The sequence below is a fragment of the Carassius auratus genome, chromosome 22, assembly GCF_003368295.1.
Source record: "Carassius auratus strain Wakin chromosome 22, ASM336829v1, whole genome shotgun sequence".
Taxonomy (NCBI): domain Eukaryota; kingdom Metazoa; phylum Chordata; class Actinopteri; order Cypriniformes; family Cyprinidae; genus Carassius; species Carassius auratus.
This window is the reverse complement of record NC_039264.1, coordinates 16,444,046-16,516,134: the sequence shown is the minus strand read 5'-3', so window position 1 is coordinate 16,516,134 and position 72,089 is coordinate 16,444,046. Positions and strand designations below refer to the sequence as shown.

Below are 72,089 nucleotides of genomic sequence, written 5' to 3'. Positions count from 1 at the left end.
AGCCTTGTCCCTTTATCACAGTAATTGCACTCCTGTTAATTGCACTCAGGTGTCTTCACTTGATAGTCATTACCCTGCCTATATTTACCGGTCTTTTTCTGTTTGTCTTTATGGAGTCCTTTCTTTCCGTCACCCAGTTTCCTTGTCTTCCGAGTTTCCTCGTCTTCCGAGTTTCATGTTCCAGTTCCTATTCCTGTTGTTTGTTTGGATTGATTTCTTTGGATTACCCTTTAAATAAACCACACTGCGTTTGGATCTCTCGTCTCCTGTGTTTCCCTGGGTTCCGATCGTAACAACAATCACTCATACAGGGGAAAAGGCAAATAAGATTTGATGGATGCTACCATCAGGAAAACCAGAGAATGAAGGTTCTTAGAACACTAATATATTGCATTTATATAAACATATTATATACACTATCGTTAAGATCATCGGAAGATGAATTCATAGATACTAAACATGGTAAGATTACGTATAGGTAAGATTACAAAATCGAGTGGTTCGGTCCCACTTTATATTAGGTGGCCTTAACTATTATGTACTTACATAAAAAAATAAGTACAATGTACTTATCGTGTTCATATTGTATTGTAAAACACTTTTGCTGCTATTGAGGTGGGATGGGGTAAGGTTAGGGAGAGGGTTGGAGGTATGGGTAAGTTTAAGGGGGGGTTAAGGTGTAAAGTATGGGTCAACAGTGTAATTATAAATGTAATTACAGAAATTAAATACAGATGTAATTACATGTTTTTTTTAAATATAAGTACAATGTAAAAACATGTATGTACACAATAAGTACATTGTACTAAATTATTAATTAAAATGTAAGTACAAAGTAGTTAAGGCCACTTAATATAAAGTGGGTCCAGTGGTTCTATCATAAGCATACATAAAACAGTCAAATTCAATAGACAATGTACAAGAACAGCAGTAATATACACAATGACCTGAAGAATATGTGTGTTCATTCAAAGAGATGTTTTCTTATGAACTTATTCGAGAAGAGTCCCTTTTTATGGGCATTATGTGTCTGTTTTTGAGAAACGTGATTAAAGAATTGCTTTGCCATAAACCATTGTTATTAGATTTTGGGGGAAGGGTCCATAGACCCTTTGGTTAGATGAGGGAGCATGAGATATTATTTGTTAATTACAACGAATAGTTGTGTGTCTGATTGGTCCAAATGCTACTACCATATTGCAACCATATTTCAACAGTGGAGCTCGGTCATGTGCCGGCTGGGATGCTATTTATGTATTGGTAAGAGATTTTTTTTTTTTTGCAATGTCATACCATAGGACACATTTATGATACAGTTCAGTAAAACAAACAAACAAACAAAAAAAAACAGTGAAATAATTGACCCATATTTTCTGAAATATCAGACTTCACACTACATATATGCATTTCTTTAGAAAAAGAAAAGAAAATAATAATAATAATAACAATAATCATTTTTGGGTGAACTACCCCTTTAACAGGTGTACGTAATAAAGTGGCCGGTGAGGGTAGTAAGTATATTTGTACCATCAGTAATTTATCAGTCAATACTTTTAGTATATTTAAGAAGTGAATTCACATTTACAAATACAATTAAATAAATATTGGGATTATAGTTAAACTGTGTATACAAATAGTTATCACAAAACAGCCGATACACAAAACACTTTTTGTATTTTATTATGTACGAGACGTTATACACGGTTATATGTGATATTGTAAAAAAATCCAGATTTCATCAATGAAAATGAAAGGTTACATTTAAAAGTTAAGTCTTATTGGCATTTACCACAGAAAATCCAATTGAAAGTATTTTTAATAATGTATGAAAGACATGATTGTAAATGAGATTGAAAGAATCAATAAAACCAATAGGAAAATATAGCAATGGATAACATTTAAAAAGCGCAGTTACAAATTAAAAGTGATCATATATTCCAGTAAATAGTTTGCTTGGACATAAGCATAGATTATTTTAATATTATGAAGACAGTTTTATTTTTTGCTGAACTCAGTATCAGCACATTATCTTAATATACATCATCTCATTTACTCAGAGGCAGAAAAAGCTTACATGCTCTACTGGACAGATCAATGAACAAAAGCAATCCCAGCTTCTTTTCTGATTACTCGAGCCGTATTTGCCAGATCATTTACTCCTTCTCTCAAGAGGTACTGAGTGGTAGCGAAGGATATTCCTGCAGCAGCAACACTGCCTACAACTGGAAGAAGACTCAACAAATATTCAACAGTAGAAATGGTAGCGAGCGCAGCAGACGCTTGCAATCTGATCAGTGCTTTTTCTCGGATTGCAGTAACCAATTTAGATTTGGCCAGATCTTTCAGGTGAGGCTTGTTAACTTTTTCGGAAAGCCATGTCAGTGATCTATCATCCAAACCAAATGCATAGTAGCACCTTGTGATGAAAAGCACGACCATGCCTGTATCACATGCTGCTGATAGGCCAGGCAGAGGGACGACTGCTACAGCAGCAGAGGCAAAAGATGCAGCCCAGATCATCCCTTTAAACATATTGATCTTTTTCTCAAGAGATGCAGCAGAACACACTGGCCAGGTTTGTAGAAGAGCATACTTCTTGTATCCTGGAAGCTCATCTTCGAGAGTGTTTTGAAGTGATTCAAAATCATATTTCTCCAAATCACAAGACGATATCAAGAAAACTTTGGGGTCTCCCAGTTCTTTCAGGTTTTTCTGACAATCCTCTCTTATTATGGAAAGAACCTTCTGCTCATCAAATCCTTTTTTCTTTTTCTCTGAAAACATGTCATTGTCAATCTTGGAACGAACAAAGTAAAAGCTTTTCTTCCGTTTTCTTATTTCTTTAGCCAGCATGATGTCATTCTCCATGAACCTCTCTGAGTTAAGGACAATGAAGAAATCATAGGTGTTAAAATTGACGTCTTTAAGGTATTTTTTTACTTTGAAGTTTTGGCTTCCTATTCCAGGCAGGTCCCAGATCTTCACATTTGGCATTCCAGGATGTTCATACATGGTGGGCACCATTGTAGTTTCTGTGGGTCCAGTAGGTGCTTCTCCATCATCGTCATCCTGTAGACCTTTAAGTGCATTTACAAAGGAGGATTTTCCTGATCCTGCCTTTCCAGTCACAGCGATATTAAGCGAGACGTTCATAAACTGGTCAAATTTTATTTTAGCTTTTGCTGTAGCCTTTTCCGGAGTGGACTCGCCCGATTCCTTTATTGCATTAACAACAGCAGGGTCTTGATTTTCCATGTTCTGAATGACAAATTAAATATTAATGAACACTCAGAATTAAGAGACATAATACTTATATTAATAATGTAATTTAATAATGTAACTGCCAACATATGATTCTAATTACCTGAATTTCTTGGTCCCAGGAGGAGTAATGGAAGACCTGTTTTGAACAAAAAAGTTGAATATTAAACCAATGTGAAATAGTTGTTCTGTCGACACTGAGCAACAATCATAAACACAAAGTCAACAGAATCACAGAGATCAAAAGTAGATTGATTTTCATTTATTGTAAAATAAATATATTTATTTAATTATTAAATTAAAATGAGATGTAAATGTATTTAAATATAAATAGCAATGGGTAAAAGTTTTTCCCAATATTAATATTCAATCTTCCTTAAACTATTTTGAAACTTGCAGTGAATTTCTGTAAACTATGTGCTGTAAATTTCCAAATGTTGCTAGAAGAAGAAGAAAAAAAAGTTTGTCAGAACAAACTTTGATGTTGGATGTAGAAACCAGAGAGTAGCCAGAAAGTTGGAAGCAGTTTGAAGATTTTATTAGAGTAATGCTGCCTTCACATCCTATCGGAAATATAGTAAATACAAGTTTATGGTTCTTCACGGTACTTTCTGGCTTAAGATAAGCCATATCAGTAATTTCCAGTTAACTGGAACGCCCTTTGCTTGGTTAATCTACATAATTCATTCACAATTTTAATTTTTCATCCAAGAGGACCAAACGTACATGTACACAGTTTCAGAAATGACAAACATGAGTATAAAAAATGACACGAGTGAATCTGTTAAATGGTTCCATGTGTCATCCCTCACAAAAATTAACCATGGTTTCATTGTAGTAAAAGTGTAGTAACCATGGATTTTGGCATACTGATTATGTAGAAGATTTTCAGAAATCTTAATTCAATATAATACACCTAATTATGCCTATAGATGAGAAGACATTATTCTACTGTTATTCTTCAAAGACTGTGTGTGTTAAATGTAGCAGTGAGAGAAGAGTGAACTATTTGAAGACCCTGCATAAGGGGATAGAATCTGTTCAAGACCCAGAAATACATAGTACTATTGATTCTAATCTAACGGTGCTAATATTGCAATCAGACTGGATTTTTTTTACTAACAGTATATACCAGGCATAAAGTACCATAACTAATTAATTTCAAATACTGAAATGCCTTAAAACAATTATTTAAGCTCTTCAAGTTCATTCCTGTTCTTCCATATGCGCATCTGATAGTTTGCTTAAAAATTCAAAACCAGAACAAATTTTGTCGCAATAATAGTTTTCCCTTAAAACTAATAATAGTTAGAGTAGTTAATCTCAAAATTAACAATAATTTATTCTTAAAACAAATCACAGAAACAAAAAGCTATTTAATGTTACAGAGAGATGGAAGTAAAGTTCTTACCTGTAAAAATATACTTTCAGTATTTTAGGGTGTGCAGTTTGAAAAGCTTGAAGATTTTATTAGAGTAATGCTGCCTTCACATCCTATCGGAAATATAGTAAATACAAGTTTCTGGTTCTGCACGGTACTTTCTGGTTTTAGATAAGCCATATCAGTAGTTTCCAGTTAACTGTCAAAATCAGCTGCAATGTTTGCTCAGTTTCTCTACATCAGGTTTTCACAAAGTGGGGTTCACGAACCCCTGGTGGTTCATGAGAGAATTGCAGGGCGTTTGTGAGTTTGGTACACAGTATATGTTGTGTATACCATACCATGGAAAAAAGTTGTACATTGTAAATTACATTTATATTAATTGTTTTTGTAATAATAATAATAGCTATATAAACTGGAACTTTAAAATGTGCAATTAAATTATTGAAAAATTTACTTAAAATTCTACTGAGATGTAGGAAAATAGCAAGGAGAAAACTGCTTTCATCAATACCAAAGGGCTTATCCAATTCCGATCTATGCCATATGGGAATGCCACTGCTACACTCCAGAGGCTGTTGGAGAGGGTCCTGGCAGGATTGAAGGGAGAAATCTCTTTTGTATACATAAATAACATCATCATCTACTCAAAAACATTATACAAACATTTAACATCTACATATCATACTACAGAGACTCACCCAGGCAAATCTTACAATAAATGTCACTACTTCAAACAACAGTTGACATTCATTGGACAAATCATCTCAGCAAAAGGAGTTGAGGTCGATCCAGCAAAGACTGACACATAAAATACTTGAGTGTTAAAAGGCCATTGCATATGCTTCTAGAAAACTATGAGGGGCCAAGGTAAACTAGTCAACCTATGAAAAAGAGTGTCTGGCAGTGGTAGAAAAATGGAAACATTATCTGGAGGGAAGTACATGTAACATCTACACTGACCATGCTGCTCTTGTTTTGGCTTTCAATAGCCCTAAAACCTCATCTCGCTTTACCCTCTGGACTCCAAGGCTACAACAATCCCACTTCCAAGTCCATCATAGGAAGTTTTACCTAACAGACGCCTTGTCCCGGACCTCTGACTCTGTAAAGGCAGAACAGGCCTACTGCTTGGTGATAAAGTCAAAGAGTTCATCTGACATCCCAAACACATTAGAAGAAATATCTCAATCCAAAATAATGACACATCCATCTCAAACCTACAGGCAGAGAAGAGAATTAGGAAGGGACAAAACGAACAAATAACCTTCGAGGATCATGAGGCAGTGTTATACCGCCGAGTACTTGTGAGGAATAGTGGTGACAAGTTTCAACTGGTCCTGCCCCAAGCATTAATACCTGGGTTTCTTCAATACTTTCACTATAATCTCCTGGGAGGTAATCTAAGACAGTTAAAGACCCTGTAAAGGATTTTAGAGGTGGCTTAGTGGCCGACGGTTCCCCTCACAATGGCTCAGAGCGTGATTCTATTCGGATTTGTCAGCTGGTCTGCTGCAGAAACGCCACGAGTTCGCAACCATGGGTAAAGCTCTGGTCTGTATCAGGGATTTTCTATCACTACTGGCGCGACTATAAACAGGCTCCGGGAGAACACGTCATTCACTTCTTCGTCTTCACTGACTGTTCTGTTTGAAGCATGCATCTTAAAGAACTGGTAAGAGCGATCTTTCTCTGTCTATCATGGCGACTACTAGCAAGCGTTTAGACAATGTGTTCATCCGTGTCGGCATTATTTGACACCTGATGACACACACTATCTTTGCCTCATTTGTTTGGATGAAGAACACGCACGCAATGTCTTTGAGGAGGCAATCTGCGTGCATTGTGAGCGTTTTTCCAAAGAAAAAGCTCCACTCTCGTTCATCTCTCTTTCCGGGAAAAAAAAGGAAAAAAGGCTGCCATCTGCTTCCCACGGTTCAGGAACTGCCGCTGCTGAGGCACGGAGGAGAATGAGCTCATGGGAATTACAGGTGGATCTTTCTCAGTGGTTTAGAGAGGGACTTTCCCTTTTGCGCTTGTCGGCGGCAGACGAGAGAGAGCCTCGGGAGGATGATGTTATATCTTTAACACTTTCTGATACAGAGGTTAGTGCTCTGCTGGGTTTTACCGAGGAAAAGCAGGAGATATTTGAGGATGGTGAAGAAGCTGAGGCTGAGCTTTCGCAATCCTCTAAAGCTGTTGGAGGTTATGTATCGTGCCACAGCAAAGTTGGACTCGCCATGAAAGTGCGCTAACAAGGTGATGCCGTGAGGCCGCCTCAATGAGCATTATCTTTCTGAACATAGCCCTCCAGCTCAGGTGAGCCTTACATTTCTGCCTGATCTCCATACAGAGATCAAAAAGAAATGAAAGAGGCAGTTTTCTTCTTGCATCCATCTTCTTGCAAGGTTTCTCCTTCTGAACTTTTCTGTATTTCCGTTAAGATGGTGATCGAGAAGTTCAGGGAGACGAATGCACGCTCTGCTGCTTTCAGATCCTTCATTCCACGAATGTCCAGGTCTGAGCCCGAACAACATAGGGGTCCTGGCCAGTCTTGATCTGTGGATCAAAGATGGGCACAGAAGGCTAGTGTCGCAACTCGCGCTCCTCCCCCACCTGCGGGCAGGGGAAAGAGGAATCGTGGGTCACAAGGAGGTAAGCAGAACCTAAGGGGTGTGATCCAGACGAGGCAGCGTTCTTGTCTGAATCAGAGTGATACCTAGGTATCTACTCATTCCCTTTGGGGATTTATAACTTCTGCTTTTATCCTCCTCTTCCTAATTCCCTTGTAACTACCAGTTCTCCACCTGATCGAGGTTAGGTGGCAAACCTCTCACATAACAGTCTCCTATACTGGAACTATAATGTTTTTGGCCTGTTCTATGTTCATATCAACCCCCTTACTGATGATCCAGACTAAAAGGAGGTGCCCCTTGAGCGGGGCTCCAGCGCAGGAGGGTGGGTGAGTATGTAACCCTTTCTGTATATACTTATGTGTATTAAATTGCTGGTGAGTTTCCTTTGCAGTGCTCAGTTACAGTATTTACTAAACACTCCTTAGCACCAGCCATCCAGCTTCATGTTCTGGTATTAGGCGGCTGAGATAAAAGGTTTCTGCCGGAGCATCCTTGATCATCAGGCCTGGCACAGCACTGCAGGGAATTCCATGGATTCCAGTGTGCACGTGAACATTTTGCGCACTTTCTAAAATGTAAGTGTGCACGCAAGACTTTCTGAAATCCTGTATGGTAAGGGTTACGTGCTCTACTTCATTCCCTTTCTTGAGGTGATTAGATCTTGGTTCCTTGGGCTCCATTCAGCCAGTGTGTTTTTGTTTATACACTTCAAGCATCGCTTCCCTCAACATGAGGGGCTATTTGGGCAGTTCTCGTGGTAGTTAAGCAGCACTCCCCTTTTCCAAGAAGGGTTGCCTATGAGTGCACGCGTGAAATACAAAGCCTATTTTACCTCACGAATAATAGTTAAGCTTCAAATGGGCAACATCGCGAATATGGAAACGGATTTCTCCCGAGTGAGAGAGCCCAACCTTACCTTATGCTTAGCTTTAAATTATTATTATTTTCGTTTGTTTATAGTTAAGCCTATAGGCTATTATTATATACTGCAATTATATTTATCCATCAGAATTATATATTTTTAATTCTTGTTTTGTACTGATATATTTGTTAAATTTAAAGGATTTGTTGTAAAGTGAAGGGAATTAAATATATCCTGTTGGTACATTATAACATTATTAAGCCAGCCGTTATTCTTTCAAAATGTAATAAAATGCAACTTATACATGAATTATATAATATCAAAAATAAAAAAAACATGATGTGCTTATTGCTTATAAATATTAAATTACCCAAAGAGGGAATATTTAATCATTTAAAGGTAATCTTTACTAAAATTAATTTAAGTTATCTAGACAATCTGTTCGTCCCGCGAACTGGATGCTAAACTTTCTAATCAAAAATCTATAAAAATACCCTTCTTACAAACTACAAGAAATATTAATCTTCTGATCAGGAAAAAAACTATATTTTCTGTGTCTGTACTATTTAGATTACTGAAATTAATTCCTAGAAAACAAAGCTTGTAGCTTAGATCACACAATTCAGGGACTTCGATCTCAATGAGCAATAAAACAGTTCAATTCAAGCAAATTATTGTTTTTAATAAAAGCAGACTAAAGAGTACATAACTAATTCACACAGAGTAAATATGAATATATAGCAAAACAAACAGTACAATTTAAACAAGATAATCGAAAGAGAATAGTAATGAGATAGAGGAGGGAGAGAAACGAGAGAGAGAAAGAGTGAAGGCAGATCTCAGAGTGACAATTTTCAAACAGTTAACTTTGCAAGAGACCCCAATAATAATTGGATAATTTCACAAAAATGGAATAGCCTAGACAACCTTAAACAGCAATTTTAAGTTGCGATATAAGAAAGTACTTGTTTTGATCTGGCTCTTGTGTGTAGCTGAGTTCAAATTGTCCGTTGGTGCAGCTTCTGCGTTGTTCTTTCAGGAGCAGATGATGACATGCTCGATAGTTAACGCGAATGTAAACTTTGCCAAAAGATGATTAGACTTAAGTTTGTTTGGCTCATGAAGACAATTGAACAAAGTCAAATATCAGATGACAATAAAGAAATACTAAGATGAAACGAAAAGTAAAGAAGAATAAACGGAGAGACTTCTTGAGAAGTCTGAACGTGAAAATGAGAACCCCCTCTTTCTCTGGCAGAATGCCAAGAACAAGGGTTTTCCTTTGTTTTTATGGAAAGGTAGGTTTACACCTATCTTTCCATATGAACCAATGAATTGTGAAAAACACTTTTTCCTCAGAAAGATTGTACTTCTGAAACAATGCATCTTTTTGTAATTTGCCGTCGAGATTCGTAACAGTCGGGTTTTTACAATTATACAGACAGTCAGGGATAACACAGTAAACATTATATCTATTCCACTATGCCACATGAAGACATCCAAGCACATAAAGAGATACATTTAATACATTTGGAGGTAGTTTTATCAAAAATGTTCATGTGCGGGCAAGAAATGCCCGTGTGTGTGTGTCTGTGTTGTGGAATGTGTCGTCGTGCCGTGAGTGAAAAAGGCGGGTGTTTGCCTTTCCTTTGAGGCTCAAGCGAGTATCTCTGGACTGTCTCGAAGGTGTACTAACTGTCACCCCGCCAGAGGATGTTGCCGACATTGTGGCGCCCAAGTGGTGCGTTATGTTGGAAAACAAAAGTCCTTGTTTTTTTTACTCAAGTTCTGGTCTTTGAGTGCAGAATGTGTTAGAGAGTCAGGATTCATTAATAGGGAATAGATGGTTGAATACCATCCGCTCATTAGTGTTACAATTTTTATAAAGCTAGCTACCCGCAGTTAATTACGAAAATTAATCAGAACTTCCAAATTCTTTTTTTGGCAGGAGTAATGTCAAAGAGAATGAATATTCTTCCGAGATTTAACTTTTTGTTTCATAATTTGCCATGTCACTTAAGTACAGATTTTAAAAAAAGGATTAATTCTTAAATTTCAAAGTTCATTTGAAATCATAAAAAACCTAGACTCAAACTTTCTGTTTTAATAAAACCAAGTGAACTGGGTGGGGCTTCACTCCCTAATTTTTTGTTATATTTTTGGTCTGCACAAATTAAACACGTTAAGTTGGTTTCATAACAGATCCGATTCACGCTGGACTGGGATTGAATATTTTAGATGCTTTCTTAGACTGTTATGCTCACTGCCATTTGTTCATAATATACAAAAATAATATTTGAATAATTATTTTCACTGTGTCAAATACTCTTTTGGTGTGGAAGGATGTCAAGAAATATTTAGCTATTCCAAATAAGTTATCTTTTAAGACTCCTATCGCAGTCAATCCTGATCTTTCCCCAAGCGTACAGAATATTGGTCTTCTGACCTGGAGGCTGAGAGGACTGTCTGAGTTTGGTCATCTATTTGATAATGGTCAAATGAGGTCATTCCAGTCATTAAAGCAGGAATTGAACCTGCCCTATAAAGATTTCTATAAATGTATTCAATTACGTCACTTTTTGGAGTCACACTCAAAAGAAGGTAATCTACTATTTGATCTTAATGAAGTGGAAAAACAGCTTCACTCTTCAGTTACTCTTAAGATCATCTCTGAGTTATATTCTTTGCTGTCTAATGTTTGTCCTTAATTTTTTTATTCTTTGAGAATGATATGGGAAAAGGACTTAGGATAAAATTTTTGTGATGAGGAGTGGTTATCTGTTCGTGCATGTGTTTTCCCCAAAGGTATCTCAATTTCAGCCCAGGAACAAAATTATAAATTAATTCACAGGACGTAACTCTAACTCCAGTTTGTCTTTATAAAATATTACCCAATTCTTCTCAATTATGTTTCAAATGTAGGTTGGATATTGGCACAGTGATTCATGTGTTTTGGGATTATGATAAAATCAAAGGTTACTGGAATGAGATCCACATAATCATTTAAAAGATTATTGGAAGGACTTTTGCATCGTCTCCAAATGTTTACCTTCTGAACTGTAAAGATGGTATGTGCCTTGAATCTGACAAAGACAGTGTGTTGAACTTCTGTATATATTTAGCAAAAAAATGTATATTATTACTATGGTCAACTCCTCAGTTAATATGTGGATAAGTCAGGTCGCTACTTTTTTACCTCTGAAAAACTAACTTACAAACTGCATCAAAGATATCGAGCATCGGGTTAGTTCAGTCAGGCCACGTTAGTCACACTTGCATCAGCCGACAGTCAGCTGTTCCTGACGTCTACCAATCCAGTCTGACACCACCTGCAGTCTATTTAAATTCCCATTCTTCAGTGTCTCTTCCATTGCATCGTTGCTTGCAATTAACTCCCTCCTCCAACCCCACCTCCACCAACTGAACCTGTAATCCGATCTAACTTTGTTCTTTCTTTACAGTGTCTTCATTGGAAGCAGTCTCTGTCACATTTCGTTTACAACTCATGTAATTGTGAATTGTAATTATGTATGCTTGTGTATATATATATATATATATATATATATATATATATATATATATATATAAAATAAAAAAGCTTTATTTAAACAAAAAAATAAATCTAAAATGTGAATTGCTTATTGTAAATGTTTCAGTGTCTGTTTTTAATCTATAAATAAAATTGAAGTCTGTTTACATTTACTTAGTTTTATTATTAACTTATTAATTCATACAGCATCTAATCTGGAAATGTATAATAAGGTTTATTGTAGAACATATTCAGCACACTTTAGGAAAAAAAGTTTCATAAATGTTGCAGTGAGACGAAGTGAGATTGACTGACGGTCAAACCTATATTCCCTCAATTACTGCACATTATTCGCAGTCTCCAATGGATTGTTGTGATCAATACAAATGCACCTAGGTACTCGCTCCTCATCAATGACCATGACCATTTCGAACTAAACAAAGGGCAACAATGTGAGTGTGCACACCAGCGTGCAAAACACCATGTGTAAATTTGTAAATAATGCGTGGAGAAAATTATTTTGTTTGTTTGACACAAGCACAAAACGGTCTTGTCGAGCACACATTGATACCCAATGATGAAGAGGTAGTAAGTAGACCAGGTCTATTCAATATAGGGCCAGATTATCGAAGTGAAAAATTGAAGGATCCGGGTAGGGGCGGTCATCCCTATGTCTTTTTGGAGGTGGGGGGCTATAAAATAAGACATTAAATTGAAAGGCATATTCTTAGAAAGGTTAACATTAGTGCTATCAATCGATTAAAAGATAACTAATCAATCATACATTTTTATGTAATTAATTGTGATAAATTGCATATTAATATATTTATGTTATCACAATTTCACATTAAACCTGCAAATTAATAAGCAAATAACAAAGATCGCTCTTCAGGAGTCTACGGGTGATGTCACAGACACTACGCCCATGTTTTTATACGGTCTATGTTTTTTACACAAAATAGGTTCTGAAAAATGACAAATTTAAGTGAACTAAAAACAGTTTTTACATAAACTTAATTGTAAATATATAAACGATAAAATGAATAAATAAATTAATCTTTATTCAAACCACAAAAGTTAATCAGCGACTAGAAACAGTGGAGGGATTTCTCCTTTATCTTTAGTTCTTTGATTTACACTTAATCAGATTTCACTTTAAAAGCATCACCATCTCTTTAAATTCTGATGCTCATGCGGCGGATCTGACACAAGCATTCGCTTTTCTCCCAACATGTTACAGTCATTTAGGACTCATTTAAGACGAGGTGTTTACGAGGTAACTCGCCATAACTGCACATTTGAACATAATTGTGTGCGTTTTTATCTGGAAAGTCGAATGCACAGCCTTTCAAACTCCATTTGGCAATCAACTGTGTCCCGTCTCTGTGCTATTTCTCGCTAGAAGATATGAACCATACCACTGTCATTATACTAGTTTAAATTTGCGGATTTCTCATAATCCCGTCACATGAGCACTTGTCGGTGACTGCCTTCCTTTTCTTTTTCAGCTTTGAAACAACAGTCCGGGCCAGTGTCGCCACCATGTGGACAAACTAATTAGAGCAAAGACAATTTGAGGCGTGTGTGTGATTCTTCTCCCGGGCCGGATGAAGATGATTGGCGGGCCAGAGTAGGCCAGCGGACCCCCAATTGAATAGCCCTGAAGTAGATGAAGAAGAAGCATCAAGGCAAGATGAATGCAGAGCTGCTGGTCTCATTGGTGTCTGAACACAAAAAGCTTCATGACTGACGTGAACAGCAAATACAAAAATCTTGATTAGATGGAGTTGTTATGGAGAGGAATTGCATATCAAATAGGATTTGATATGTACCGGGGTATTTTTCACTAAGCGCCATTTAATGATGCTTCAACAGATATTTCAATCGAGTGGGTAGTGAAATAGGCTAACCCTCCACCATATAAATATAAGAAGGCTTTGAGAAAAAGTGAGTTTTTCTAGTGAGTTTATCATAAGCCATAAGTGTATTCATAGTTCAACTTGTTTTACAAGCCTTGTATGGCTACATTCTACTTCTGTTGTATATTTGGTAGTTACAGCTTTCCTATTTAGGCTTTTCTGAAGTGGAGATAAGCCAGTATGGGTGGATTTGGTGGTGTTAAATGGGATGGCTATGGTGGGTCTGGAGTTCGAGTGAACGGGGATGGATGGCGTTAAAGGGGTCAGCTGATGAGGGTTCGGTGAGCTTCTTTGATATGGAAGCAGTCCGACCAAATGTACTTCTTGAAGGCCTTTTTTTAAATTAATGAATTAGAGGTGGTGAGCGAGAGGAGCAGGGTTTGCGGTTGTCAGTGGAGGCAGCCTCAGACAAATTGCAGTTTAAAATATCAAGGTGAGAAAATGTGGAGACGACATCTGCACACTAAATGAAGTGGACATCACTAATGCAGAAGAACTGGCACTCAAGCCAATTAAAGAGGAAACTAACATTAAAGCCGGTCATACACTGTGCAATTTCTGTGCGATTTCAGCAAGGTACCAACTCACACTGTACTGTAAACCCAAAGCTCACAATTTTTGTGTGTTCACTATACAGTCCGATCGTCGTGCTGCGATTTGACTGCTCACACTATACATGGGGAATCAACACGTAGGATCCCTCAGAACCCGGATGTTTCAGAATAAACATGCTTTCCCGGGATAAACCATAGAGGGATAAACCACTGCTTTGGTGATTTGCGCAATTCTGTGTGCTGAAACGTCCAAAAAAAAAAAAAAAAAAAAGGCCATCGGCGTATCTAGACTCGCAGGTGGCTTGGAAGACGTGGCCAGTATGGTTTATCCATTTTGCTACGCGAACTGGAGGTAAGCAGGCATTTCCTTCCCTCTTTTATTTTTAGTTTTCCCTCCATCACTTCAGTCCACGCTACACGCCCTGTCACCATGGTTTTGTTTATGGTTTCGCGCATGCGCAGTGAGGGAAACACGGAAAATCGGTTCGTAGCCCTGCTTCAATACTGCGATACCTCACGAGAGGCGACCAAAATTTCTGACATGTCAGAAGTCCATCCGACCAACCGATTGCCAGTCGGGAGAGGTTAATCGCCTCTTGTTTCCCCTCATACACTGCATGAACAATGCACGACAAACGACGCACGAAAATGCTGAAAATCGGCCCGACCCGAAAAAGAGTCGCACGAGTCAAAATTCGGCTCAAAATCGGATGAAAATCATACAGTGTATGCCCGTAAGTCAGACACCAACATTGTTCGTAATAGCTCCACTGCACACACGGCTACTCCATGACAAAGAAGCAAGTTTTTTTGTTAATGAGGCAGCTAATTTGATTTTGTTTATTAATTTGAATTTGAAGAAAACATATGTAAAAAGCATATAATGAAGTATTATCCTTTATTCTAGTATGAATTTTTTTTTTTTTTTTGCACAAACTGATTTTTTTCTATTTGACTCAAGGCTGCCTTGACAATAATACAAATGTGTTAAAAATGTTTGCAATAATGGCTACACAAAGGAGATGTTAAGCAGCTAATATATATTAGTAAAATAAGCTTAATGCAACTTGATTGTATTATTATATGACATAGCTATGCATGAATACTAGACAAACGCAGCATTTCATTTCAAATATTTACAATTACATGCTATTTTGTGATGTAGCTTTGAAGTTCGATCCCTGTTTTTTGTTGTTGTTCTTCTGGTGTCAGTTCACCCAACATCAGACTTTTCTGAAATTCCATTGACTGAAATTGTATTAACAAACCATCAGAACCTAAACAAGGTGTTCAGGAAAACACACACAGGGATGGAGCACCTAATTGCAATGTCCGATTTATGTGAACTGCAAAATATTTTCTTTGTCCCTCAATGCAATTCTGCAGTGAAGAACACGAGAGTATGCATGCACATGATTTAATAAATACATATTTGCTCATAGATGGGCTACCCAAATGTAATCTACCTATATCTGTCATGAGTCCTGTGTTCCTCCCTCTCACCACCAGAGGTCGCCATTTCCCATCCTCTCAGACTCAAACTCCATACACCTCTCACTTACTACACCCTCAGCTGTTCCTGATTTAACTTTTTATACATTACACTCCCACCACTCTGACTGACTGAATTGTAATATTGTATAGTTGAATGTTGGTTGATGCAAGCATGTTTGTTCCCTTATTGAATCCCATTCCTGGGTCCATTCATTGTACATCACTTATTACATCCGAGATTAAATGTCACATACAAGATGATATCATCATGCTAATCAGGATCTGGCTAATTTGGTTCTTCAAACACACCTGTTATTTATGATTAGTCTGGCTGGATTGAGTTATCTGAGATAATTGCGCGTTTGTGGTTCGGTTTAAATAGGACCATGATCAGCAGAGCAGCGTTTGGCTGGCGGCAAGACAGCAACATAATGACATCATATATAATTAAAAAAATACAAACAACTAAAAAAAGCTTGACAAATTTATGGACTTTTATAAAGAAACAGTCGAGGACAAAATTACATGTTATAAGAGATAAATGAAAATGTTTTTATTTCATTTTAGCTTTTTTACATGATTCCCAGTTATGTTCTAATTAACTTCTAATATTTCTACAGGCTTGTAGTAATGTAGTAATTAGCAATTCATATTTCAAATGTAACTTAATATTTGAACAGATTTGTTACGTGACTGCATTAATAGAAGTTTCTTAAGGGGTCAAAATCATGTTATCTGCATCTCCTGCTCTCCATCAAGCCACTCCCATAATATCTGTCTTCACTCAAATGAATACATGACTTTATTATCTGTGTAAAACTAATACAATTATGAAGTAATTATTTTATGATGAATAAATCATTCAGTGAGTAAAACTGGCTTTGTCTGAAAGACTACACAACATTACAATATTATCTTTTAAATTAATTTTTAAATGATTATTTTAAAGTGTTGCTGTGTCATTAAGATATACTACTAAAGTAGCGGAGGTACCAGACCGATTTTAAGTATCAATTCTGCTTAAAAAGATCCTGTTTACGGACCTGTTGCAATGACAGCAACTCCAGGATGAGCTTCAAAGATACAAACTATCCAAGATCATGCCAAATCATCAACAATAAAATCCAGCTCACAGAGTTTTGAAGAAGAGTTAGCGACGTACAATGAATGGGACCCTGTTTTTGTTTTGTCTGTCTTTCTGTTTATTTAATTAATATAAGGTTTCACCTGCATTTGGACCCAGATCCTGTTTTTCCATGTTGCTCCCTTAAACTTATATTAAAGCCTTATTTCCACTTTAACACAACTTCTGTGACAGGAGAGAAACCTCAATGTGCAACATGTAGGATTAAGGTCAATGCAACTGTGTGCATTGAGCTTTAATTTTGGATTATGTTAGAGCAGTTTTGGGGGTATGAGGCTGAAACCTTTAAGAACTCATAGAAGAAACATGCAATAGTTTCTAGTGTCCATGCTGAAGTCTGTGCATTTTTATTTTTGCAAATGTCCCTTTACTATGTCTAATTAATGGAAAACATAAGGTAAATTGTGCAAACAGTTCAACTTAGATCAAGGAGGGCCATCGTCCTGCAGAGTTTACCTTCCTTAATTACACACCTGAACAATCTAATCAAACCAATTAATAACAGACTACTTGAAAATTACAGACCGGTGTGTTGTGACTAAACCCTGCAGAGCATCCATTATATCCCTGAAAGTGCTCCGTATGCATTTAGAAGTCAGATACACAATAAAAAAAAACTTATTATTATTTATTTTTGCATTACACCACACATATTCACAAAATGTTCATTACTTTATATTTAAATGTATGAGTTTATTACTTAATGGATCACCATCTTAAAGTACTACAGAACCCAATGTCTATAAGTATATATGTATATATAACATACTGTGGAAATGTAGATATTGTTTTACATACTCAAGTCTTATGAAAAAGTCTTAATTTGAAGTTGTTTTAATAATGCTATAATGTCCATATCTAATTATTTCCCAGCCTCTTTAATACATTACAACCAGAAAAAGCATGAATTTGTATACCATATTATAAATCGGGCAAGTGGACATCCACCATCGTCTGTGGATATTTTAGATCCTATAAAACGGCACAATCATAATAAAAAAGCATTGATTTTAGTAGCACAATGTCAATTTGATTTCTGTATTAAAAGTGAAAAAAATTATCTTAATTTTTTGTTTCAGGTTTTCCATTGTTTCCCCAAATGCCGCTGTCACTTAAAAAAAAAAAATCCTGCTCCACTACAGAATCTCTGCAGTAAATGCACAGAAATCAAGATTTAGAAAAGTGCTGTAATAACTCTGTTTGAAATTACAATAATTATAATAAACTTTAAGATTTCCATATATATTTTTGTCACTCAAAGACTTTGATGGCAGCATTCCACTTTCCATAGGGCTTCATTGGCCACTCTCCATCGTATTAGCACATGTGTGTGCACATCTGTTCCTGCAACCAGGGCCCATAGCTAAAGCATTCGAAATTATATAAACGATTATTAAATGTATATCAATTGAATTTATCTTTAACCCTACATGACCTTTCGCATCACTTCACCTAGGATAAACCAAGATCCCATCGTCAGACCTTTTTGTTGACAAAGTCACTGAAGATGTCTTTGAAGTCCAGCTGCATCTCATCGATTGAATTCTGCAGATTGAGAGGAGACTGACAGTCTTACAACAAGGCATTATACACAGATTTAAGATGTTTCAAAGCTTGCTTTAAGAACCTGTGTAGTTTTGCTTACTAATGAGTGGCAACCTGGATGAATCTGATGTTCTTCGAAGTCATTTCTTTTAAGAATCATAAAAACTCTTGATATATCTTTGCAGTGGTGTGATTGGTGTGGCCTCATTTATGAAATGGACGTTTGACAGAAAATTAGGTGTACGGTCATATCCACGCAAAATTTGGAATTTATCAATATAGACGTGAGTGGTTGTTACAATCAGATCTCATGTCTGGTCTCAGCTCGCATACGCAAGTTTTTGAGTCAGCCTGAACATGCATGCAGCATAATAAAAATAGTAAAAAAGTAAATACAGTCATGTGAAAAAGTTAGAACACACTATTGAATCACATGAAATATCAGGATAAGGTCTGGACTTTGACTGGGCCATTGTAACCCCTTGATTCTTTTCTTTTCAGCCATTCTGTGCTAGATTTGCTGGTGTGCATGGGATCATCCAGCCATCATGTCTGCATTCGCAGATTGACGATGAGCGAGACCCCGCCCCTTCTCTCCTGAACTGAAATGCATATTTTCATTTGTATTTTAACTTGTGAACATGGTTTTCAAAAGAAATCCATCACTCATGACTTTGACTTTTGGCCATTCTCTGCAGACTAGTGGTGGGTCTCTCGTGAATGATTAATTAATTTTGAAACAATCTTTAACGTGACTCGGAACGAACGAGTCATCTCGGGGAGTGATTCGTTCAGTCATGCAAGCGTTCTGTACTGAAATTTACCTGTTTCGAGTCTTTGGTTTTTCGAGTCATTCATTCATCACGTGACAGCCCCATAGCTTAAAGGGGGGGTGAAATGCTATTTCATGCATACTGAGTTTTTCAAACTGTTAAAGAGTTGGATTCCCATGCTAAACATGGACAAAGTTTCAAAAATTAAGTTGTACGTTTGAAGGAGTATTTCTGTTCCAAAAATACTCCTTCTGGTTTGTCACAAGTTTCGGAAAGTTTTTCTCGAGTATGGCTCTGTGTGACGTTAGATGGAGCGGAATTTCCTTATATGGGTGCTAAGGGCCCGTCTGCCGGAAGAGCGCGCGTCCCGTATAGCAGAGCACTGAGAGCAGAGGCATTGAGTGATCAGAGCGAGAGCATCGCGAAATGTCACAAAAGAAGTGTTTTTGGTTGCCAGGGCAAGACAACCCTGCACAGATTACCAAAGAAAAAACAGCATTAAGGGACCAGTGGATGGAGTTTATTTTTACAGAGCATCAACGGAGTTGTGTAATTGTTTGTTCCCTGCATTTCTAAAATGCTTGTTTTACAAACAAAGCCCAGTTTGACGACGGATTTGCACATCGTTTATTTCTTAAGGATAATGCAGTCCCAACGAAAAAGGGTCACGATCGTGTGTTGGAACCGCAGGCGGTGAGTAAAACTGCTTCAAATATCTCTGCCTCCTTGTTAGTGCGTCCGCCTCCCATCAGAGACCCGGGTTCGAGCCCCGCTCGGAGCGAGTCGTTGCTGCTGCTGCTTTCGTTCAGTTTCAGCCTTCGCAGCTGTCACAGCTTCCACATGCTCTCAACGCAAAAGCCTACTGTCGCTCGTGATTCTTTAGCTCCACCCACACGTCACGCCTCCCACGGCTCGTGTTTTTCCGGGAAAAATCGGTTAAGACTATCTTTCTCTTATGAATATAATAAAACTAAAGACTTTTTGGAGTTATGAAGGATGCAGTACTACTCTGTAGGTACTCAAGATTAACAGGATATTGAGTGAAAACGAGCATTTCACCCCCCCTTTAAACAATGCATTCTGAGCTGGATTAGTTCCTCTCTGGAGTCTTCAGGTTTTTCCGGTCATTCATTCATCACGTGACAGCCTCATAAGTCTTGAGCCGGTGTTACGGTTTAACTGGTTACTGTGTTATCTGGTGACCAACTTCCTGGTTCAGGTGTCCGCTCCAGATGTGTTGGAACAACCGCAGCAGATCCGCCGATTCTGAAAGCACAAACTGATGTGATATTAAGCTGACTGATAAACACAGACTTGCTCATTGCATGATTTTGATATTCTTGTAAAGATTACAAGTTATTTGTATGATCGCCCGTAGCAACTGAAGTAGGATAAACAAATAAATAAATAAAGTCTGTGTTGACATAGAATGTTCTCCACAAGCCCTACAGAGCTGTGACAGGTCATCTGTGTAATAATGTAATTGCTGAATTAATGTACAAAATAGCTGTGCACTCAACGGGCAAAAGAAACAAACAAACAAAAAACCTTACCAGTCTCAGTGATAGATGTTAGGAGAAAAGTTTTATTCACAATAAAAGGATATAGCTCAGAAAAAGTACATGTGCAGTTAAACTTGCGTTGCACACCAAAGCCCCACAAGATGTACCATCCATCTGAAGTGGCAAATGTCCACCGTGAAGCATTGATGCCCCTCTGTCTCATGAAGGCTTTTAATTAGATGCAAATCATTAATTTACATGAATTGTCTTATCAAATATCACAAAACTTGGCTTATCTGCACTCACCTAGGTTCATCACTGCATTTTCCTATATCCACTGAGTTTGCCCCAAATGTGTCTATGCAAAGGGATAACTTTTCCTTTGGATAAACAGCCTTGACAATGCAATACCACATTATATATATATATATATATATATATTAGGGGTGTAACGATACGCGTATTCGTATTGAACCGTTCGGTACGACGCTTTCGGTTCGGTACGCGGTACGCATTATGTATACCGAACGGTTCGTTGGAGTAATTAATTATATTTGAAAAAAAAAAAAAAGAGAGAGAGAGAGAGAAATATAATGATATGCGTTCAACAAGGTAGCCCAATAACCCAAACAACGTAACAGGCAACGCCCCTGACACTCCCGAAGAAGAAAAAAACACCATCTTATATGTTTATGTTAGGCTACTCAGCAGGCGCTCGCTCACTCAGTACACGCTGAAGGCTCGTTGCAAAATAGCCAATGCGTTTAACAGACTAGAAATGAGAAGATCCTCCAGTAACCAACAGGTCTGGTGTTTGGGTGCACTTTGGATTCCCTTTAAGCTATAATGGTGATGGCAAGAGAGTGGTGGATAAAAAAACAACGGTATGTCGCATCTGCAGCGGGAATAAAAAAAAAAAAAAAAAACACCAGCGGGGATATATGCGTCAGTACTATCTGGGAAAAGACGAAAAAAAGGAGAAACATGCACGCAGCAAACTATCCCTGCAGCATTTAGACACTATAGCTTACAGGGAATCCAACCCAAACACCAGACCTGTTGGTTATTTTAGGATCTTATATTTCTGGTCTGTTAAATGCATTAGACATTTTGCAACGAGCCTTCAGCGCGTGCTGAGTGAGCGAGCGCCTTAGGGGCCGTTCACATATCGTGCCTAAAAACGCATGGAAAACGCTAAGCACGTCTTTCTCCTCCTTTCCAAAGCGCTCGGGCAGAAGCGCTCATGAGGCGTCTGTCTTTGCTAAGCAACAATGACGTGCTCTCTCCATGAGACGCGGAAATTTCAGCGAAGGATAAATGGATTTGCAGCTCTAAAAATCGCTTGCAGTAGCTCTGCTACTAAATTTATTTCAAAATTGCAATCCATATACAACTATGATCAGCTGATCCTTCATCTTGGCTGAGCTCTCAACGTTGTTACGGGAAAGGATGAAGCTGATTGGTTGGTTCTTGTCACATGACCCGCGGTGCGCTTGCGGCATTCTGAAAAGTTGAGATGTTTTTACATTTTGCTGTATCTAAAACGTATCGAACCGAACCGAACCGAACCGTGACATCAGTGTATCGTATCGAACCGAACCGTGAATTTTGTGAACCGTTACACCCCTAATATATATATATATATATATGTAAGGATTGATCTTAATTAGGAATAGTTGATCTTAGGATGCTCTGAGGAACTTATAATGAGGGTCCAGTGGTGGTTTACACACAAGGCTTCAACTATCACATTATATTCCAGTGGATCCAGCTACAAAAAAGCAGGTGGCTGTCAAGATATAGACCTTTCCACATGGTCAATAAAGCAGGATAGGGTGCTTAGGGTGCTTACCTTCCTTTCTTACTTTCTTGCCACATGGAGGACATTTGATATGAGTCTATTACAAAGCCTCTTTTGGACTCTGTGGTGTGCTCTTTCACCAAACTGTTGAGGTAAGCATTTATTATCTAAAAACAATAGCACATCAGTTGTCATTTTATGAATACTTCTAGAAATACAACCCCATTTGCTAATAAGAAAACACAATAACCTACCTCAGCATCTAGCTCTTTCCCCAGTGCAAGATGATCCCTCAATTTTTTTTTTTTCATAGGGACCCATCTTACTCCACAAAACCCCGTTTTTTTTCCCAGCAAAGATAGCCTCTACCACTACAAAAAAATAACAATACATTTTTTATTTATGTATAAAAATATATATACACACACACGCACACACACACACACACACACACACACACACACACACACACACATATATATATATATACACACACACAGTTCAATTTATTTATTCAATTTATCAACTTTCAAAAATTCTGAGACATCAGTTGGAGACTGTGGAACAAGAAGAAAAATGTAATGTTATTTATTGCAGAATTTCAGGGAAACATTTAACATAGCATATATATAGGACTTACATAAGAGTGCTGTAGAAAAGTGTCTGTTGGGGTCTCTTCAGGCTCATGGCATGTAGGTGGGTAATGGAGAGGAATGACAATGGTAGCGCCAGTTTTAGGCCATTTGTGCAGCAACCTTGGTTCTGGCTCAATGTAGCGGGTAAGGTGGTCTACATTTACCTTCAGTGTGGCCTTTACTTTTTCAGAAACTAGGTCCACACTTTTACCTTCATTGTTAATTACTGTAAAAGGGCCAAACATAGCACTTCCAATTTTTCCTCCCTTTCGCTGTTCTTCACAAACATTTTTCCGTAAAACTTTGTCTCCAACATTAAATCTGTTCTCCTGGCCCTGCAGAGCCTTCCTCTTCCTCACCTTTTCTACATGCTCCACAACAAATTTGTGCACCTTTGGCAGGTCTTGAAGGCTAGTAGTCAAGGCTTCCGAAGCCACAGTTCTCTCCACCATTTCATAATTTACCTGAAACATACAAAACACAGACATTCCTAATTTTAGTTTAATCCGCAGTTAAAGATTCAGTAGATGTATCTGATATTTAAGAACCCACCTCATAGTCATCAGGAACTTCTGAAGCATATCTTGCCCCCCGACCAAACATGAGATAGTAAGAAGAGAAATGCATTGTGAGCTGCTTTTTGGACCTAAGTGCAAATGTCGCATTCAAGGTGTGTGTCCCACTTCTCAGCATTTGAATCCACCAACTTTGTTAGAACTCTGAAAGATAAATATTTTTATCCTTGTTATACAGTATCAGTTAAGGTTATGCAGCTATAAACAATCCAGGTCAACATCATACCTTTCAATGGTTCCATTAATTTTCTCCACAATACCATTATTTTGTGGGTGGTATGGAGAGCACAAGCTCCTTTTAATACCCAACCTCTGACAAATGTCAAAATTATTCTGTGAAAATAAGTGTAAAGTATACTGAAAAATGACTTTTTTTTAGGTGACAAAGATGTTACCTTATTGTCAAACTCTTTGCCTTGATCTGTCAAAATTATTTTTGGAGCTCCAAATTTATAGAAAAAAAAATAAAATGCAGTCATATACTTCACTTTTTGATTTTATTGGGTAGGCCTCTGTCCACTTAGTAAAATAATCAATCATGACATAAATATATTGATTCCCCTGCTTGGTTGGAGTCAATTTCCCAACTAAATCCATTCCCACCAGTTCCAGAGGCTCTGTGATCTGGGGAAAAATATGATGTATAGAAGGACAATATGCATTATATCAATATTCATTCTAGTGATTTGGTGATTTTAATTTAAAATAACGAGCCACAAATAAGGAGGCAAGAATAAAACTTTTTTGCGTATGTCCTCTTTCATGTTAGGCCAGTAGAATCTAGAACTGATGCCATCTCAAGGCTTTTCCATGCCACAATGAACCCCTGATCACTGGCATGGAGGCTAACAAAAACATAATTTTCCTACTGTGGTGAGGTGACCATTTTGGCCAAATGTTCACCTCGCCTACGCCTCTGACATATATATTGAAGCAGTCCATCTGATATGGAATTAGACAAAGGCTAAGGTAATTAGCAGCATCACTGCAGTGTTGTGAATGCACTCCCAACAGACACGAAAAGAAGACAATGCTGAATAAAATCGTAATTTTTGTTATTTTTGGACCAAAATTTATTTTCGATGCTTCAAAAAAATCTATCTGACCCTCTGATGTCACATGGACTACTTTGAAGATTTTTTTATTCCCTTTCTGGAAATGGACAGTATCTTAACATGAACAGATATCTTAAACTGTGTTCAGAAGATAAATGGAGGTCTTACAGGTTTGGAATGACATGAGGGTGAATCATTAATGACATCATTTTCATTTTTGGGTGAACTAACCCTTTAATAGTAAATCCCCTTTGTTTGCCAAAAACTAAAGTTTGCTTAATTTTCAATAAATAAAAGTTAAATGAAATTAACGTTTCATGCCTTCATTTGAAAACCAGAATAATGGAAACACACAACACAGAATTTTTTTAAATAAAAATTAAGTTGTTTTATGGATTATAATAATTAAATGCCAAAACACTAATTTTGGCAACAATAAAAAAATATGGTGAGAAAAAATAAAACATTTCATAGGGCCCTAAACATGTTTTTTTTTTTTTTTTTATTCAACTTTTATAAAATTGATGAAAATGTATACGTTTCACTATTTTAATTAATTAGACATGCTTTAATTCATAAAATTCAAATGGAACTATTAAAAAATTAAAACGGAGAAAAACTTAAGCCTAGTAATGCTATGGCCTTTGTGTATATACTCAACTCAACTTTTATTTATAAAGCATTTTCAAAACCATTAGAATGCACCAAAGTGCTGTCCATAAGTAGGCTGATCACTAGCTCTAAAATTCATACCAACATTAAGTTACATTAAAAACAAGACACAAGAAAATCAAACAACAAATCACTCACAGTTCTCAGACCTAATCAAAGCCAAAGGCTTGATTAAATAAATAAGTCTTCAATTCCTTTTTAAAAATATCCATGCCTGAAGAGATTTTTAGGGATAGTGGCAACACATTCCAATGTGTTGGAATGTGTATTTGGAATGTATATTGGAATGTATATTTAGTAAAATATGTATTTAAAGATATGCATCTTTAAGCATGACTTCAAATAAATGGTCACACTTTCAAATAAGAGTCCATTTTGTAACATTCGTTATTTGTAAAATCCACTTTTGGTTGACCTCTTGAACTTATCCTGTTTGGAACATCCAGAAAGATATGTTCCATGGAGAAGAAAATTCTCCAACTCTTTGACTTTTACAGGATCCATTTACTCACAATTACCTCTTGTCACTCTATTCACCATTATACACATTCTCTTACTAAACCACCACAACTCGTTACACAAAGTTGGGTGAAAAAGTGAAATATATATGCTTGTCAATTGACTAATTTTTTGATAACATGGAGTCGTCATGTGGACAGAATGGAACTACCGTATTTTCTGGACTATAAGTTGCACTTTTTTTCATAGTTTGGCTGGTCCTGCGACTTATAGTCAGATGCGACTTATTTATCAAAATTAATTTGACATGAACCAAGAGATATGAACCAATAGAAAATATTACCGTCTCCATCCGCGAGAGGGCGCTCTATGCTGCTCAATGCTCCTGTAGTCTACACTGAAGATATAGAGTGCCCTCTTGCACCTGTATATGGTAATGTTTTCTTTTGGTTCTTTGTTCTAAATAAATGTGACTTCTAGTCCAGTGCGACTTATATATGTTTTTTTTTCCTCATCATGACGTATTTTTGGACTGATGTGACTTATACTCAGGTGCGACTTATAGTCTGAAAAATATGGTAGCTTAACTGCTTTAATGAGGACACATTTCCTTAATGATTACTACTTACTCTGATTACAGAGAGCTGATTTGAACACCTTCAACTTTTCAAGGTTTGCTAGGCCTTTTTGAGTAAACGGCATTGTTTGTCATTTGTCGTATCAAGACAGAGGATTTCAAAAAAATTTGAAACACAGAGATGTGTTTGGCCTTTTTAGTTTGTAATGTAGACATCATAACATGAACTATGAACTGCAAAACTAGATGTATGCATCATTTTACTTTTGAGTTACAACTATGTTTAATAATAATAGGTTGCACTACTTTGCTGTAAAGTATAATTTACTTTGTTTAAATAACTTTGCAATATATTTTTCTGCTTGTATGGTTGTGATTTTATGCATCTTAATTGGAATCCACTATACACAAAGCACAATTAGCTGTACACAATTGGCTGTGTCATTACAGACCCACATGCAAAGACCATAAAAGTTTTGATTAAAACAAGAACCCAGATGGCCATTCCTATTACAACCATTAAAGCTCATGAAAATGTTCTTTGTTGGGTTTTTTTTTTCAGGTTTTTCAGCAGCATTTTGAAATTGTCATATTTCACATATTCTTTATTAAACAAATTAGATGATATTTCAAGTTAACACAGGCACATTGTCTTTAAAGTGCAACATGCATTATTACCAGATTTATAGCACATGTGACCTATGGTTTCACTGGAACTGTGTTGGTCAGCCTCCCATTGAGGAAGACTTCTTTTGTTCTGCTTGTGTTTAGTCGTGTGTGGTAAAGCTGTGAAAAATGCTATAGAAGTGTTATATGAATTTTTTTTTTTTTTACCTTTGTTTATATATGTCACATCCACACAAGGAGAGGAGAAGACGGGTAAGTATTTTCGTGAAGCTTTATTAACATAGGACTTCAACAGAGCTGGTAAGTGTGGTCACAGACGGTGAATCTTCAAGCACTGATCAATAGGTGAGTTCAAGCACAAAGCTAGGCCGGACAACAAAGAGTCACTTCCCTTAATCGCTGTGTCTGAATCTCCACAGAGTCACAATACGGTCCACAAGGAGCAGGCAGAAGATCCACAAAGAGTGTCCATGTAATCTTGATTCCAGCCGGTGAGTGAATGAGTGAGGTGAGTATTTAAAGGTGTGGTAATTGCTGGTGCAGGTGCAGGTAATCAGTATTCAGGTGACGGTTCACGTGAGCGGTGCATGGGAGATTGAGTGGATGGTGACTGGCAATGGTGACTGGGGCTGAGGGAACGAGCTGAGGGTGTGACACTACCCCCCCCCACCCCCCCCCCCCCCCACGGGTGACTCCAGGCATCCTAGAGCGGCGATGGGGACGACCACGACCTCTGGGAGCCGGGCGGTCTGGGTGTTGTCGGTGGAAATCTTCGAGGAGAGCCGGATCCAGGATGTCATTGCGTGGTACCAACGACCTCTCTTCGGGACCGAACCCCTCCCAATCTATGAGGCATTCCAGGTGGCCGTCCCGCCGCCGGGAGTCGAGGATCTCTTGGACCTGGTAGATGTTGTCTCTGAGGATCTCGGGTTGGTCTGGAGGGGGAGGCGGTTCTGGTTCTGTGGAGGAAGGAGAAACTGGATCAGTGTGACGTTTTAGCAGTGAGACGTGAAACGTGGGTGAGATCCGGTAGCGTGGTGGTAGGTCCAGGCGGTAGGTGACGGGATTTATCTGAGAATGGATGGTGAACGGCCCTATGTAGCGGGGACTCAGCTTTTTGCAGGGCAGTCGGAGGCGGATATCCCGAGTGGAGAGCCAAACCTTGTCTCCAGGTAGATAGACGGGATTAGGCGATCTGCGTCGGTTAGCGGTCTCTGTATGCCTCCGAACTGCCCGTTGGAGATGGATGTGAGCTGAGTCCCACACCCTCTCGCTCTCCTGGAACCAGTGATCTACCGCGGGCACTTCAGAGACTTCTCCTGACCAGGGAAACAGCGGTGGTTGATAGCCTAAAACACATTGAAAAGGGGTTAAGCCTGTAGTGGTTTGGCGAAGGGAGTTTTGGGCATACTCAGCCCACGGCAGATACTGGCTCCAGGTATCCTGGTGTTGGGAGCAGTAAGTACGGAGGTACCGTGAGATCTCTTGAATCTTCCGCTCGGTCTGGCCGTTGGTCTGAGGATGATATCCAGAAGATAAACTGACGGATGTTCCGAGGAGTTGGAAGAACGCTCGCCAGACCCTGGAGATAAACTGAGGTCCTCTGTCCGAGACAATGTCCTCTGGAGTGCCATAATTCCGGAACACGTTGGTGAAGAGGGCTTCGGCGGTCTCGAACGCTGTGGGAAGACCCTTTAATGGGATTAGTTTGCAGAATTTAGAAAAACGATCAACAACAACTAGAATGGTAGTGTACCCCCTTGAGGGGGGAAGGTCAGTGGCGAAATCCACCCCTAGATGGGTCCAGGGTCGGCGAGGAATGGGCAGTGGTTGTAATTTACCCACGGGAAGTTGACGAGGTGTGGTGGTAACGGCGCAGACCGAGCATCCGAGGATGTACCGGGTAACGTCACGAGCCATGTTAGGCCACCAGTACTTCTGCTGGATGAGCGAGAGGGTTCGCCTGCTGCCAGGGTGTCCTGAGCCAGGTGACGTGTGCGTACTTTCCAGTAGGGGGAGTCGCTGGTTGGTGGGCACGTACATTAGACCCGTGGGTACCTCCGGAGGTGCAGGCTCCTCGAGGGTGGCGGCTCGAATTTCCTCGTCGATCTGCCAGAGGATAGGCGCGAGGAAAACGGAGGGTGGTAGAATTGAATCAGGCTTGTTGGTGTCTGGATCTGGTGAGTACATACGGGACAGGGCATCTGCTTTAGTGTTCTTGTGACCGGGCTGATACGTGATCTGGAAATTAAAGCGAGCAAAGAAGAGTGACCACCGAGCCTGACGAGCATTGAGCCTTTTGGCATTCTGCAGATATTGGAGATTTTTGTGGTCGGTGACAACAGTGAATGGGAACTGAGCTCCCTCTAGCCAGTGCCGCCACTCCTCAAGGGCGAGTTTAATGGCCAACAACTCACGGTCTCCGATTCCATAATTGCATTCGGCAGGAGAGAGTTTCTTAGAGAAGTACGCACACGGATGGAGTGAGCAAGGTTCACCAGACCTTTGGGATAGCACGGCTCCAATGCCGTGATTGGCCGCATCCACCTCTACGACGAAAGGCTTGGACGGGTCAGGATGTCGAAGAATGGGCGCTGAGGTGAAGAGGTGTTTAAGATGGCTGAAGGCTTCTCGAGCTTGGGGTGTCCAGCGCAGCCGGCGCTGACCTCCTTTTAGGAGGGATGTTAGAGGAGCAGAGTGCAGGCTGTAGTTCTTGATAAAGCGCCGATAGAAATTGGCAAAGCCAAGGAAACGCTGGAGTTCTTTCACCGTTGTGGGCTCCGCCCAGTTGGTCACAGCATCTACTTTGGCTGACTCCATCTGAACTCCCTCCGCAGAGATCACGTATCCGAGGAAGGAGACGGTAGTGCAGTGAAATTCACACTTCTCAGCTTTTAGGTAGAGGTGGTGGTCTCGGAGTCGTTGTAAGACGTGGCGGACATGGGTTTGGTGTTCTTCTATGTTCCGGGAGTAGATCAGGATATCGTCTATGTAGACAATGACGAATTGGTGGAGATAATCACGGAATATTTCGTTCATGAAACTCTGGAAGATGGATGGACTGTTAGCAAGCCCATAGGGCATAACCTGATATTCGTAGTGCCCGGCAGGGGTGATGAAAGCAGTCTTCCACTCGTCTCCCTCTCGGATACGGATCAGATTGTAGGCACTGCGGAGGTCGAGTTTGGTGAACACCTTGGCTTCACGCAGTTCCTCCAGAGCCGCCGGAACGAGTGGTAATGGGTAGGCGAACTTGACGGTGGCGTCATTTAGCACTCGATAGTCGATGCATGGTCGAAGTCCGCCATCCTTTTTGGGGACGAAGAAGAAACTGGATGCAGCTGGAGATGTGGATGGTCTGATGAACCCCTGATCGAGAGCCTCCTGGATGTATTCCTCCATCGCCACCTGCTCAGGACGGGAGAGTGGATATATTTTCCCATGTGGTAGCTTGGCACCTGGCAGCAGGTCGATACAACAGTCCCAGGGCCGATGTGGTGGTAATCGGGTGGCTTGTTCCTTGCTGAACACATCGGAGTAGGAGGAGTAAAGGGCAGGTCTTCCTATGGAGGTGGAGTGCAATTGAAGGTGCGGTGGCTCGGACTGTGAACTCTGGACTGGTGAACGGTGAATGTGACTCTGGCATCCCGGATCCCATGCCTGGATCTCCCCTGTGCTCCAGTTGATTTGTGGGTTATGTTGGGCCAGCCACGGCCTACCCAGGACGACGTCAACGGTAGCGCGAGGAAGTACGAGGAGGGCCAGTTGTTCCCGGTGTCCGTGGGGCAGAACGAGTTCCAGCTCGTGTGTCCTTCTAGTTATTTTGCCTCCCCCTAACGGTGATCCTTGGATGGTAGTGATACGGTAGGTGGTCTCATTCTGGGTGATGGGTATACGGTGCTTGGTTACGAAGTGAGATGAGATGAAGTTGCTTGCGGCTCCGGAATCCACCAGGACATGGATGGGAAGATTACGTGAGTTAATTGTTATCTGGGCTTTGATATGAGGTATGTGAGATACAGATGGGGTAATGGAAACTGTACTCACCATTGGGCGAGGCGGACGGACCGGGCAGGCGTGGATCAGGTGAGTGGCCTCGCCACAGTATAAACACAGCCGCTGCTGGATGCGGCGTCTCCGTTCAGAGGCATCTAGGCGGTAGGAGTCGGTGATCATGGGTTCCTCCTGGTTTCGTTGAGGCGAGGGCGTTCTGGCTGATGGAGAGATGGTATATGAAGCCGGGGAGGCACAAGCCGAGAGGTGCTGAGCAACATTTATAGTTTTTCTGATGAATGTCTCGAGATTGACATTATCGTCGTAAATGACCATTTGCTTTCTGATCTGGGGCTTTAAACCTTTACGGTATGCAGCTAGCGTCCGGAAACGGAGAGTGTAGTCGTGAATTTCCGTGGCTCCCTGGCGGAGATTTAAGAGTTCATCATGGGTTGAAAGAGGAGTTAGAGCCACCCCGAACACTTCCTGGAGGTGGGTGGCGAAGGCATCGAATGAGGATAGAACCGGACTCTGGGAGTTCCAAAGAGCCTCCGCCCATTGTAGCGCTCGTCCGGTGAGGAGAGAGATCACAAAGGCGACTTTGGTGGCCTCATTGGGGAATTTACTGGTATTCGCGTTGACGAACAGTGAGCACTGCAGAATAAACCCACTGCAGCCACTCGGTTCACCCGCATAGCACGCGGGACGTGCAAGGGGCGTGCTGTTGGTGGTGGAAGCACTAGTTTCGGTGGGTGGTGAAACTGACTGTAATACTTGGCGGAGGGCAGTCACCATTTCGGTGAACGGGTCCGAAGCCGCTCCCTGAGCAGCAGCGTTAACATCCATGGGAGATATGAAGTTCTGTTTTGGGGCTGGAATCCTGTCACATCCACACAAGGAGAGGAGAAGACGGGTAAGTATTTTCGTGAAGCTTTATTAACATAGGACTTCAACAGAGCTGGTAAGTGTGGTCACAGACGGTGAATCTTCAAGCACTGATCAATAGGTGAGTTCAAGCACAAAGCTAGGCTGGACAACAAAGAGTCACTTCCCTTAATCGCTGTGTCTGAATCTCCACAGAGTCACAATACGGTCCACAAGGAGCAGGCAGAAGATCCACAAAGAGTGTCCATGTAATCTTGATTCCAGCCGGTGAGTGAATGAGTGAGGTGAGTATTTAAAGGTGTGGTAATTGCTGGTGCAGGTGCAGGTAATCAGTATTCAGGTGACGGTTCACGTGAGCGGTGCATGGGAGATTGAGTGGATGGTGACTGGCAATGGTGACTGGGGCTGAGGGAACGAGCTGAGGGTGTGACAATATAGCACTTTAATGCAATACTGATTGTGTCAAAGCAGCTTTACAGTGTAAACAGGAAAACAGAGAACAGTCATTTTCCAGCTAAAGTCAGTTCATTGATTTAGTGACGGCATTAGTAGTGAGCTTAGTGATTGTAAACCAGTGAATTGAGCCACTTCTGTGTAAACTGTATTTTGTAGCAGGATTAATATGAGCATGAACATTTATTTCATTCATTTTTTTTTTTCTTTGAATTTTTTACAAATGTCTAGTACACCTAGACAAATTCCTTGTACATGTAAACCCATTGTATCTTACAATAAAAGGGATTGTGATTGGGAAAAAGAACGTGTGTAGAATTGATAAAGAAAAATGCCCCATCAGATATTTGTCCATTTAGAAATCCTGATTTTTACTAGAAGTGTTTTTGACGTGCTTTAAAAGTTGTTGTCATTTAGTTACACTTTAAATATCGTCTCAGATAGATGACAGGTGATATAATTGTTTTTTTGTTGAAAATTGTAAAACGAAGTGTATGTCGGCAAGAATGTGATTTGCCAATGAACCACATGGAACTAACCTACTTAAACTCTGGGCTGTTGTTATGCAATAACAGTGTTTACATTAATGGGATTCGTTATTTGTGACAATGACTAATTTTTTCAGATTGTATCAAAAATGTATCATTCAGCAGCATTAGAAACGCTTTTGCTGGTGAATTATGTTAACTCATTTCAACAGTAAAATTGGATTTTGGCTAGCAAACAGAGGTCACTTTTTTACTTATTTTATTTTTATATAATAAAACCTTGTGATCAGTTAGCGTTCATATGGACTGCTTGCGAATATATTCACAATCAGAAAATAACGTTTATATTTCATAATTTAAGTAATTGGCTAGTGAACGCAAGTCTCACGGTATTGCATTTCAATACAGATTTTTTATTACAGAATAAAGTTAATATTTCAGATACTTGTATAATCAAATAAAATACCATCTAGTGAACGCAGATAATAAGTTAACACGTTTATAAAGTAATGTTTATACACAGCATTTCAGCTATCATAATCTTATACGTTTACACTACATTCAAATCAAGTCACGTTTCCGAAGTAATTCTACGAGAAAATACGAGCGACAAGGAAACAACGTTAAGTTACATTCATGTAATGAGACATCAGCAGTCTCTAAAGAAAATGTACCATGTTTTTACTATGGTAGATATAAGTTAACGATAGTGTTTATAATTAAACCACAGTAGCCACAAATTTACATCATGCAATATTCCTTAACATCATAGATCATTAAATGTAGTCCGCGTTCAACTGTGGTTTATTTTCATAATAGGTAAACACAGGTCACAAGTTAACACGGTCACATTTCCTTGATTCAGCCAGCGGCACAATGTGACACCGAAAGTCCTGTCTTCAATCCAGACACCTGTAGCTAAACCAGTGTATATTGGTAGTCGTTTCGCGGCGCGCCGACTTTTTCCATGTGTTCGGAACCTGTTGTAAAACAGACTTTATTTTAATTTTTTTATCCTACTTCCGCCGCTACCGGCAATCATACAAATAATCTTCAAGAATATCAAAATCATGCAATGAGCAAGTCTGCGTTTATTGGACACTTAATATCATGTCAGTTTGTGCTTTCAGAATCAGCAAATCTGCTGCGGTCGTTCCAACAAATCTGAAGCGGACACCTGAACCAGGAAGTTGGTCACCAGATAACACGGTAACCAGTTAAACCGTAACACTGGAAAGATAATTGATTAATCTATTGGGACTTCGGGTTTTTCCAGTCGTTTGTTCATCACGTGACAGAGTCATAGGCCTTACCAATGCAGTCTTAGCCGGAAAGAGACTTAATTATATTAACCAACTCTATTACCTCTATAACAACATTCAGTGTATGGAAAATAACCATCATGACAGAAATTCACACATTTATATAGCGTAAGAAGTAAAAAGCTACAATTTGAGACCAGAAATGCATCAGGGAACTGTAAGTGTAATTAATAATGATACCTAAGCACCTGTTTGTGCGGAAATAATTTTTTCTATCCAACACTGAGCACAGAGAAATGTGCTCAGTTTTCCAGATGGAAGTCAGTTGATGTTCCAGTCTCATCCAAAATTAATGCGGACGTTCAACAGGAGGTCTATCCACAGTATTAACATTGACTAACCTACTGTTTCTAATGGTCAAAGACTACATCACAATACTGTAACTCATGTGTCTCATTCTGTGTCTCATTCTTTGCACTGTCAAGATCATATGTGATATGTGATGCACATATAATCACACTTACAGGGGCACCTCTGCAGCACTAAAGCAACACTGTTAAAGGGTTAGTTCAAGTCATTTGTGGATTAATGCGTATTAGAGATGCGAACCGTTTAAAACGATTCAGTTTGATTTGGTGAACTGAATGATTCGTTCGCGAACCGGATATCCAGACTGCTTTGATTTGAACTCTCTCTCACACAGACACGGAAGAGAAGACAATGCTGAATAAAGTCATCATTTTTGCTATTTTTGGACCAAAATGTATTTTCGATGCTTCAAAATATTCGAACGGACCCTCTGATGTCACATGGACTACTTTGATGATGTTTTTCTTACCTTTCTGGACATGGACCATATACCTTACACACAGCTTCAATGGAGGGACTGAGAGCTCTCAGACTAAATCTAAAATATCTCAAACTGTGTTCCGAAGATAAAAGGAGGTCATACATGTTTGGAACAGCATAAGGGTGAGTTATTAATGACATAATTTTCATTTTTGGGCGAACTAACCCTTTACCCTGAACCAGGTCCTCAGCAGAATTTCAATGTGGCACACAGAGGAGAGATAATAATATTAGTTTATACTTAAAAAAATAGAATATATAGGCAGACCTCTTATATTTTATGAAGACACTTGTATCCTGTGGAGGATAAAATGTAAAAAATGCTGCTGCACTGCAAGACACTGAATGATATTCAGTTATTTAATGTTTGTAAAGTCAGCTAGCCTACACCAATGATATGCTCAAGCCTTACCTGATTTAATTATGTTTTGATATTTCATTTTTTTTCTTTTTATGCCTGCAGGATTGCACGTACTTGTTAAAGAATCTACTGCTCTTCTAGTTTCACTTCTGATATTTTAACAGCAGTGTTGGGTAAATTACTCTAAAAAAGTTTTAATTATTATTAATTAATTTATGAAAACCCATATCAACCTCAAACACAATTAATTAAATTACAGAAAAATTAAAAGTAAGCCTTTACTTTTTCAAGTGAAAATTAAATCACAGTAATTACATTACTTAAATTTGCACATTGACTCAAGCAGCTATTTTCTTCCAAGCTAACTCTCTCTCTCTTTCATCACTGTAGCTGTGTTGCATTCATTTCTAAATATGTGCCCCTACTTGCCATACGCTTGCAGAAGCACATCCAGTTCGGCTCGGGAGAAATATGCGGACCTCTTTTTTTTTCTGGGTACTGTTGCCATGACGAATCATAATATATGCACGCTTTTGATTGAAGTAACTAATTTCAGCTATTCTGTAACCTAAAACTCAGTTCAGCTTTTAACTCCGAGTTGGTTGAATCTCCCTAATGAAACAAGCCCCTGGCTGGCAATGACTAGATATGGAAAACCATAGAATTCAATACAGTGTCCTTACTTTTTCACATGATTGTATTCAATTATTTAATTTTTTATAAATCAGGATGTACAACAGACCATGAGGATTCACATGCACTGCTTCTGTGAATGGAAATACAAAAACAAAAATCAATTTTTTAAATAAATAAATGGTAATACACAAAATATATTTTAAATAATTAATACATTTTTAAAAGAGAAACTGCAACAAGTACAGTAAAGGCTTGTTTACTTAATATCTTTATTATAGTAGCTACATCAAACTGATCATGCGCCTCATGCACAAACACAACATATCAGTTCAAGAATTGCTAACTTGACATTTCAGCCATTCATCATCAAACTAAAAGACCACAGCAGACTCTAACAGAAACCGAGAACACAAGGTGTTTTTATAGACAGATTGTTTGAATATATGTATCTGTACAGTTCTTTGTCATAAATACAGTTTACAAAAGTTACAAAGGAGCAATTGGTTTCTTATGTACTGTAAAGTTTTGACAGACTTTATTTTAACTAAATATCAGAGTGATTGACAGAAATACAGTAGAAATATTATGAGTGGGTTTGTCTTAAATAATAACCCAGATCGTGAAATACTTTTTTTTTTATTTTAGATTAAGGGACGTACAACTCTGGAAATCCGAGGAGCATGGGAATGCTATGTATATTTATTTTTAATATTTTAAATTTAACTGTTTTCCATTTAACTGTTTGTAGCTCTTTTTTAGAAAAGTATTGGTTCAGGCACCAGTACCATTTTAAAAGTATCGGTTTGGCACCGATATCCCCCCCCCAAAAAACAATCAATGCCCAACCCTTCTCACACTACATGCGTAAGATTGCCTATTATGATACACTCTTATTCTCCCGCATCCTACACACACGAGTCTCTACCCACCCGCACCGCACTGTTATGCTGGGTGAATGTTATGATCAAGGATTCGAGGCTCTGGACTCTGAGCATAACTTGTTTTTCTATAATAAAGTATGAAATATTTACTATAAACCCCTTAATGCCCTGGTAGTGACAAATAGCTTTGGTTTTATATTTAATTTGATTACATTAATGTTATAAGTTGACATTTTCAACATATATTTTAACTGCTACATTGTAAAAGGAATACTTCTGTAAAAAAGCACCTTATTTGTTTGAAGAGTTTGCAAACGATATGTTGTTGCACTTTTGTGCATAGAAGAGTGATTAACTTTTTAAGTGCCAGTTTTTTTGGAAAAAAGCAGGATTTTAATATCAAGATTTCTAAAGCTTAAATTTCAAAAGAGTGTGCGCAATCAGCAACAGCTCTCTTATGAATACTACAACCTTGTGTCACCCATGCCACCCCATCCCCATTGGGCAAAGTGTTGAAATGATTACTTTTTTGTGCTTTGTGAACACTCTCGCCTTGCATGGCGAATAACATTTGCAACACATCTATTACTAATATCACATATAATTTAGGATGGATAGTATGTACGTTGGGATGCAAGACTACTTTCCTGTGTGTTCCTTGTTTTACAAGTTTTGCCTTGCCTTGGTGTTTTTGATTGTGGACTGTTTCCTTGATTCTGATTGTTTGCAGCCTTCCCTTACCATTGCCTGTTATCTGAATTACTCTTTTGCCTCTGCCTTGGATATAAAGTGCCCTCCATTAGTATTGGAACAATAAAGACAAAATTGCTTTGCTGTGGAGTCAAGACATCTGCAAATATGATCAAAGATGAATATGAGACAAAACGTCTCAGGTTACGAATGTAACCATGGTTCCCTGAGTAGGGAACGAGACACTGCGTCCTCTAGGGGGCACTATGGGGGACACCTCATTGTGACCCGTGTCTGAAGCATACTTCTAAAAAATACAACAACAAGTTGGCCGGCGACAGCTTCTGATGTCACAACCGGCACTACTATAAATCAGCGCAAGGAGAGCACATCATCCACTTCTTCGTCTGAAGCTTGCATCCAAAGCATTGCAGGGAGCTAGAGGATGCAGTCTCATTCTCTACTTGGGGAACCATGGTTACATTCATAACCTGAGACGTTCCCTTTCAAGTGCAGGCCAGAATCATGGCAAACACTAAGTACCAACTCTACCATTTCCATGGAAGTTGCCCCTGGGATGTTTAGATGGCTGTCCATGACACTTACGGCCAAAAGCCTAAGCTATAAACCCAGTTTTTATTTGTTAGGGCTTCAGCCCGGGGTAGAGCTAAAGGCCTGGAACCAGGAAGGATTCCTTTAAAGGGATATGGCTGAGAACCCAGTATTTATACAAGGTCTTGCCTGTCACACAGCGGCTACCGCTTGCTCTCACATAAGGTTGCTGAAGGAGCTGTCTCAATAGATCCCTAGTAGCAACACCCTGTTTAGATAGATAGGTAACCAATGATACATAAATGTAATGGTGCCCAAGATTAATGGGGCTTTTACCAACTCAAGAAAGGGTGACCCTTCCTGGAAAATGGGAGCACTGCTAAACTACCACCAGCGTCGCCCAGATAGCCCCTCACATTGAGGGAAGCGATGCTTGAAGTGTATAAACCGGGGGGTGAAACTCAATTCCTGTAGGGCCGAAGCCCTGCAGAGTTCAGATTCAACCTTAATTAAACACACCTGATCTAACTAATCAAGTCCTTCAGGCTTATTTGAAAACTACATGGTATGCGTGTTGTAGCAGGGTTTGAACAAAACTCTGCAGGGCTCTGGCCCTCCCGGAATTGAGTTTGAAACCTCTGGTTTAAACAAATACACTCTGGCTGAATGGAGCACAAGGAACCAAGGTCTAACCATCTCGAAAAGGAACAAAGCTGAGCACATAACACTTACCGTACAGGATTGCTGAAAAGTGCGTAGAGTCTTGTGTGCACACTTACCACTTATGTGGATTTTAGAAAGTACACAGAGCTTAGTGTGTGTGCTTAAAGGTTCCTGACCATTGCAGAGGAGCTGAACTGCACAGGAGCGGCAAGCTCCACTTAAGCAAACCTCTGGCAAGGGGAGGATCACCTGAGGCTGTATACACAGGAAGACTTCCATAACAACCATCTACACTAACCGTTAGATTTGACAGCACAACTAAGCAGCCAGGAGGTCCCTCAGGGTGACCTGGCCAGACATCCAAGAGATTCCCTGCAGTGCTGTGTCAGTTCTGATGATCACTGAGGATCCCGCAGAAGCCTGTGATCTCGGCTGCCTAATACCAGAGCATGAGTCCAGACGGCCGGTGCTGACGAGTGTTTAGTAAACACCGAAACTGAGCACTATAAAGGAAACTCACAGAGTTTGTTAGTAGACACAGAACCACCAGCAATTTAATACACATAAGTATATACAGAAAGGGTTACATACTCACCCACCTTTCTGCACTGGAGCCCTGCTCAAGGGGTGCCTCCTTTTAGTCCGGACCATCAGTAAGGTGATTGCGATGAACATAGAACCAGTCAAAAACATCATAGGTCCAGCATGCTGCCTGGTCTGAATCACATCCCTCAGGTCCTGCTTATTTCCTCATGACCCACGATTCCTCTTACCCCTGCCCGTAGGCGGGGAAGGAGCGCGAGCCACGACACTAGCCTTCTGCACCCGTATTTGATCCTCAGATCCAGATGGGCCAGGACCCCTATGTTGTTCGGGATCAGAACTGGACCTTCGTGGAATGAAGGATTTAAAGGCAGCTGAGAGCCCTTACCTCCCTGAACTTCTCGACCACCTTCTCGACGAAGGTACTGAAAAGTTCAAAAGGCCAGACCGAAGCATCGAGAAGAAAGCCCCTTTCTTTCCTCCCGATGTCTGCCAGGTTCACCCACAGATGTCTCTCCGTTACCACCATGGCCGCCATAGACCTGCCAATGGCGGAGGCGGCCAGCTTGGTAAGATATAGAAAGAGGTCCTCGTCTTTATCCAGGTCCTTCAGCAGATGAGCCTGAAGCACTACCATTGTGTTCAACGAAGCCACAGCCTGACCTGCTGCTGCATATCCTTTGCTATAGAGCTTGGCAACCGACGTCACTGCGCAGTGCATTCTGGGATGTAAACAATAGGGCGCCGCCATACTGTGAGGCCACCACACAAGCCGGTAACCAAAGAAACCATACACAATAGCGCAGTACATATATATATACAATGTAAGTATATATAAGAATGCTTAAAACTAGTTTAAAACAAGGTGGATTGTACAGAGACAAACTCCTACCGGACGCCAAGAAGCGCTATATTGAAAAAATCAACTTTATTGGAAATGTCGATCCTTATGAAGTCCCAACAGACCAGTGGATCCGCGACCCTGACGCCTTACCTCCCATCACGTTTCCTGATATTTTTACGTATTTTGTTTGTGGTGTCAGTGCTTATACTGCTGAGCAATTTCGTAACTATAAGTCTCTGGAAGCCCACGTTCAGTTTACTAATGGTTGGGTACATGACCTGGAGAGTTTTAAGCCTGTCAGCGGTGAAAACACTGTCGTCCGAACGAAGGTAAGTTACCAGCTTTCTTTGAGCATTTTTCTATTACAGTGTTTTTGTTTTTTTTTGCGTACAATGTAGTTTATGTGTCATTTGTACAGCGCAAACTTGTATAACGATAAAAATTAATAAATATAGCCTTAAACAACAGACAAAGTGTAACGTTAGCGAAGTTTGAAGGAGCTAGCGGCTGCTGCTTGTACATGCGCATACACACAAACACAGGGTTCAGTCAGTCTCTCTCTCTCTCTCTCTCTCTCTCTCTCTCTCAAATAGCTTTATTGACATGGCGAAATAAATATTTACATTGCCAAAGCATTAATAACCCTATACAATATATACAATAAAAAAAAATATATATAACTGAAGACATACATGAAAATAAACAGCAATAAAATCCTCTATTCTTTCTATCTCACACACACACAGTTGCAAAAGCAAACATAGAAGGTTTACGTAGAAAATACATAGACATTACAATATTCATTACAGTATTAACTTTTTTTGTCTCTGTTAAGGTCATGCACTCTCAGCGACTGAATGAACCACCTTTAAAGCCATGGGTGATCATCAGCAACAGTGGGAAGGTGGAGTGTGCACACTGCACGTGTATGGCAGGAGTAGCGGAGACATGTAACCATGTAGGGGCTCTGTTATTTAAAGTTGAGGCTACTTTTCGGATTCGTGGGAAAAAAACTGTCACAGATGTACCGGCATACTGGGTTTTGCCCAGCAATTTGAGCAAGATTACAGCTGAAGTGGGATACAAAATTGACTACACCTCATCTGCTAGGCAAAAAAAAATGCTTGACCAGCGCATAACTGCACCCTGCACTGCGCCAGGCATAAGGAGGCGTGCCAAAAAAAGAAAAATTCCCCAAGCTAAACTTGATGAATTGTCACCCCTGCTTGACACACTGCTGCAGCATAGCAAGGCTGTTGGTTTGTCAGGGATGAATAAGTATTACACAATGTACACAGACACCGTACAGCCCTCTGCAGTGCCCGAATGCCTTGCCACATCTCTGTGTGATAAAATAATAGATTCAAATTCCCTTTCAGCTCTTCATCTAAATTGTGAGAAATACAGAGATGCTGCAAATGTGACTGATGAGCAGGCATCATCTATTGAGATGTGCACAAGACAACAGCATCAATCTTCTGCTTGGTATGCAAGTCGGACTGGAAGAATTACTGCCTCAAACATGCATGCAGTCTTTGCCACCAGTATAGAAAAGCCAGCCCTGACTGTTATTAAAAAGGTGTGCAACCCACAACACACAGTGTCAACTGTACAAACCAGATGGGGTATAGAGCATGAGATGGATGCTCAAAAGACCTACCTTCACACCAGAGCCCCACATCACACTAACCAACAAGTCGAAAAGTGTGGTTTTATAATTAACCCCAGGTTTCCTGAAGTTGGAGCCTCTCCTGATGGACTTACAATGTGCGATTGCTGTGGGAAAGGCTGCCTTGAAGTTAAGTGTCCCTTCAAATATAGATCAAGCACCATCCAACAGGCCTTAGAAACAAAGGACAAAAACTTCTGTCTTGAGTTGTCCTATGAAAAGCTTCAGCTTAAGAAAACACACAGTTATTACACACAGATGCAGACGCAAATCTTTGTCACTGGATCCAACCACTGTGACCTTGCTGTTTGGACTCTGAAGGACTTTGTAGTCGTACGGGTCTTTCCGGACCAGGAATTCTGGGATCTACATCTACAGAAAGCACAAAAATTCTTTGAGAAAGTTTGCCTTCCAGAGCTTATAGCAAAATATTACTCAAAGAATACACCAAAGGTACTATAAGCTCACTTGCACAGCCAATGTAGTCTGGGTTTTACACTATATATATTTATATATGAAATTTGTTCTCAACATGATTGCACTATATAATATATATATATATTTGCCGTTTCTGAAGATGTTTACAGAGACATGTTTACATTTATCGCTGGAAAAATTAATCAGTTTGTTCTCAACATGATTGCACTGTATACGAGATATGTGTTAAGTTTGTTCTCAACATGATTGCACTGTATACGAGATATGTGTTAAGTTTGTTCTCAACATGATTGCACTATATAATAGATATATATATATATTTGCCAATTCTGAAGATGTTTACAGACATGTTTACATTTATCGCTGGAAAAATTAATCAGTTTGATCTCAACATGATTGCACTGTATATGATATAAGTTTGATCTCAACATGATTGCACTTTATATAATAGATATATATTTGCAGTTTCTGAAGATGTTTACATTTATTGCTGAAAAAATTCAAGTTGTTTTTGTACTTGCAAATTTAATTTTTATTAAACCAGTTTATTTCTAAAATTCATATTGCGTCATCTGTTTTTAATAGTAGAATTTAAGTATACACATGTCATCAAAACTAATATATGTCTACAACAGTAATATACATATTTACAACATTAGAATTAAACACTTTTAACATGCAAATTTTTCTAGAAATTCTTATTGTGTCATCTGTTTTCAATAGAACTATTTAAGTATACAAACATGTCATCAAAATGAATATATGTCTACAACAGTAATATACATATTTACAACATTACAATGAAACCGTTTTAACATGCACATCTTTCATTTTCATCTGGTTTCGCAACCACACTGGGACACATGTTAAGAAGTATACAGCAAACATTCACTATCTTGTCAAGAAGTGTCATCTCCTCCCCCTCACATGGCAGTAACAAACTAATTGGTATTCTCTTATGTAACATTGTGTACTTGTTGCGCAAACTGCCAATCACCCTTTCAACGTGAATCCTCAGGTGTGCTATTGCACGTGTATTTTCCACATCCTTAGCGTCAAGTTGACATCTTCCTTTAGTGAACGCAGGAACTTTGACCTCTGCACACATCATCCCCACACTATCCTTGATATCAAAGCCCCGATCAGCTAGCACTAAGTCACCAGGTAACAGTTTGTTGAGAAGGCCACAGTTCTCAGTTATGTGCTTGTCAGAGGCACGCCCACCCCATCCCTTGGAAATAAATGATATGGCACCTTGTGGTGTAATACCAATGAGGTATTTCATGGTGTGTGTACCTTTGTAATGAGAAAAGGCCTGTGCCCGTGCCTTTAGATTTGATGGCCTTTCTGTGCGTATTTCAAAGCAGTCGACTATAATAGCAACACGTTTCCCAAAAGCTTCCAAAAATTGATGCGGCATTGTAGCTTGTAAGCAATGCCTCTCTGGCCAGCACACCAATGGATTAAGCCGTGCATTTAAAACATCTATGGTGTCAGTAAAGGCAGTAGAAAGAGTATTACGTGACACATGGAAGAGATGGGCAAGGTGCTGTACAGGAAGATCAAGCCTCAGACGTATGAGTGTCAACAAAAGCATTTGAAAGGATGACAACTTTTTGGTAACTGGCAGGAAAGCCTTAACAGTGGTGAACAAAGACAATAAAATTGCAAAGCATGGAATTCCTGTGTAGTACCTGACCTTATTTGTGTCACCCTTTAAGAAGTCCTCATCCATCTTTCTCTTGTTCAGCTCACACCTAAGCTCCCTGTTCTCCTGCAACAGACGGTTAACTTCTGCACTGTTGCGCTCACAGAACTGACATTCTCTTCTTTGTCTCTTAACTGGCATGTCAACTTCTGCCTGGTTTCCACCTTCCTCATCCTCATCCTCTGCGGCTTCCACATCTGCCCATTCTCCACACTCATCTTCTACAGCTCCCACCTCTGCCTGGTCACCACCTGCAGCATCTGCTGCCACTTCTGCCTCTGCCTGGTCACCACCTTCCTTTTCATGTGCTGATCCCACCGGTTCTGCAGTGGTTTCTCTCTGCATTTGGGATTCACCGTCGTCTCCTGCTACTGGCACGGTCATTTGTTGTCGTTGTAATCGACGAGAATACCGGTCTGACTCGGTAGCACGCACTTCAGAGTGTCCCAGGTGCAGTGTTGGAGCCCAGTCAGGATTTGACTCATCCATTTCATAAGATGGTTTCCCTTTAAGAAAACAAGACATCAATAAATAAATAAATACAAAAAAAAAACTACTGCAGTGAAACAACTTTTTAAACAACATAGAAAAAACATTTTTAAGATGCATATTAAATCAATCACACCTTATTTAACAAAATCATAATATGAAATTAAAATAGGAATGTCTTAAAAAACACAAACATGTGTTGTCCTAAATGTCAGCCCTGTAAAAAATGTCATATTCATTTATTTTAACTGTGTAAAGGTGGTGGTATATACACACCATTATGTGTTTTTAAAATATCTTATGTTAAAGTAGTTTCACAGCTATATAAGTGCCTGGTAGTTATTCTGGACTTTTCATTTACTACATTTCACCTAAACATTGTTTATATTTCTCATAGAAATTATAATACCATGTTGGATAAAAAGTGTCTTCCATACCACTCAATGCTCAGATTAAAGAATAAGATCTATTTTTCTGCAAGATATTTAGAAGTGTCTCTAATTCTTTGACACTCACCTGAATAAAAATGTCTGGAACACACTTTTAACGATCTTGGGATGCTTGAAAAGTTGATGTCTTTTCGTCTTACGGCTGAAATCCACGACAGCCGGCGTCTTTTTGTAACATCCGACACATAGCTTCCTTGATTCTTCCTCCAGACAGGAAAGCTAAAGAAAGACAATGCGTTGTCTAATTTTGTACCTTGTCGGTCGTGTGAATGGACACTGCAACCGACTACACAGCATGTTCGCCCCATAACTTAAAAATTAATGGAAAAATATAGAATTTATATATTAGCGGACCCCTGGCCTGACAGATTTGCGGAACGGCGACGGCCTCACAATATGGCGGCGCTACCCATAAGCCACCGCGACGCTAGAGGCGTTACGTCACGCTGCCAAGCTCTATTTAAGCGGGATGTATCCTGGAGGGGCTTAGATGGTAAAGAGGGAGATTTAAGAGAGGATGTTTCCCCTACAGAGAGACAGCTAGCCAGCGTCTCTTCTTCGGGGGCCATTAACTCATAGCCGTTTTCGCGCATCGCCTCGATGTTAGCATAACTCGTATGCTGAAACCAATGGATGTGATAAGAAAACAGCCTCTTAACATTTTTTTTCAACTTCCGCATGTAAATCAGGAAAGAATGGAAGGCTTATCTGGGCTGGAGGGCTATGGTCAGACAAATAACGCTCGTCGGGGCGACCTCGCGGTGTCACTTTGCTAGCACGCTTACATGGCAAATCTAACTTTGCCGTGGCGCGATCCATAACCTCTAACAGCTCCACATACGCAGGGCAGGAGGACTGAGAAGGCTCAGCCTCAGCTTCTTTGCCCTCCTCAGATGACATCTGCTTTTCCTGGGCAGAACCCAGCAGAGCTTTAACTTCAGTACCAGAAAAGGTTATTGACAACACATCTTCCTCCTGAAGTTCACTCTCGTCTGCTGGCGAAGAGCGCGAAAGGGAAAGTTCCTCTCTAAACTCCTCAGCGAGATCCACCTGTGGTCCCCACGAGCTCACTCTCCTCCATCCCTCAGCAGCGGCGGGTCTTGAACTGCGGGAAACAGATGGATGTCCCTCTTTCCTGACAAGAGAAAAAGAGGAGAGTGGAGCTTTTTCATAGAAAAACACTCGCAATGCATGCAGATCACCGGCTCAAGGACACCGCATGCGTGCTCTTTGCCCAAACAAGTGACGCAAAGACTGTGTGTCAGGTGTCAAATAATATAGACACGGATGTACACACTGTCTAAACGGCTTGCTAGTGGATGCCATGATAAACAGAAAAAGGTCGCTCTTACCATGGTCGTTTTCTCAGATGCACACTTAAAACAAAACAGTCAATGAAGAAGAAGAGGATGACATGTTCTCCTGGGGCCCGTTTCACTAAGGAGGTTCAACCAACTCGGAGTTTAAACTTGAACTCTGAGTTGACTTACCCTGAGATGGGAAAGTTTTCAGTTACAGAACAGCTGAAATGAGTTGATTTAATTAACTCTAAATTGACTGACTCTGATTTAAGCTTGTGCACCACAACTATAAAAATACATTATTAATGGAGCGCCGATATTACGATTTACCATGGCAACAGCTGCCGCCAAAAAGCCATCTGCGTAATTCATATCACTGTTATAATATCACAGGTGAAAACTGGCAGAACGTTAGATTAATGAACTAATAACTAATCATTTTATGTTTTCTCGTGGGTAAAAAATATATATAAAATAATAATATTAATAATATTTTAAGTGCATTTTTATTTTTTTTACAAATGATGTGCCAATACAGTAAGAAAAATACGGCAGTGGCTATTTACAATAAGTGGAATTAACATACTTTCTTAGCGATAGATCCTATTTACAGTAGGCTAAGTGCAAGCAGATCTAGATAGATGCGATAGATGCTATTTACAGAAAAAAATGTACAGTGAAAATCATGATATATTCTATTTACCATGTAAAAGTAGCAGTTCTTTGCAACAGGCTAGTGTAAATAATAATTAAATGCTAGTTATACTTTATACTGGCAGATACATTTGCACCTCAGTATTGTTATACATTAACAGGATGCAATAATAACAGATTGTAAATTATTATATTTATTACAACTATAAATAGTTGCATCATTATTAAACACTCGTAAGCACTTTACTTCCACTTTTAGAACATTTTGTTCATTTTTATTGAAAATAAATTCTTATGGGACATGTGATGGGAAAAGTGCCGGACTTTAACCCAATCATTCATGTTACAAAACATTACTGCCTATTAAAGCCGTTATTCACATGTGTTGTATTTAACTTTACGTGTCGATGGAGGGCGGAGCTACAGTACATTTGCACTTAGTAATAGATACTGAGAATAATCTTGTTTTTTCCATTTGCATTAAGATTATATTAATTACCACACTGGCATATAATTTTAATTAAGTAAAATGCACTTAATTTAGGTCCCCCCCAGGAAACAAGACTAAGTACCTTATGTTATTTTCTTATATAAAGAATCAATCTTTATTTTATTTTATGTAATTTCTTTATATATTTGTACTTGGAAAAAAAAAAACAGTAAGAAGAGCATTTTTCCAGTGTGCATTTAATGAAGTGTTTAAAAAGGGGAGGAGACAGAAAGAAACTCTGGGTTTACTGAAGAAAACCTGTTCCTGACCAGGTTAGGTTCATAGAGTAAGTTACCATGGTAACTGACTCTGAGTATAAGTTAGTTCTCTTTCAGAAACAGGCTTGACTTACCCTGCTTTCTTAGGTTTGACAAACCTCCCATTCTGAAACTGAAAACCCTAATTTTCCCTAATTTCAGGGTTAACATGCTCAGAATTTTCAATTAACCTCCTTTGTGAAACAGGCCCTTGGTGCTGATTTATAGTCACGCTGGTAGTGACGTCCAAGGCTGTCGCCGGCCAACTTGGTGTTTTTTCAAAGTATGCTTCAGACACGGGTCACGACGAGGTGCCCCCCATAGCGCCCCTAGAGGACGCAGCTCAATGTTTCCTTGAAAGGGATATACAGTGTCACGTTTTATTATTAGTAGTTTCAACACATGCATGTTTAACCAAATAAAAATGTCAGCACTTTCAGGGTTTATATGATGTGAGCGTAGTTATTGGGACAGTAGAACTTAAGGCAAATAAAAAAGATTAAAAGCTATTATTTAGTTGCATATTCCTTGTGTGCAATCACAGAAGTGAGTCTGTGACCCATAAATATCACCAGACTGTTTGTTTTGGGGAGTTTCTGGCTTTAGTCTGCTCTTCAATTGGTGGAAATAATTTGCAATCAGATCGAACGAATTCCAAATTTCTTCTGCTATACTGTTATAATATAAGTCATCATTAAAATGTTAGGGCCTGTTCCATGCATGCCACACCATGATAACCTCCACCATGCTTTACAGATGAGGCTGTATACTTAGGATCATTTGCAGTTTGCATTTGTTTTTCAATCACTTAGATAAAGGTTAATCTTTGTCTCATCTGTCCATAAAACTCTAGTGGCTTTTCCAAACTCTAATAATTGCCTTTCTATTTTTGGTGCTAATCAGAGGTTTGCATCTTGCTGTGTAGCCTCTAATTTTGTGTCAAAGTCTCCTGCGGATGGTAGATTGTCAGAACATCACCCCAGCTTTCTTTTTTTTTTCAGGTTTCTTTTTCATAGCTTTTATGATATGCCATCAACCAACTGCCAACTGCTGCTGTTTTTCTTAGCCAATCAGGTCATCGTTGGTTGCTGATGTCGCTGGTGTTTTCCGTACTCTTGATTTCTCCATGCCCTTTGTTTTTAATCAACTTGATTTTTCTTCTGAAATGACATATTCCCTGCTTATAATATGTGTAGAATTAATTCAACAGGCTACAGTTATACCTACTTCAGGTAAGGGGGAGAAACTCTAAAAGTGTTCATCTAAGTTGGTAAAACATATATGTGTTGAAACCTCCAATGATAAAATGTGAATTATACTGTAGGAAAAGTAGATGAAGAAAAGTTTGAGATGACAAAGTATTTGATGCTGAAATTTAAATATATGACTTTAGACAAAATGATTGCGTATGATTATTTAATCAAAAACTAAAGTCAGTAACTCTTATTGTCATTATGTCAAACTTTATTCAGAGAAGCATTCAACCAAATATGTATGCATTCAAAAAATGTCTTTTTTGCAAGAACAGAAAAAAGGATGATACATATAAAGCAGAGGATTTATAAAGATTGTTTTAGGCATTGAGTAGAAGAAACTAGAGTTTAGAAGTACAGCATTTAAAAAGCTAAACATTATAATTCCAGGTTACCACCATCATGAGACAGAAAACAAATGGGATGTTGTATATGTAGATCACTCAGAAATGGCAGGTGTATTAGAGGGTGTCACACTTTGTGCTGGGTCTATTTTTGTCAGTTTTTCCTTTACACATTCATATTCTATTTGCCACTGCTCCTTGGAGAGCGAGGAAGGACTGACCTCCAGAAACTTGTAGGCATCTTTGGTTTGGAGCTTGAAGATGAAAGATGCATTTTTACATCCTTCACCAAAACTGCTCCAAGCCTGTGGAATTAAATATTTCAAAAGTAACATTAGACTTTTGAATGAAGCATCGGTAATGACTGGGGGGGGAAATGAGTCTGTAATTTAAACTGTCTTTCTTCTGGTACAAATAAAGAAAAAAAAGAAAACCTTTCTGTAATAATTTTGTAATCATGTTAACAATAATTTTTACCTTTTCGGCTGTTTTGATTGATTCTACAAATTCATCTTTCAGTTCGGCAAGGTCTTCAATAAGATCTTCTCCAATAAAGGTCTTTTGTTCCAGGTAGTCCAGCATTTGAGCAACATTCTCCCAGAAGTTTTTCAGCTGAATCAGAATTGCCTGAATTTTTGACAAGCTGCTCTGAACCTCATTTAGATGGATGGGGTCGGGAATGGAATCTGCAGAGAGAAAACAAAAATGAACAAGCTTTGTTGAGACATGTCTTAAACTAGGCTTGAATATTGATACAATTATTATATAGGTATACTTTAAACATGAAATAAAACGGACTCACTCCGGTCAAAATTGGCTTTGGCAAACTTCATCTGCCAATCAATGACCTGGAGTTCGAGCTGCCACTGCTTTTGTTTCAGAGCAGTCTTATCAGCGATGAGGTTATTCAATTCCGCTTCAAGAGCCTTCATACGGGCAATATCTTCAGGATCATGTACAGCATCATAAATGCTTTTCACAATTGGTCCGATAAATGGAACAATTGCAGCAAAGATGCCGAGGCCTTTACTTTTTTGGGTTATGGATCTGGCAAATTCTTGAATCTCTTGGCTTTTACAGTTTATCTTTCTCTCAACTTCAGCAAGCTCTTCAGTGTTTTTTTGGAGTTTTGATTTGAGATCATTCAGAGTATTTTCAGTCTGCTTCATTTCATGGTCTTGTTCTGTAATCTTTTTATCAGTATCTATTTTTTCCTTGATAACATCACTGGTGGATGATGCAACATCTTTGTTGTGTAAAGCATACCTACACAATGTTGAAGAAATTTTGGTATTAAATTTACATTTTAAAGCAATGTGCTGGTGTAACTAGCTTAAAAGTTTAGCTTAAAACATGCTCATAGTTTTATGTTAGAGCTCATATAGAATTTTTTTTTTAATTGCTCAAGGTATTTTGAAACATATTTTCATGAGGAAAATGTTCTTACTTTTCCACTATCCTGTCCACTTCAGTGATAATTTCTTTGATCCAGACTCGTGCTTTCCCTAGAAATTTGACTGCCAAAACTGGCTTATTTTTCTCCACAGCTTTCGTCAACATTGGAAACAGTGACTGAACCAGGTTTTCACTTGTCAAAATACACTGTGAGAAGAAATATAAGATGTAAGATCAAATATCTTAGACATAAAAAAACAGCCGTGATATAACTTACAATAAGCATACTAAATCAAGATTATGTGTATAAATTCCTGTGGCTCAGTAGTAGAGCATTGTGTTAGCAGCGCAAAAGGTCAAGGGTTCAATTCACAGGTAAAATATGCTAAATGTATATTCTTATATTTTACCTAAAATGTTAGTTTAAAAGGTTTTTCATGACTCACATTATCACACATTATGATAATGTGTGTCTTTTTTACAGTTATGACTTAAAAAAAAAAGACAGACAGAGATTAAAATAAATTAAAATAAATAAAAAGATTGAAATAAAGAGAAAATCTGAAACCGTACTTTCAGCATAGTTGCATCAGAGGAGCCGAACAGAAGCTGGGTTTCCACAGCCCGACTCCTGATGATCCTCTCCAGGTTGGGGAAGTTGGCCAGGCACAGGTAAGAGAGATGGTAAAGAAGAGCTGTCTTTTCAGCAGCAGGAAGGAGCTCTTTTACAAATGTGGGGCTCCACTGGGACACAGCCACTGGTGAAAAACATGGCATATTTTTAAATACTGAAAAGATCACATTGAAAGGCTGGTAGTGTGTTCAAATCTCTTTAAATAATGAAATGATGAAATAAGTTAATACTTGCTTTTGCTATCAGCCATCCTTAGTAGGTTTACACAATTTGTGCAATGAGTTCTTCTAAAATTCACTAAAGCAGAAATACAGTACGTAACTGGAAGGATATGTGAAAATAATCATAAAAATGGTGAGGGAAATTTACTTACCTTTTGTTTAAGTAAGTGATATGGAGAACAAGGTACCTGGTGTTTTTATACTAAAGGTATTCCCACCCTGCCTCCGCCCTCAGAGAAATTGACTCCCAAAGAAACTTGAGAATCTATAGACTGTGCTATTTGGAAATGTACTTCCATAAATGGAGATAGATTCAGTCATGTTCAATTTAGTGGTTTTGCTGGTGCAGAAGAGAAATGTAGAGGTATGCAATCATACTTTCTGAGACAAAACTAAATTATATGCTCCATGGCAATAAAAGTCAATGAACATGTTATGTTCTGCATGTAATAAAGTGCTCATCTGGGAAATTATCCAAAAATAGCATAAAGACATGGAGTCCCATTCTTTTGCCAATAGAATATACAGGTGCTGGTCATATAATTAGAATATCACTAATTCCATTTAAATAGGGAAGTCATGGACTAATGGTTAGAGAGTTGGACTGGCAATCGAAAGGATGTGGGTTCGAGTCTCGGGCCGGCACTAATTGTAGGTGGGGGCAGTGCATGTACAGTGCCTTCAATACCACGACTGTGTGCCACAGCATAAATGGCTGCCCACTGCTCTGGGTGTGTGTTCCCAGTGTGTGTATTCACTGCTCTGTGTGAGTGCACTTCGGATGGGTTAAATGCAGAGCACAAATTCTGAGTGTGGGTCACCATACTTGGCTGAATGTCACGTCATTTTCACTTTTTTCACTTTCAATAAGTGAAACTTGTATATTATATTCATTCCTTACACATGATATATTTCAAATGTTTATTCTTTTAATTTAGATGATTATAACTGAAACTTAGGAAAATCCCAAAATACTTAGTTGGGGCTCCTTTTGCCTGAATTACTGCAGCAATGCGGTGTGGCATGGAGTCGATCAGTCTGTGGCACTGCTCAGGTGTTATGAGAGCCCAGGTTGCTCTGATTCTGGCCTTCAGCTCTTCTGCATTCTTGGGTCTGACATATCACATCTTCCTCTTCACAATACCCCATAGATTTTCTATGGGGTTAAGCTCAGGTGAGTTTGCTGGCCAATTAAGAACAGGGATACCATGGTCCTTAAACCAGGTAATGGTAGCTTTGGCACTGTGTGCAGATGCCAAGTCTTGTCGGAAAATGAAATCTGCATCAAGTTGGAAAGCATTAAGCATTAAGTTCTCTAAAACTTCCTGGTATACGGCTGTGTTGACTTTGGAGCTCAGAAAACACAGTGGACCAACACCAGCAGATGACATGGCACCCCAAACCATCACTGACTGTGGAAACTTTACACTGGACCTCAAGCAACGTGGATTGTGTGACTCTCCTCTCTTCCTCCAGACTCTCTCTCTTCCTCGGGGACCCTGATATCCAAATGAAATGCAAAATTTACTCCTCATCAGCGAATATAGCTTTGGACCACTCAGCTGCAGTCCAGTCCTTTTTGAAGGAATGCAACAGCTAAAATCCATATCTTGCATACGTCTGTGTGCAGTGGTTCTTGAAGCACTGACTCCAGCTGCAGTCCACTCTTTGTGAATCTCCCCCACATTTTTTAATGGGTTTTGTTTCACAATGCTCTCCAGGGTGCGGTTATCCCTATTGTTTGTACACTTGTTTCTACCACATCTTTTCCTTCCCTTCGCTTCTCTATTAATGTGCTTGGTCATAGAGCTCTGTGAACAGCCAGCCTCTTTTGCAATAAACGTTTGTGTCTTGCCCTCCTTGTGCAAGGTGTCAGTGGTCGTCTTTTGGACAACTGTCAAGTCAGCAGTCTTCCCCATGATTGTGTAGCCTACAGAACTAGACTGAGAGACCATTTATAGGCTTTACAGGTGTTTTGAGTTAACTAGCTGATTAGAGTGTGGCACCAGGTTCAATATTGAACCTTTTCACAATATTCAAATTTTCTAAGATACTGAATTTGAGATTTTCCTTAGTTGTCAGTTATAATCATCAAAATTAAACAAAATAAACATTTGAAATATATCAGTCTGTGTGTAGTGAATGATTATAACAAGAATATAATACACGTTTCACTATATTTAGTGATAGTGTGACCTAAACTGATGTTGTTTGTTGTGTGGTTAAAGGGATACTCTAACCCCAAAATGAAAATTTTGTCATTAATCACTTTATCCCCACATTCTTCCAAACCTGTAATAGCTTAAATTGGACTCGGAACACAATTATTTTGGATATAAACAGGGAGGCTTGTCACTGTCGCAGCGACTGCCAAGTAAATAAGTGTCAAGGTACATAAAAGTATGAAAAGTGTCAAAATAGTCTGTCTGCCATCAGTGGTTCAACCATAATGTCATGAAGCAATGAGAATAATTTTTAAACATGTAGAAATCAAAAATAAAAACTTTATTCAACAATTAGTCTCCTGTGTGTCTCTCCGTATCACCGCAGCTCCATTTTTGAGAATATGAGCTGAACACAGGCAACGTTTTTTTTGTTTTCTTCATTAACAGTAAGTATTCTCCTTGCTTCAAAACATTATGGTTGAACCACTTTTGGCAGATGGACTATTCTGACATCGACTACGTTTACATGCAGCCAATAACCCGTTCAAAACCGGGATATTAGCAATAAACCGGTCGCGCACGGCCATGTAAAAACCGGCAAAAACCCAGATATGCTCATATCCGGGTTTTTAAAAACCGGGATATTATACCTGGGGTACCCCTTTTCTAACCAGAATATTTGGTCTTGTAAACGCATTTCAGCATATCCCCATCAAAATGTGTGTTCTGCGCATGTTCTATTCGCAAGGAATCTTGGTCTTTTGAGTCTTTGGATACAGGAAGAAGAATCGGAAATGACGCATATTGCGTCAAAATTACTATTACATATCAATTTTTACAAAATAAACATACATTCATACAACATACAACCATAAACAAAGACATTTAGTAGAAGATGAACTGAAAATATTCCTTGATTTAAGTTGGTAAAAATTTAAATCAAACTCATGAACTAAGAACCCATGTATACTTATAGGGTGAAAAAACTTTTACTTCTATAACACCTTTTTAACAAAACAAGTAAAAAAAAATCATATAAAAACTTGTGTAAATAAATACAATTTCAATTTAATTTTAAAGACCATCTTACTAGCTTCATTAACCAAAAAACTAGGTAAGGAATTCCATGCTACCATGGCCCTATAGTGTAATGTTCTCTGTCCAGCTCCTGTTCTATAAACAGGCAGGAGAAATCTTCCTACAGATGACTGACGTGTGACATATTTGTGTCCATCCTGAGAAAACTTAAAATTCTTAAATAAAATAACATGAGTCCTTGTTGTTATAACCTTTCTTGCAAAACTAAGAAGAGAATAATATAACCTACTTTTAACTGGTAACCAGTTTAACATACTCAACATATCACAAACTCTAGTTCTACATAAACAATTAAGCACTATACGGGCAGCTTTATTTTGAGCCACCTGTAATCGTTTGAGATTACATTCTGATGTATTGGACCATATGACTGTACAATAATCTAGCTGAGAGAGAACCAAAGCTTCCATTTAATTGTTTAATCAAATGTCTTGGTAAATATATTTTACTATATCTAATTGCAGCCATCGCTCTCCCCATTTTCTTCAACATTTCATCAATCTGTTTTGTCCAGGACATACGGCTATCAATCAATACACCAAGTAACTTAACCTCTGTAACCTGTTCTATTTCTATGTCATCTAGTTTTAATTGCAGTCTTGGCTCTACTCTCCCTACCCTTTTAGAACATAATACAATACATTTGTTTTTTTCTATATTAAGTACCAATTTATTTATATTAACCCATCTCCTAATATGAACTAGCTCTTCATTTAGAATTTCTTCAAGCTCCCTTGACATAAACGCTGATGAATATATGGTAGAATCATCTGCGTACATAGCAATGGAAGCATTGTTTAAAACTAAAGGTAAATCATTAGTAAATATTGAAAATAAAAGTGGCCCCAAACAACTCCCCTGTGGCACTCCACAGCTCATAACCCTCATTTCTGAGAAACTTCCATTGAAATATACACAATATTTTCTATTGGTAAGATAACTATTGATCCATGCAACAGAATCCCTGTCAAAACCATAGCAGTGCAATTTCTTAATTAACAGTTTATGGTCAAGAATATCAAAAGCGGCACTGAAATCTAGTAAAACAGAGCCCACTATCTTTCCTGAATCGATTTCTTTCAGCCATTCATCAGTAATTTGTGTTAACGCTGTAGCTGTAGAATATCCCTTCCTATAGGCATGTTGATGAGCTGTGTTCAAATCATTTATACAAAAATAGTTTTTAATTTGCTCATATACTATTCTTTCCATGATTTTACTCAGGGTGGGAAACAGTGTTAATTTCGTTGACTAAATATTTTCGTCATTATTTTCGTCACGAATATATTTTTGCTGACGAAAACGAAACGAAAACTAAAATAGAAGGCACTGATGGAGACTAAAACTATGACTAAATTGATTGATATTATCGTCAACTAATAAAGGACGAGACGAAAATAGACTGTGACGAAAATAAAATCAGCAGACGGGAGAGATGCCAGGAATGAGCAAAAGAACCGGCAAAACAGAACAGACTGCATGAGAGAAGAGAACCAATCAGAGCCTGACTTATTGAGACGTGAAGCGAAGGTTTTCAGTTTTTATGAGCTCCCGGGAAGTCGGCATTCGAAGAGGTGATAGGGACTTTAAGCAACAGCCTCTGGTGGAACGGCAACGCCATTCTGGCGTTGTATTGCGCCTGCGCGAATTTAACTGCTACTTTGTGACGTTCTAATTTAACGGTCTACTACGGGAGAACAGCTGATTTGCCAGAGTCGCTACAACGTGAGAGGTTAGGTAAATAAATGTTATATTTTTAGACTTATTTACATCATACAATATTAAAAACTCCTCTTCTGACAAAAGATTGTCATTTAACGCCAAAAGCAATCCTTCTCTTGCTTTTTTAAATTATATATATTTTTGGATCTCAATAAATGAATTAATGCTGCGTTGCGCTGTTCTGTTTTACCGTTGCTTAGTGACTTTTACGTTCTTGGCTACAGCGGTGTGACAGCAAACTTCCGGTCGCTGTAGCCGTTCCATTCGCAGCTGTTGCTTAAAGTCCCTACTGTCTAAAAGAGCGACAAAATGTCCACAGCTCACTTCACGTTTGACGACGAACAAAACAAAACAAAGTGTAAAGCACGCAGAGCGCTCATTCGTGGCAAGAACACAACCAATTTGAAAAGACATTTACAGACGAGCCACCCGGACATTTTCTCAAATGTAATTTTACAACGATGTTCTTTTGTTTATTGAGCTAAGCAAAATTGGAATAGTGCAGTGCGTAGATGTTGTAGCATTAAATATTACGAACTGAAAAGTACTGTAAAATAGCCCCTTCTTCAAATTAGATGCGAGCACAATACTAATACGTAATATCATGATAAATACATTTGATTAATACTAATGTTTAGTATATTTTATAATGTTCTACTTGTTGACAATATCACAAATATTTCTATATTAGTCATGTGAAACATGAATGTTCACATCCTATCATTATACATACAAATCTAGCAATATTGTAGTATTTAAAACATACAATATTGCTAGACAAATGAATACCTTATAAAATCTTGTTACTTTTTTTATCCACCTAGCTGCCAACTTATTAAATATTTACTTTAAATGTATGCACTTATTGTTCAGCTCAGCTGTAAACTTTAAGGTCCTGGACCTAACTTTATTTTTCTTTTATTGATGGTCAATTGGCAGCTAGTTATTGTTTACATTATCATGACAGTGTTTGTTGCTGCATAAAAGCTTTTGAATCGAAATAAAGACACAGTTGTGTTGAAATAAAGTTGAATTTGTGTTATATTTATTTTGGTTAAGTTTGTTTCCTATACCAGCTGTAAAAAATTGTCTAGTAAATCTGTTATTGATTTTAGTCTTATTTTAGTCGACTAAAATACCAAGCAATTTTAGTCGACTAAAATACCTAGCAATTTTAGTCGACTAAAATAAGACTAAAATTAAAACAAATCAGATGACTAAAACTAAAAAAAATTATAGTCAAAAGACTAAGACTAAAACTAAATTAAAATTTTGTGTCAAAATTAACACTGGTGGGAAATATATTTATCGGCCTACTATTCTTCCCTGAAAAATTCTCTTTATGATTTTTAGGCAGTGGGATAATTTTTGCAATCTTCCACTGAGCTGGGCAGACTGATTTCTCCAAACTTAAATTAATAATTTAATGAGCCAAGATCGGCCTGTAATTCTGCAACCAGAGAAGCCATTTTGATTGTACAGAGGAGCTCCACGTGGTTGTGCGTGCATTGATCGGATGTACTGCGTTTTATAATCCTCTTTCTTGGTAAATATTATTCACAATATCTTTATTATGCACAAATAAGTTGTGAAGCAGAGTTTAAAAGAACATTTGCTGTGTACATTTTTTGTTATAGATTTATTTGAAGTGCATGTGTCATGAGTGAACCTTGTGTTGATTGGTAAAGGATTGGGTATGTACATTTCATGATTTATGGTGTAAAATACTGATGCCATGCTTATTTGATAAATCTGTGATGTGTATATAGTATAAATCTTTGGTTTAAAGCATATTTCTGATACTGCTTGATCAATATGTGAAATGTGGGTTGTGGCTTTGTTAATGTGCTTTTATTCCTCTTGTACCCCAGCCACTGCCGTATTCCAGTTTGTGTTATCGTATTTCAATTATCTTGAACATTTTTTTGTTTGGAGAAATCGATTTACATCTAACACGTTGGAGTACATTACACTGTATACCAGTTCGAATAGTCTGTGATTAGTGCATTGATCTACAGGTTGAAATTGAGTTTTGTTTTTTTGTGACATTTGATTGTCATCCTCAAATTTGCTGTAAACTTTTTCCATGATTTCTGTTTTTTGTTTAATTGGTGAAATCTAATTTTTTTCTTGTGAAATCGTTTTGAACAAGGCAACCTTTATTTCTTAATTACTTTTATCAGTTTAATCATGCTCCCATTGACCGCTGTCACCTACTTTAAACAGCAGTCAGAATGAAACCCAGATTACAAAAAGCATAGTTTGCTTCTGGTGTGTATTTCTTCCATTACACCCGGTTACATTTATTTTCAGATATATTTTAGAATAGAGTTAAGCTTTTACAGGTTAGGAATGACATGGGGGTAAGTAATTAAAGACAATTTTCATTTTAGGCTGGAGTATCCCTTTAAGTATGGTGTCCCATACTTGAAATTTGTGCTCTCTCTCATCAGTCCAAGTGCATACACAGCAGTCAGTGGGCAACCATTTGCTTGTGGCGGCCGGGAAGCAGTTGGGGGTTCGGTGCTTTGATAAATGGCAGTTGTTTGTAGTGAGAGTGCTGTTCATTTACTCATTCCACCTACATTTCCTGGTGATACTAACACTCAAACCCAAAACCTCAGAGTCAAAAGTCTGACTCTCTAAACGTACATCAAAATACAAATTTAACCTTTTCCTGTCACTCAACAGGTGGTGATTCTGTTGGTTTTAGTGATCAAAGGGTTACACTGCCAGGAGCGTCCTGCAGAACCTGGGAAGGGTAGCAAAGCCACAAGTCTTTTAATTAGCTTTTCATCTACTGCAATTCTAACTTGAATACGTTTCTTGTCTTGACTAGAAAGAGACAGTCTGAACTTGTTTTTTACATAACAAAACCTTCAGCTAACAAGGTAAAAGGTTGGGCAAAATGAGTGATCGAAAGCTCCAAACACTTGAAAATCAAGAAGCAGTTTCTATAAAAAACCAACATAAATATTCATAATTCTGAAAATGTTGGATTTGAGAGAATGTTTTGCTGTTTTGATGCTAACTTTAGCCTGATAGCACTGAAAGCTAACGTCCCACCCTCCCTGCAAATCGCCGTCCAAAGCTACACCTCTTGCAGATATGCTCACTGAATATAAACCTAACAGAGCACTCGGATCACTAGGATCAAGTCAGTTAGAAATACCAAGGGTTCACACAAAACAAGGGGAGTCCGCCTTTAGTTACTATGCTGCCCGCAGTTGGAATCGGCTTCCAGAAGAGATCAGATGTGCTAAAACACTAGTCACATTTAAATCTATACTCAAAACCCATCTGTTTAGCTGTGCATTTATTGAATGAGCACTGTGCAATGTCCGAACAGATTGCACTATATTTTCACTGTTTTATTTTTATTTTATTTTTTTATCATTTTCTAACTGTTTTTAAATATTTTAATCATTTTGTTTTATTTTTATTAATTTTTTTCTTCATGATTATTTTACTTTCTTTTATGTAAAGCACTTTGAATTACCATTGTGTACGAAATGTGCTATATAAATAAACTTGCCTTGCCTTGCCTCTTAAAAGCATATAAGAAAACAGGCCAGAGGTATCATTTATAAAACTCTTGGTAGATTTCATCCTAAAAGTGTACATAGGCACAAAAGCTAGATTTTGCGTATGCACAAAAGTTTTCTGATTTATAAAACCATATGTACACCAGAACCTGCACATAAATCCCTTTAAAATCTTCCCCAGTCAGGGGAAGATCGTGCATACGTGCTTCTCCACCCAGACTCCTCCCCGAAATAATCATATATGGAGCTTACAACACCTTGTTTTACTATGCATTACCTCATCTGCATATCATTTCCATGCATATTCACATGCAAGTGCCAGCATGTTTAACACCGAGACATTAAGGAAATATGAGATGAGGACTGTGGCATACACATTAATTTGTATAGCTAAAAATGATTGAGTATCTTTATGTTTTATATTAAATATATGAAAATATCCTATAAAACAAAATGATTTAAAGTTGTTCTCAAATATATTGTAGAATACAGTTGATCTCATTCTTTTACACTGGCCATATAGTATTTCAAAAGTTTTAAACAATTAAAAATCAAAAGTTTTGCTGAATAACATATTTTAGCAATTTTTTGTGGAAACTGATAGACCCAGATTTATTGCAGTGTAAATACAACCGTCTGATTCGGCAAGTCACAGACAAAGTATTTTAAAAAGGAAACGTGCAAATCTTAATGTTTTCTCTTATTTATATCCTTCAGATATTTATGTATATTTCATAATGTTGTGGAGATACCTACACATGCCATCAACATTTCTGTGCAGCTGCGGTTGTACAGTAAGCTATTATCATTGGTCCTATACCAGACAATTGACCGCTCAACCTCTGAATCCAGCAGTATCCACCATAATATCGAAGTGCGCATCACTGTTCTCAATAAAATATTTATCATAACATGTGATCTGTAGTTTAGATTAAAGATGAATTATTGTGCACATAAAGCACTCCTTGCTGTCATTAAAACAGGGCATACCACAGGAAAATTATGTAGCCCATTAATAAAATTATGTAATTATGTAGTGATGAGTTGGGCGGGGCGAAGAGCAGTGGGAACGGAGCGAGGCCGGTGGAGTAATTGAAGATGAGCGACACCTGCACCACTCACCGGTCTTGAGACCCATGGAGGAGCTCTGGAAGGATAAAGGGAGGAGTACGACAGTGAAGGATGAGAGAGGACCAGGCCTGGGTTTTATTTTGTGTTTTGGTTTTGTTTGTGCACTGCAGTCGTCCACGAGGGGCTGCTGCACTGTTTTGTGTTTGTTTTATTATTGAAGTTTTATTTGAATTAGGATATACTGGTATTGAATATAACTGTGATATTCAAAGCAACAATTATCAATACCGTGTTAATTTAGTGAGTGACGATATACCAGTATTAGTGATAACCGGACTATTTAAAATGAACCGTTCTCTTATGTTAACACCACATGTAAATACTCCAGCGCCACTACCTGGTTTAGCTCCCAAGCTAAATCTTGTCGCTGCACAAGATGGCCGCCAGCCCAGTGCCGCTGCGCAGAATGACCGCCGACCCAGCACCATTGCACAGAATGGCCGCCAACCCAGCGCCACGAGGCAAGATGGAAGCCAGCACAGCTCCACAGCACAAGATGGCCACTAGCCCAGAGCCACAAGGCAAGATGGAGGCCAGCACAGCGCCACAGCACAAGGTGGTCACCAGCCCAGTGCCACGGTGCAAGATGGCCGCCAGCTCAGCGCCAACGCCCAAGATGGCTGCCGAGACATTTTTGGATTATTTCTCCATGCTGTAAAAGATCCTAGAGATTCCCAGGAGTGGTCACGTCACATCTGCTGAGCCAGCACCACAGTACAAGATGGCCACCAACCCAGCGCCACTGCACAAGATGGCTGCCAGCTCGGAGCCACTGCAGAGGATGGCAGCTACAGTGGGCTTTCCTGAGTTGAGTCAGGTTCCCGTTGACTCTCCAGAGTTGAGTCAGGTTCCGGTTGACCTTCCAGAGTTGAGTCATATTCCCGTTGACCCTCCAGAGTCGAGTCACGTTCCAGTTGATTCTCCAGAATCAAGTCAGATTCCTGTTGACCTTCCAGAGTCGAGTCAGGTGCCCGTTGACTTTCCAGATTTGAGTCAGGTTCCGGTTGACTTTCCAGAGTTGAGTCAGGTTCCGGTTGACCCTCCAAAGTCGAGTCAGGTGCTCATGGACCCTCCAGAGTCAGGCTTAGTCACCGTTGACTTTCCAGAGTCTGGCTTAGTCAGCGTTGACCTTCCAGAGTCAGGCTTAGTCACCGTTGACCTTCCAGAGTCAGGCTTAGTCACCATTGACCTTCCAGAGTCAAGTCAAATTCCAGTTGACCTTCCAGAATCGAGTCAGGCTCCTGTTGACCTTCCAGAGTCGAGTCAGGTGCCTGTTGACTCTCCAGAGTTGAGTCAGGTTCCGGTTGACCTTTCAGAGTTGAGTCATATTCCCGTTGACCCTCCAGAGTCGAGTCACGTTCCAGTTGATTCTCCAGAATCAAGTCAGATTCCTGTTGACCTTTCAGAGTCGAGTCAGGTGCCCGCTGATTTTCCAGAGTTGAATCAGGTTCCGGTTGACCCTCCAAAGTCGAGTCAGGTGCTCATGGACCCTCCAGAGTCAGGCTTAGTCACCATTGACCTTCCAGAGTCAGGCTTAGTCACCGTTGACCTTCCAGAGTCAGGCTTAGTCACCTTTGACCTTCCAGAGTCGAGTCAAATTCCAGTTGACCTTCCAGAGTCGAGTCAGGCTCCTGTTGACCTTCCAGAGTCGAGTCAGGCTCCTGTTGACCTTCCAGAGTCGAGTCAGGCTCCTGTTGACCTTCCAGAGTCGAGTCATGTGCCTGTTGACTTTCCAGAGTTGAGTCAGGTTCCGGTTGACCCTCCAGAGTCGAGTCAGGTGCTCATGGACCCTCCAGAGTCAGGGTTAGTCACCATTGACCTTCCAGAGTCAGGGCTAGTTCCTGTTGACCTTCCGGAGTGGAGTCAGGTGCCCGTTGATTTTCCAGAGTTGAGTCAGGTTCCGGGTTGACCCTCCAGAGTCAAGTCAGGTGCTCGTGGGTCCTCCGGAGTCAGGGTTAGTCACCTTTGACCTTCCAGAATCAGGGCTAGTCACGATTGACCTTCCAGAGTCATAGCTAGTCACCATGGACTTTCCAGAGTCAAGTCAAGTCACTGGTGATCTTCCAGGACAGAGTCAAGTCACTGGTGATCTTCCAGGACAGAGTCAAGTCCAGGGTTCCCACTCTTTCACAAACACCAGATTCAAGGACTTTTTAAAGCACCATTTTATTAAATAAAGCACCTTTGGAATTCACACCCCCAGCGCATAACATCATGAAAGTCCTTACTGTACTTAAACTTAATATTTACATAAAGAAATGTCAGAGTAATAATGATGTTTTGAATTGTATAAAATTAGACCATTTAGACAGTCGTGTTTAAAGGACTTGAAATCCATTAAATTCAATACTGGTAATATTCAAAAGCAGTTTCTGAAATATTGATTAAACAAATGAATTACATTAGTTTTAAAAGAGTTTTTAAATTAAGAATTAATTTGTCTTCTTTTTTTATATAAAAAGCTTGTAAATGTTCAATAAAATAGTAAAACCTGTTAACATGACACATTTGTACATTCAATTATTATAGACTTATTATAGAGGGGGACAGAAATTACACATACACACACAAACACACATACATATAACATTACAATATAATATAAAACATTACAATATAACATTTATGTAATCAATATAGCCTACCAGTCAACAGTTTTTGAACAGTAAGATTTTTTATGTTTTTAAAGAAGTCTCTTCTGCTCACCAAGCCTGCATTTATTTGATCCAAAGTACAGCAAAAGCAATTGCAAAATATTTTTACTATTTAGAATAACTGTTTTCTATTTGAATTTATTGTAAATTGTAATTTATTCCTGTGATCAAAGCTGAATTTTCAGCATCATTACTCCAGTCTTCAGTGTCACATCCTTCAGAAATCAGTCTAATATGATGATTTGCTGATGATCAATATTTAAAACAGATGAGTAAATTTTTCAGTATTCTTTGATGAGTAGAAAGATCCAAATGTGAAACAAAAAGCTTTCGCAACATTATACACTATACCATTCAAAAGCTTAGAGTCTGTTTTTTGTCTTTTGTGTTTTTTGGAAAATAAATTATAGAAATTAATACTTTTATTTAGAAATGATTCTTTAAATTGAACAAAAGTGATGATAAAGTAGGTCTGGGTATCGATTCAGATGTTCAAGATCGATTCGATCTCGATTCACAATCTCTCAAATCGATCCGATTTCGATTCTCGATTCGATTTTCGATTAGAGCTGTAATCGGGCCTTAAAAGTTAGGCCCAAAAGATTTCGGCCCGAGACCGACAAGTAGGGGAGAGCGGGGTCGAAAGTAACGTGGGAAGAAAGTAACAAAGTGATTTTCTCCTAGCCTCTTTCTGCATTTGCATTCCTAGCTATGACAGCATACTCAGCATGCAATCCTTGACGGAGCTGAGAAATATCATGTGATTTCCTCATCATTTCCCGAAGTTAGGTCCATAAAACTGTTTTCGAGTACAAAAAGTAAATTGAAGCGGTAATCTTTTCAAATTAGTCGTGTTGTTTTTCTTGTTTCATGTGTCACAGTCACTGTTGGGAACGTTACTTTTAAAAAGTAATTATAGTTACTCACTACTTGTTCCAAAAAGTAACTGTGTTAGTAACTGAATTACTCTATAATAAAAGTAACTCGTTACCAGGGAAAATAACTATTTGCGTTACTGTAAAAAAAAAAAAAAAAGTTGCTTTATGTCGAATAATCTTTTTTTTTTTTGAGCATTTTTCACAAGTCAGTTAAAATGAGTAGAACAGACATGTGTTCGTACATAACTTTCAATATTTATTGCACGTCAGCAGACAGCAAGAGTTTCATTCTGCACTTCCAAGTATTATCTTTGTAAGAAAAGTGTTTTTGGCCACTAGCTTTGTAGATGCGTGTCACACATTACATATACACATTACATTCACCTTCTTGCCTTTGACCAAAATGAATTTGAAGTAGTGCTTATATCTCTAACTTGAAAATGGCAACTTTTCATCGGATTGCTCCTGACTCGCCATCTCTGCTGCTGCTGCGAATCCCGCGTGCGTGTGTGTTTGACGCCACTATGGAGGCCGCTGGCGTAAAAACACTGGCTCTGATTGGCTAACATGAAACACATGGCTCTACCCTACCCAATCATAATTGCTTATCTCGTTTTTAACCCACCTCCCCAATCGCTGTGTGAGCCAGGGGTGCGTTCGGATTACATCATTTATTAAATCAATGCATAGTAACGCACCGCAATTAACTTCCAGTAATGTTAACGGCGTTATAACTACGGGAAAAGTCATTAGTTAGATTACTCCGTTACTGAAAAAATAACGTCGTTACCTAACGCTGTTCTTTTAAACGCCGTTATTCCAAACACTGGTCACAGTAATGATCAATCTACAGGTTATTTAGTGCTTCAACACATCCTTAAGTTTTTTCCTTAAGATTTTTTCAGTTTAAAATTAAATCGAGTTTAAATGTCAGGAGTTCCTGTCGGGACGAAAGTAACAGTTGTGCATACTATATTGTACATTTCTGTCGTATTATACCAAAAGAATATGTCTTAGTGAGGTTCAGAAAAACAGACAGTGGTCTGGTTTTATCCAGATGTTTTTGAGAGGGCGTTTCTGGACATAGAGGAACATCTCTCTCTGGGCAGCTGCTACGTCACATTTATATTTAGGTTTTAGCCATATCTTAGCCTTTAAACCTCCAGCTATGAATTTGCAGTGTTTCCAGATGTTTTAATGCAAACTTTCAATTTATGAATAAAAACAACTGGATGGAAACATAAACAGGCCTACTGTTATATTATGTTTAGAGGTTTTTTTATTATGCTAATGTAATTAAATTTTTATATTGTACATTGTTGAAAAAAAAGTTTTATAAAAATACATTGAAATTGACAAAAAAATACAGTCAGGTTTTGAGACATCTGATGAAACTTAAACTTAAAATGAAAGTGTAATTTAATTTTTGCAAAGATAAAGGAAAAAATATGTTTGCAGCTACATATTAACAAGGTCACAATCAGGTATACTTAAGAAAAATAAGAGTAACAGAAAAAAATCTAGCTTATATTGTTGTTACTTTTAACCCACCTGTGTGTTACTTTCGTCCCAACCGATGGGGTCGAAAGTAACAATGTGCAACGTATGTTCAAAGTGAAATTATACTGAAGTCTTTTTACATTTCTACAAAATACCACCTGGTATTGTTAGACCACACTTATGAGTTACTGGTCACAGCAGAAATATATCTCTGTCTACAACATTATCTTTTAAAATGATGTTTTTCTTAAAAATTGTACTTTCGTCCCTGCTCTCCCCTGCATTTTGATTGACAGCTTTTTAAAAGCCCGAACCCATTTACAACCCGACATTATTCAAATTTACCACGCAAGCAGCTCTTTTGCCTTTTGTCAGGAATGAGTCATTTATACATGTTTTAACATAATTTATACATGGCTAACGTAATAGGCCACTTGGAAGTTTGAACAAAGAAATAAAATAAGTCCTCTGTAACATCGTAATATCTCTGCTGAGGACGTCAGCAGACACTGATGCTCGGGTTTGTTCCGATCAGAGCTTGTGAGCGGAGAGCGCATTTCTGAATATCCTGATCCGCTCGCTCATTCCGTGGGGTCTTCCTCAACCCAGAATGGTTGCTGCTAAAAACTGATGCTAAAAAATCTCAATAAATTACATTTTGAAATATATTCAAATAGAAAATTTTAAGTATTTTAAATAGGCTAGTAAAAATGTTTAAAAATGTACTGTTTTACTGTACTTTGGATCAAATAAATGCAGCCTGGTGAACAGAAGAGACTTCTAAAAACTGTTACTGTTCAAAAACGTATTTTCTCTAATGTCTAGCTTTTATTTGGCATAGAAATATGTAGCTGCTGGACAACAACAAATAATAATGATTTGTTTATATACTACAAACACTTTTTTTCATCACATAATAATAAGGCAGAATAGATTCTATACTGTAATAAATGCAGTTAGCACTGCATTGTTCATATACTTTATCACCTGCTGGAGATGACTCAAAAAAACATATATTGTTGCAATTTTATGTTTCACTAGTTCACGCTTACATATGAGGTATGGTATGCATATTTGGCGTGCTGTCTGGGGAAGGGCTTCGAGCTCGGGAATGGCCTGAACCTAGAGTGCCCCCCCTTCCCCGTCTATTTATAAAGTGAACTCAAAGTGAGGAGATGGGGTGGAGGAGGGATGCTGATAAACCGAAAAAATGGATAGAGGTAAGTCAGCGATATTTAAACTATGGGATTGATTACTTGATTATGGTCCACCTGTGTTGATTAGGCTAAGTATTATATTAAGTATCTGATGCGTTCCCCCCGAATCCTATTAATAAAATGTCATTTAATGTTTTCGTGTTTCCAAAAGTGTCTGTTTTTCTGTGAAAACAACTGTTTTCATACAGCAATAGCTGGATGCTTTTGGCCATATTAGGAATTTCCTGGTATGACTTTCTGCATGAGAGCCCCCCCCTGTATTCGAGTGTGAATGAGTGTGTTTAGCACTCCTTGATGTTTATCTCACCTTCTGGGTCCGAATAAAACATCATGTCATGTGTCTCGTTGAGTTTAAATCTAGATTTATTCACGCCAGCTCTTGAAAACCTCTATTCGAACACACTTGACCGAAAAAGTGCAGGGGACAAATTTCTGTGATATAAAGTGAGGGGACATGTCCCCGGCATAATCTACACCCCTGGAGACGTGTTAAAATTATTTTTTAAATCTTTTTTTATTGTAAATCCCATTGAATTTGCACTTTCCCGGCATTGAGGCTGATAGGCTAATTATAACTGCTTCTCCATAGGTTAATGCGCTAGACTTTGGGATTGGGTTCCCCCAGGACGCAAATCTTGTGGTTAGGGTAACCACCCCCCCACCGTGAGATTTGCTTACTTAAATACCCTGCTTACTTAAATACCCTACATTGCAGGAATGCAGGAGGTAGGGTACAGCAGGGCTAAAGACACACCATAAGAAAAATTGTGCTATTAACTGTGCCTAAAATATTTTATATTATGTTTAGAATTCCTCTAGTCTGGTCCTGTCTTCACAGTAATTGCACTCCAGTTAATTGCACCAGGTGCAGGAAATCTTTTGTCATTAGCCTCCTTATAAATACCAGTCTTTCCTGTTGTTTGTATGGAGTCCTTACCGTTCGTATGTATCCAGCCTTCTCGTTCCCCGAGATTGTTCCTCATATTCTGAGTTCCCGTTTCGTTCCCTTTTCCTATTCCTTTCTTGTTTGTTTGTTTGTTTTTGTTTGGACCGCATTCTGGTTTTGACCCTGGCTTGTTTGACAACGGTTTTGGATTACCCTTATTGTATAATAAATCTTACCTGCATTTGGATCTCTCCCTGTGTCTTTCTGGGTACACGAATCGTCACAAATACATTGTAGATTTCTAAAAATTTAAACTAGAACACTAACATAAACAAAACAAGTTAAATTTATGCTGCACTTTGAATATTATGATATATCAACAAATGAAGACAAACCATTTCTCCTCCAAGGCTGTCTCCGATGAATAAGAAGCCAGCTGCTGTGTTTGAGACTGAAATCAGATAAGCAGAATGTGTCAATGGGGGATATGTTATCAACTAAAGCACGCTAGCTAAACTAACATTAATTAATAAACATGTACTGTATAGTGTACTAAAAGCTAACTTTAAAAAATGTAATGTTATGTAACAGTTGCTAACTAAGTTAGCATTTAATCAAGATATCTAGACTAATTTTACAACATAAACCCAGTCAAATACATCCGTAACAATATTTAACATTAAGCTTTAGTAAATAGCTTTTTTAAAATGTTTCTGTAAATTTTTCCTTATTTTCTTCTGATATAAATCTCTCTGAAGGCTGTGACCGCGCGCTGACTGAAGGATGTTGAAGCGGGAACAAACGGCTCAAAACAACACCGGGCTATAAATACAGTTAGAGAGAAATAATACAACACTGAACCAATTTTAATGTTGTGTAACCATGGTTTTTTTGGTTTTATTTGTAGTAAAACTATGGTAAATTTTCATAAGGGTACAGAACACAAACTCTCCTGTCAGCGTGCACGCACAAATTCAAACAATAAGCGTCGGGAGGAGTCAGAACAGTGAGTCGACTCCAAAAAGATTTGATTCAAGGAAGTCAAGAATCGCAAGTCTCGTGTGAATCAGCTCAGTCAGTGCGTGATATATTACTGCCCTAACGAAAATTAACCATGGTTTTACTACAAATAAAACCAAAAAAACATGGTTACTATAGTTAATCCATGGTAACCACAAATTAACCATGGTTTTGCTAAATTAACCATAGTATAACCATGGTATTTGTAGTAAATCTGTGGTTATACAAATGGTAGTCAACAAGCCAAAAAAACATGGGTTACTACGGTTTTACTATAATAAAACCATGGTTATTTTTCGTAAAGCTCTATTACCAAACTACAATTAACCCTGAGATACAGCACTACCGCGAATAGTGTGGATAATATTTTATTAATCTCACTCAAATTTTACGATTCTGTTCAAAAGGCTTGTATAGATTAATTCAGTTCTAATTAATTTAAATTTAAATTTTCTGATAAACACCCCGATTAAAAATGACAGCGCTTGCTCCCTTAATTATGATATTAACAAATTGTAAAAAACAAAACAGGAACATTACAACTTGATTTTTGTACACACCATGGTAACCATAAATTAACCATGGTACACTAACCATAGTTCTTTGTGGTAGCTTATTTGTCATAAAACTGCCATTAGTAGACAAACTGTCTAAAAACATAGTATACACTTTTACTATTTTAAAACCATGGTTACATTTTTTTATGATGGCTGGTGTACTGGAAATCTCTGAACACGTCCAGTGTGTGCAATCAGAAATATCCTGTATCCCGAAATCTATATGCGTCTCAAGTGTGTGGTTGTGTACGGGACTCAGCACACTTGCCTGGGAAATATTCATACCCCGTGTACACCTTAAGTTTCACTGAAATTTCCCATGTCAGATTTATCCCGGAAATTCCTCTTTTTATGAAGTGATTGTTAATTTATGTTAATACATTAATATTAATAAATGACATCTTATTTTAAAGTGTTACCATTAATATTTTTTCAGCATACTGTTGAACTTGACAGTATTTTCTCTCTTGTTATTTCATAAAAGTTTCAAAGAAGACAGAGAAAACCAGAGTCTTGTGCCCTGCGTTTAACAGTATCCTTATGTTCGTTGGGTGAAAAGGAAAAACTCAATAAACAAAGTAAAAATTAATTTGACTGATATCTTTTCCCCCCAAGGTTTCTATAGATATTACGATCGATATTGTGAATTCTTATGGCCACAATAACCATGATATAAAAAATCTTCTTCCCAACTTAAAAACATGTTTTTGTTAAAATGAAGCAATTTCACTGTTGAGCGCCATTAATGCGAGTGGAGTATTTAATGTGATTGTGTATATCAACATGAAAACAGTGTTTAAAATCATTATTTACTTCATTACTTTTCTCACTTTAGGAAAAATATTTCGTACGCATTGTCTAGAATGTCCGTAAAAAGTTTAATATTTATAAATCACGATATGTGCATGGAAAATTGCCTATGCATGTTTCTATGCTCATTTTGGGTGTATGCAATGAGACCTCAAACAACTAGAGACAACATTACGACAATACATCATATGTCATTAATTGGTGAGAAAATTTATAGTACAGTTAGCATAAGTACAATACCAGGAAGAAAGGTCAGGTTGTTGTTGTTTCTCTGCTATTCTCGCTCTGCCTGGTCGCTTTGGTAAAACATCTGCTCAATGACTAAATGTAAATGTAAAAGCTTTAATGCATTCACATTGCCAGTGACCGCACAAAACCGAAACCACATTGATTCATGACAATTTGATTGATAGCTTAATATGAAAACTACTCTCAGCATGTTTTTCCTAGATCATGTCATAACCCATTTCATGCCTTTAAGACTTATAAAAAAGAGTTACACAAGCTGCAGGAATCCTACAACAGCTCTAGTGTTTCATCTTGTCCATTCAAGCTTATTACCTGAAGCCAAATTAATTAAAGCTGCTAAATACTTGACAGGTAATTCATGTCACTCAATATCTGATATGGTCCGCTGTAGTGTAAATGGTGTTTGTGATATTTAATGGGATAATTAACAAATACAACAACAACTGCTTCAAATAAGAAAATGATCAAAACACATGAGTGTATCAGCCATTCCAGACAGCAAGCAGTTTCGGCCCAGGTCTGGCCCACATTAGCCGTGTTTCCACTATCGAGCTAAGACCGGGCGTGCTAGTGCTTGATCGTGCCTCTCTGGGGCTTCCTCGGGGCCAACGGCCAGGGTTTCTTGGCCCGACGAAAACCTTGGGCCAAAGCGGGCCAGCTGGGGCTAGAGGAGGGGTTATGAACAAAGGCGGAGTTTCTCCGTGTCTAGAGAGCATGAGCGCGGATCATTTCAGAAAGATAACAGCTGTAACACCAGCATTAAAGACGTTTTAAAATAAGTCGAGCTCAAAACTCACTCTTAGTCAGCAGCAAGTGTTTGAAATAACTTGATCCGATGTAGATTATAATCACTAAACAAGGCAGAAATATTTATAAGTGATGTAAAAGACTATGCACCCTAAACATTATCGTTACCATATAAACATGGTAAATACGACCGCTTGGATAAATCAGACTCAAAATTTATTTATTTGTTAAGTAACATTTTATCTGTCGTCTCGTTTCGTGAGTTTAGCTCCACGTTGCATATCACCAAAATATCATAATGATTTTGTTCGGGAGCTTTTATAAAAAATAGAGAGTCTGCGCTGAGGATCATTTCAGAAAGATAACAGCTTTAACACCAGCATTAAACACTTTTTTAAATAAGTCGAGCTCAAAACTATTTCAGTCAGCAGCGAGTGTTTGAAATAACTTGATCCAATGCGGATTATAATCACCATACAAGGCAGAAATATTTATAAGCCATGAAAA

At 38.6% G+C, this 72,089-nt stretch overlaps 4 protein-coding genes across 5 annotated transcripts; all 4 read right to left on the bottom strand.

The window, feature by feature from the left end:
* Positions 1 to 1,998: 1,998 nt before the first annotated feature.
* Positions 1,999 to 4,823, bottom strand: LOC113039829 (interferon-inducible GTPase 5-like). 2 transcript variants are annotated; one of them, XM_026197934.1, is made up of 3 exons: positions 4,673 to 4,823; positions 3,365 to 3,400; positions 1,999 to 3,258 (listed from the first exon to the last, which is right to left on the bottom strand). In XM_026197934.1, the coding sequence occupies exon 3, from the start codon at positions 3,253 to 3,255 to the stop codon at positions 2,092 to 2,094; it is 1,164 nt and encodes a 387-aa protein (XP_026053719.1). In that variant the 5' UTR covers positions 3,256 to 3,258; positions 3,365 to 3,400; positions 4,673 to 4,823; the 3' UTR covers positions 1,999 to 2,091. The 2 variants fall into 2 exon arrangements, with proteins under 2 accessions (XP_026053719.1, XP_026053716.1); XM_026197931.1 differs by lacking the exon at positions 4,673 to 4,823 and adding an exon at positions 3,739 to 3,906.
* Positions 4,824 to 18,256: 13,433 nt separating this feature from the next.
* LOC113040507 (uncharacterized) lies at positions 18,257 to 23,719 on the bottom strand. The gene is made up of 4 exons (XM_026198831.1): positions 23,589 to 23,719; positions 23,042 to 23,500; positions 22,466 to 22,568; positions 18,257 to 18,351 (listed from the first exon to the last, which is right to left on the bottom strand). Exons 1-4 carry the CDS (start codon positions 23,661 to 23,663, stop codon positions 18,257 to 18,259), a joined length of 732 nt encoding a protein of 243 aa, XP_026054616.1. The 5' UTR covers positions 23,664 to 23,719.
* A 19,035-nt stretch (positions 23,720 to 42,754) lies between these two features.
* LOC113039828 (uncharacterized) lies at positions 42,755 to 45,114 on the bottom strand. The gene is made up of 2 exons (XM_026197930.1): positions 44,922 to 45,114; positions 42,755 to 44,422 (listed from the first exon to the last, which is right to left on the bottom strand). The coding sequence occupies exon 2, from the start codon at positions 44,403 to 44,405 to the stop codon at positions 43,020 to 43,022; it is 1,386 nt and encodes a 461-aa protein (XP_026053715.1). The 5' UTR covers positions 44,406 to 44,422; positions 44,922 to 45,114; the 3' UTR covers positions 42,755 to 43,019.
* Positions 45,115 to 48,999: 3,885 nt separating this feature from the next.
* Positions 49,000 to 52,076, bottom strand: si:dkey-7i4.24 (uncharacterized). The gene is made up of 6 exons (XM_026198948.1): positions 51,417 to 52,076; positions 51,122 to 51,306; positions 50,601 to 50,755; positions 49,956 to 50,419; positions 49,631 to 49,839; positions 49,000 to 49,458 (listed from the first exon to the last, which is right to left on the bottom strand). Exons 1-6 carry the CDS (start codon positions 51,430 to 51,432, stop codon positions 49,249 to 49,251), a joined length of 1,239 nt encoding a protein of 412 aa, XP_026054733.1. The 5' UTR covers positions 51,433 to 52,076; the 3' UTR covers positions 49,000 to 49,248.
* Between the last annotated feature and the right edge of the window lie 20,013 nt (positions 52,077 to 72,089).

Bases quoted from the DNA above. Each gene is read 5' to 3' on its own strand.
- LOC113039828 (XM_026197930.1), bottom strand. From the start codon at position 44,405: ATGGATGAGTCAAATCCTGACTGGGCTCCAACACTGCACCTGGGACAC.
- LOC113039829 (XM_026197931.1), bottom strand. From the start codon at position 3,891: ATGGCTTATCTTAAGCCAGAAAGTACCGTGAAGAACCATAAACTTGTA. The intron at 3,401-3,738 runs GTTTGTTCTGAC...TGTTCAAAACAG, and splicing joins TTTCTACATCCAACATCAAA to GTCTTCCATTACTCCTCCTG. The intron at 3,259-3,364 runs GTAATTAGAATC...TTTGTCATTCAG, and splicing joins CCTGGGACCAAGAAATTCAG to AACATGGAAAATCAAGACCC.
- si:dkey-7i4.24 (XM_026198948.1), bottom strand. The intron at 50,420-50,600 runs GTAAGAACATTT...AACATTGTGTAG, and splicing joins GTGGACAGGATAGTGGAAAA to GTATGCTTTACACAACAAAG. The intron at 49,840-49,955 runs GTGAGTCCGTTT...TTCTCTCTGCAG, and splicing joins CAAAGCCAATTTTGACCGGA to ATTCCATTCCCGACCCCATC.
- LOC113040507 (XM_026198831.1), bottom strand. From the start codon at position 23,663: ATGCATTTCTCTTCTTACTATCTCATGTTTGGTCGGGGGGCAAGATAT. The intron at 23,501-23,588 runs GTGGGTTCTTAA...TGTATGTTTCAG, and splicing joins AAGTTCCTGATGACTATGAG to GTAAATTATGAAATGGTGGA. The intron at 22,569-23,041 runs GTAAGTCCTATA...TATTGTTTTTAG, and splicing joins CTTTTCTACAGCACTCTTAT to ATAATAAATGCTTACCTCAA.